Consider the following 72,089-nt stretch of genomic DNA (forward strand, 5'->3'; position numbering starts at 1 on the left):
AGAAAACAGGTGGGAGTGGTCCTTCCGTAGATCTTCCTCTCGCTCCCAGGTGGCTTCATCTTCCGTGTGGAGACTCCACTGGACTTTGCAAAACTTGATAACCTTACTGCGGGTGACTCGGCTGGCATACTCGAGAATCTTAACCGGTTTCTCCTCATAGGTCAAATCACTTTCCAGCTGAATCGCTTCCAGCGGCACGGTATCTCTCAGCGGTATCTCAGCCATCTCTGCGTGGCACTTCTTCAACTGGGAAACATGAAATACATCATGAACTCCTGACAATCCTTCGGGTAATTCCAGCTTGTAGGCAACTTCTCCAATACGTTCCAAAACTCTGTATGGTCCGATAAAACGGGGCGCTAACTTTCCCTTAACTCCAAAGCGCTTCACTCCTCGGAGTGGTGATACTCGAAGATACACTCTGTCTCCGACTTCGTGGACTGTCTCCTTTCGTTTAGAATCCGCATAACTCTTCTGCCTGGACTGGGCTACCTTGAGCCTATCGCGAATCAACCTCACTTTCTGTTCAGACTCCTTAATCAAATCGGGTCCAAACAACTGACGGTCTCCAACTTCGTCCCATAACAACGGTGTTCTACACCTCCTTCCGTAGAAAGCTTCGAAAGGGGCCATCTTCAAACTGGTTTGATAACTGTTGTTGTAAGAAAACTCTGCATATGGCAAATTGTCGTCCCAACTAGATCCATAATCTAGTGCACAAGCTCTCAACATGTCCTCCAAAATTTGATTGACTCTCTCGGTCTGTCCATCTGTCTGTGGGTGAAAGGCTGTACTAAATTCTAGCCTGGTTCCCAATGTTTCATGTAACTGCTTCCAAAACTTCGAGGTAAACTGGGTTCCTCTGTCTGATACAATGGTCCTCGGAACTCCATGCAAACATACGATCCTGGTCATGTATATCTTTGCCAACTTAGCACTGGTGTAAGTGGTCTTCACTGGAATGAAATGAGCTACTTTCGTCAAACGGTCGACTACAACCCATATTGAGTCATAGCCTGAACGAGTCCTGGGTAATCCCGTGATAAAATCCATGCCTATTTTATCCCACTTCCATTCGGGTATCGGCAATGGTTGTAGCAATCCTGCTGGCTTCTGATGCTCTGCCTTCACTCTCTGACATACATCACAAACTGCTACATACTCCGCAATATCCTTCTTCATTCCGGTCCACCAGAAAGTATTCTTCAGATCCAAATACATATTGGTACTCCCTGGGTGAATCGAGTACGGTGAATCATGGGCTTCTTGCAAAATCAACTTCCTGATCTCCGGATCATTTGGCACATAAACACGGTCCTCAAACCATAAGGTATCGTGTTCATCCTCACGAAATCCCTTGGCTTTTCCTTTGCTCATCTTCTCCTTTATCTCGTCAATCTCCTTGTCTGTCTTCTGAGCTTCTCTGATCCTTTCCATCAAGGTAGACTGAATCTCCAGTGTCACTAAATAGCCTCTTGGGACTATCTCCAAACATAGCTCGCGAAGGTCCTCGGCTAACTCCTGAGGTAACTCTCTTGTCATGAGGGTGTTGACATGACTCTTGCGGCTCAACGCGTCTGCTACTACGTTAGCCTTTCCTGGGTGATAATGCAATCTCATATCATAATCCTTAATAAGCTCCAACCATCTCCTCTGTCTGAGATTTAACTCCTTCTGCGTGAAAATATACTTCAAACTCTTGTGATCCGTGTACACCTCACAATGGTTTCCGATGAGAAAATGTCTCCATGTCTTCAACGCATGCACCACGGCTGCTAACTCCAAATCATGCGTAGCATAATTCTTCTCATGGGGTTTAAGTTGTCGTGAAGCATATGACACAACTCTTCCTTCCTGCATAAGCACTGCTCCAAGTCCTCGACGAGAAGCGTCGCAATAAACTTCATAATCCTTGCGTTGATCTGGCAGAATCAACACTGGTGATGTAACCAATCGTTTCTTCAACTTTTGGAAACTAGCTTCACAATCCTCAGTCCAATTGAATTTGGTGTCCTTCTTCAATAGCTCAGTCATGGGCTTAGCGATCTTCGAGAAATTCTCGATGAACCTCCGGTAGTATCCGGCAAGTCCAAGAAAACTCCGGATCTCTCCAACTGACGTGGGTGATTCCCAACTTGTCACTGTGTCAACTTTGGCAGGGTCTACTGCTATTCCTTCTCCAGAAATAACATGTCCGAGGAATCCAACTTCCTTCAGCCAAAATTCACATTTGCTGAACTTGGCATATAACTGATGTTCTCTGAGCTTCTCAAGTACCAATCGCAAATGCTCCTCATGCTCTTCCTCATTCTTGGAAAAGACTAAAATATCGTCAATGAACACCACGACGAACTTATCCAAAAACTCCATAAACACTTTGTTCATCAGGTTCATGAAATAGGCAGGTGCGTTAGTCAGACCAAATGACATAACGGTATACTCATACAGTCCATATCTGGTGGTAAAAGCCGTCTTAGGTATATCCTGCTCTCGAATCTTTAACTGATGGTATCCTGATCATAGATCAATCTTGGAAAATACTTTAGCTCCTTGTAGGCGGTCAAACAAATCATTGATCATCGGCAGTGGGTACTTGTTTTTGATGGTCACTTCATTCAATCCACGGTAATCAACAACCATCCTCAACGATCCATCTTTCTTCTCCACTAGAAGTACTGGTGATCCCCAAGGTGACGAACTTGGGCGAATGTAGCCTTTATCCAATAACTCCTTAATCTGCTTCTTAATTTCCTCCAAATCTTTTGCGGGCATCCTGTACGGTCTCTTAGATATTGGCCCTGTGCCTGGCAAAAGTTCAATCAAGAACTCAATGTCTCTATCTGGTGGCATGCCTGGCAACTCTTCTGGAAATACATCCGGGTAATCCTTCACCACTGGTACTTCCTCCTGTACAACTCCTGATAAGGAATTCACTTGAGTCCTCTTCGACATATGCCGAGATACATACTTGATCCTTTTTCCTTCTGGGGTGGTAAGCAAAATCGACTTACTGGCGCAATCGATGTTTTCCTCCATACATCGATAGCCAATCCATTCCCAAAATCACATCCAAACCTTGCGACTCCAAAATTATTAGGTCTGAGGGGAAAACATGCCTACCAATGGCCAATGGCATCTGAAAACATCCTTGGCTTGCCATATACTCTGCTCCTGGCGAGGTTACTAGCATAGGTGTTCTGAGAACTTTGGTGGGCAACTTAAACTTATCCACAAATCCCCTTGATATGTATGAATGCGATGCACCAGTATCGAAAAGAACGATTGCAGTAAATGACTTAACCAAAAACTTACCTATTACTGCATCAGGCTGTGCTTCAACCTCCTCCACGCACACGTGGTTCACATGTCCTTTATTGAAAGGGTTCGGCTTCTTCCCAGAGCTTCCATTGCCATTACCATTCTGGGCTTCAGGACAATCAGTTGCATAGTGTCCAGTCTTCTGGCACTTGAAACAGGTAACGTGACTCAGATCCCTCTTGGCTGGGGTAGATGGGTTATTACGGTTCTGTCCGTTGGTTCCTCCATTCCCATTACCATTCTTGGAGCCATTATGGTTGTGCGAACTACCTCCTCCATGGGTATGCTGAAACTGTCCTCCCGGTTTCGGGGCAAATCGTGGCTTCTGCTGGGCTCCAGAATTATACTTCCCTTGTCCATACTTCCTCTTATGGTTTTCAATCTGCTGCTGCTTTCCTTCAATCATAAGTGCTCTATCTACCAACTCCTGGTAGTTGTTGAAGGTTTCTACCATCAACTGCATACTCAGTTCATTGTTCAGTCCTTCCAAAAATTTCTCCTGCTTGGCTGCATCTGTAGCAACGTCATCTGGTGCATAACGTGCTAACTTACTGAAATCCTCCACATACTGGCATACGGTGCGTCCTCCTTGGTGTAGGTTGCGAAACTCACGCTTCTTCATAGCCATAGCTCCTGCTGAAACATGAGTTGTACGGAAAGCTTGCTGAAACTGGTCCCATGTGACAGTGTCAATAGGGTGTGTGGCGGTATAATTCTCCCACCATGATGCTGCAGGTCCATCAAGCTGATGTGCGGCAAAATGCACTCTTTCCGCATCTATGCATCCTGCAGTGGTCAACCCCCTTCCAACTTTGCGGAGCCAATCATCTGCAACAATCGGCTCGGTGCTACTGGAAAACACCAGCGGGTTTAGCCTCAAGAAACGGGCTAAGTGATCAACAGGTGGTGGTGGTGGGTTGTTGTTGTTGTTGTTGTTGTTGTTGTTGTTGTTGCCTTGGTTCTGCACTAACACTTGCATCAGGGCATTCTGTTGCTGAATCAACTGGGTGATCTCCGGTGCGAAAACAAATCCGGTGTCGCGTCTCGGAGGCATCTGATGGGTTAGAAAAGATGAGAATTAAGAATAGAATGAGGTCTAGAGGGAAAACACTACCCATATGCTCATGAGACAAATACAATCAATATCACTCAATCAATTCAAACAAGGCATAACATCGATCTAACTAGCGTTACAAAGTGCTCGAACTGTACTATTAAATGGGGGAAAACTACCACTAATATGGTGGTCTACTAGAAATTCTGATCAGTTGAAGACTCCATGATGTCTGCTCCAGCTTCATCAACAAAGTCATCTTCACTTGGTTCGGAGTCGGTGTCGTCGATGATGATGTAGTTATCTGGGCAAGTGCATTCGTCCTCTTATGCTTTTGGCACTGGATTCCCATGAATACTCCAATCTTGTTCTCCAGGTCGTCATTCTTCCCTACTAGTGCGACGATTTCCTCCAAATAATCCTCGCGTGTAGCTTTGAGTTCTTCCTCCAGCTCCTTGATCTTCGTCAATGCCTTCTTCAGTTCTTCCTTGTCTGAGCACATCTGGTTCTCCTGGCGACGAATGTGTTGGTTTTGCTCCTGGATGAAAGCTGCAATTGATCCATCCTTCTTGGTTCTGATCATCTCCCATTGCGCGTCTCGGCGTCCACAAATCTGATAAATAGTATCCTTAAGCTCCCTGTGGTAGACTTCTCCAATGCGCCCCCTAGCGATGTGGGCTGCCATGCTCTTCCCTAAACTCCAGGTTGGTGCTTCGAAAACCAATCTTATGGGTTCAATAACTGGCACAAACGTCCTTCCTGGAATGTGAACTTGAATCTTCCAGCTCTCCTCTTCGGGTAATGTGGCGTTGTAGGTTCCGGTGATGCTTGGTATTCCCATGTTCAAGTACTTAGTGACTTCCTTCAAGTGTCGTCCAAAAGGCGTGTCTTCATCTGGTTGCATGAACTTGCTCCTTGCATCCACCATTCCTAAAAGAGTAGAAGGTGGAGAGGGGTCAGAAATGAGAAGAGAGAAGTGTTCTAGGGCTTAAGCTTAGTGGTCGTGTCCTATAGTCAGCGTGTGCTCTGATACCACCTTTGTAGCGACCAGACCTCAAATAGTCTGTGCTGCTGTGCACCAGTGTCATCCCTGGATCAGTAATGCTGACACGCACAGTACAAACGGAGGATTTATAACAGAGTAGCAATCACACACTTATTACATCGAATATCTCCAAAGAGAAATAAGTATGAAAATATGGCTTAAGGCCATCTAAATACGATAACAGCGGAAGACTTGGAAGATAAGTGAGTCCATCAACTCCAACGGCATCACTGAGTATAAGACCACGACCTAAGGCACCTTACTCGTCGTCTGAAAAGTCTGCAACATGAAACGTTGCAGCCCGAAAACGGGTCAGCACATAGAATATGCTGGCAAAATAACACATAGAGAGTAATGAACATAATAATGCTATACTACATGCATATATGGCTGGTGGAAAGCTCTATGGTTAAAGTTTTGCGAAAAGCCAATTTTTGCCTACTGCAAAGGAATAAATTTTATTTAACTATCATGGTGGTTGTGAAACATTGAGATGGTTGACAGCATCTCAATCTCAATTAAATGTCATCATTAACCCAAAAAAATTAATTGAAAGTAACATGGTGATGAGATTCACACGATAATCCAGGTACTAGATACTGAAGTTGTCCATAACCGGGGACACGGCTAACCATGATTAGTTTGTGCACTCTGCAGAGGTTTGTGCACTTTTCCCCACAAGACTCGTTCGCCTCCGCTTGATTCTCGCACTACATGATGTTTGAGAAACGGATGACTGAGACACAGTCTTTCAGAAACAATCACTCTTTACTCCGGATGGACAGTTACACCTACTTTCCCCTACATCTGCTAGCCCACCTCTTCAAGAGATCAAGTAACCTACTCAACTATGCTAGAGCCCATAATAGCTTGTGGCTGCACACGGAAGTTTCTAGCATGAATAATCTTATGATCCCTTTGAGCCTGGGTGGCGGTCCTTATACAAACAGACAACACTGGGTTCTCCAGGTGCCTCAATCCACCCAGATGTGAGTTTTAGTTGCCACCTTAAGTAAACCATTATTAACAATCTCACATCCGTCATGAATTCCACTCAAACCCAATCCACGTCTACGAGCATAGCATGGCAATATAATAGCAACGTAGAAGTAACTCCCAGGGGTTTGATAAAATAAAAACAGGTAATAGGTACTACCTCAACTACTTCCCAATACCCACAATTTAATTAGATCCTAACCATGCAATGTTTGAGGATTGATCTAATGCAATAAAAACTGGGTATGGAAAGGTATGATCAAAGTGTTACTTGCCTTGCTGATGATCCGCGAAACCTAGCGATTCGAAGTAACAAGCGACACACTCCGGGTACTCTATCGCAAACAAACAAGCAAACAATAAGTACTCATCTAATGCACAGGTAAAACTCGAATGAAAGATCCAACCAAAAAGTTCAACTTAAGAACTCCGGTTTGCAAAAAGAATCAACTCGAACGAAGCAACGAAAGTCAAACGGCGAAAGAAACAAGCTTCGTTTACTAATCTGGATCTAGGTCAAATTTTATAGTAGCAAAAACTTGTTTGAGTAGGCTAAACGGAAAGAGAATTTTGAGACGAAACTCTAGGCGCTTGAATCGCCTGATTCCGATAAACGAGCGAAAAGTTAAACGAAAACGAAGATCCGATCAGAAATCGAGATCTGAAATAATCGGGAAAAATCCGACGAAAAAGAAAACTGACGAACGGTTAAAGAACGGACGTTCGTTAACAGAGAAAATCCGACGAACACGTTCGTTAAAACGAACGGGTCGGTGAACGTTCACTAAATAATAAAACCGAAGAAATAAACCGATCTAGAGTTAAAAAAAACGAACGTTTAAAAAAAAATAAACCGGCAAACGACGGCGAGGTGGTACCTCGTCGGGACGGGGCTCCGGCGGGGCTCAGCTGGGCTCCGACGAGGGGTGGCGAGGGGGCGGCGAGGGCGGCGGGGCTTGGGGCGGCGAGGGGCGGCGAACGGCGCCGGGGTTCGGCGAGCGGGGCGGCGGGGCTCGGGGTGGCGAGGGAGGGGGCGGCGGCGGGGTATATAAGGAGGGGGTCTGCTTGGAGGAGGGGGCAAGGCGGCGGTGGCTCCGGCGGAGTCTGAGCCGGACACGGGCGCGGCGGCGCTGGCGTGCTCGCAGAGGAGACGCGCGGCTGGGCCGGCTGCTCGGCTGGGCCTCGGACCGGTCGGGCGCGGCGCGGTTTTTTTTTTAACATTCCGCCGAAAAATTCATAGAGAAATAAAAAAAAATCCAAAAAAGATAAAACAAATTTTCCCCGTCTAGTTAAAATAATTAGAACACGGTGAACATTTTTTTGATACAAAATGCAGTTTTGAAAATGTGCAATATTTTTAATGCAATTAAAATTGCAAATAAAATCTGAATAAAATCCAATATATGATTTTAATATTTTTCCTCCGATATTTCCATTGTTTTGGAGAAGTCATATTTTCTCCTCTCATTTATTTTTAAATGAAATATTTTTCCGGGGAGAAAATAATTAAAACCAAAATCCTCGTTTTATTATTTGATGAAAATCAAATATGAAAAATCGAGAAAATCCCCAACTCTCTCCGAGGGTCCTTGAGTCGCTTAGGATTTATCGAGGATTTGTCAAATGCCAAAAAAATTTGATATGCAATGATGATCTATGTATAACATTCCAAATTGAAAATTTGGGATGTTACAAATTTGTAGCAAGTGTAACAGTGATGATAGCAATAGTAACGCATCAAGATCAATAAGGATAAATTCGTAGGTATTGGATCGGTGACTTGTTGGATGATATTCATCATGTGACAGTTATAACCTAGGGCGATACGGCACTAGGTCCAGTTCATCAATATAATGTAGGCATGTATTCCGTAAATAGTCATACGCGCTTTATTAAAAGAACTTGCATGGCATCTTTTGTCCTAGCCTCCCGTGGCAGCAGGGTCCATATTGGAAACTAAGGGATATTAAGGCCTCCTTTTAATAGAGAACCGGAACAAAGCATTAACACATAGTGAATACATGAACTCCTCAAACTACGGTCATCACCGGGAGTGGGCCCGATTGTTGTCACTCCGGGGTTGCCGGATCATAACACGTGGTAGGTGACTATAACTTGCAAGATCGGATCTAAAACATGGATATAATTATGAATTCATAAACAGTTCAGATCTGAGTTCATGGCACCCGGGCCCAAAGTGACAAGCATTAAGCATAGCAAAGTCATAGCAACATCAATCTAAGAACATAGTGGATACTCGGGATCAAGCCCTAACAAAACTAACTCGATTACATGATGAATCTCATCCAACTCCTCACCGACCAGCGAGCCTACGAAGGAATTACTCACTCCCGGTGGGGAGCATCATGGAATTGGCGATGGAGATGGGTTGGTGATGACGAAGAACGAAGACCCCCCTCTCCGGAGCCCCAAACGGACTCCAGATCTGCCCTCTCGAGGAAGAACATGGCTTGGCGGGGCTCCGTCTCGTGGATCGTGATAATTCTTTTTTTTTCTCTTTTTTTTTCTGGAATAATGTGAGTTTATAGTATCAGGGGGGTCGTCAGCGGGGCTACCAGGTGGGTACAACCCACATGGGCGCGCCAGGAGAGGGGGGCGCGCCTTGGTGGGTTATGCCCAACCAGGGGCCCCTCTCTGGTGGGTCTTGGCTCCAGAAATTCTTATTATTGATATAAAAATTCTTGCAAAGTTTCGTTCAATTCTGAGAACTTTTATTTCTGCACAAAAACAACACCATGGTAGTTCTGCTGAAAACAGCATCAGTGCGGGGTTAGTTTCATTCAAATTATGCAAATTAGAGTCCAAAACAAGAGAAAAAGTAGATACGTTGGAGACGTATCAACTCCCCCAAGCTTAAACCTTTGCTTGTCCTCAAGCAATTCAGTTGATAAACGGAAAGTGTGAAAGAAAAACTTTTACGAACTCTTTTTCTCTTGTTTGCATAAATAATCTTAAACAACACCCAGGTTTTCAGCCAACATTATAACTAACCATGTCAACAATAACATTTAAAGATTATAATGACTCATATCAATGACATAATCAGCTAGCGAGCAATAATAAGATATCTCAAATGGCAACACGTTGTCAAAACAGCCATGATATAATATGACAATAATGGTATCTCGCTAGCCCTTTCTGAGACCGCAAAACATAGATGCAGAGCACCTCCAAAGTTCAAGAAGCGACTAAACATTGTAATTCATGGTAGAAAAGATCCAGTCATGATGCACCCAACATTAGCTATACACAATGCATAAATCATGACATCTGTGCTCTACTCAGTTTATGGCGCTTGTTTTTAGAAGGTGATGACACAACATAAAAGTAAATAGAAAGTACCTTCGCAGAGGGAAGCAGGGATTTGCAGAGGTGCCAGAGCTCAATTTTTAAAACAGAGATAAATGATATTTTGAGACATGCCCCCTTCTCATTCACTTCACGACCATCAGTTATCAACATCTTCCATGCTAAGCACGCAAGTGGCGGTGCCCAAGCGGAAAGTAAAGGTTTTGACTCCATTGGGAGTTTTTGTTTGATTATTCAAGAGATGAATTCTTTTTCATGTTTGCAGTTTGGGACTGGGCATCCCTATTACCGCCCATTTCCTCGTGTGATGACGAGTGAATAAACACTCGACCTGAGGATAACCCGCTTAGCACGAAAGATATTGACCACCTCTTGCCGTTCCATGAACGATCCAGGCACACAAAACGGATAATTTTTTAGAAGTTTTTAGAGGTGGCACATGCAAATTTACTTAGGATGGCAGGGTAATACCGTATATAGGTAGGTATGGTGGACTCATCTGGAATAACTTTGGGTTCAAGGTTTTGATGTACAAGCAGAATTCCCACTTAGTACAGGCGAAGGCGAGCAATTAAGATTGGGAAGCGGCCTACTTGAGAGTAACAACGATCATGACCAGGCATTATACATAAGTAACATTGGCCACTAGCATGAGTAGGATATGAACACCATGAACATGAATATTATAGAGGCTATGTTGGTTTTGATTCAACTACATGCATGAACATGTACCAAGTCAAGCCACTCGAACATTCAGAGGAGGATACCATATCATCATACTACATCACAATCATTTTAATGCTATGTTGATATCCAAGATAAATCATTGTCAACTCCCAGCTATTTATGCATGGCATGAGAAACTATAATCTCTAATTGTCATTGCAAACATGTTTAATCATAATGGGCTGAAGCCTGGGTACTAGGTTAAACATATTTACACAAACATAACAAGTAGAGTTCATACCAGTTTCTCTTTGCCACGGCCAGTTCATCGAATATCGTCATTATTGCCTTTCACTTGCGCGACCGAACAATATGAAAATAATAATAGTGCAAGAGTGACATGGACTAAGATGGAATCTGCAAAACATTTTATTCAACAGGAGAAGACAAGGTAAAATGGGCTCTTATTAGTTCAACAGTTATTCATATGAGAGCCACTCAACATTTTCATCATGGTCTTCTCCTCGGTAAGACTCGAATAAAAAGAAAAGAAATTCAGAGAAACACACTGAAATATTTTTGGAGTTTTTGGTTTTGTTCAACAAGCAAATAAAAAGCAAAAACGAGAAAAACTATTTACACAGGAAAGCTCCCAACAAGCAAAAGAAGAACAAGGAAATCTTTTTGGATTTTCTTTTTAGTGCTACTACTAAGCATGCATAGAAAGTAAATTACTACAACTAATTTTTTTGGTTTTTCTAAAGTTTTTCAAACACACAAGAAGAAGGCAAGAAAAATAAATATAAGCATGGATGGTACAATGAAAAGGTGTGAGCACCGACAGATAGATGATATGTGAACATGAATATAATGTCGGTTAGAAACACGTGCTCCCCCAAGCTTAGGATTTTGGCCTAAGTTGGTAATCGATCAGTAGCCTGGAGGGTAGTAGGGATCCTGAGGAGCGGGCATCCACAGATCCCGATGCCGAGGTGCTTGAGCAGCCTCTGCAGCAAAGTGAGCGTTCCAGTAGGCGAGGATGTCTGCAGGCATAATCCAGAATCCACCCTGGCAACAGAATCAAACAAAGCAGGAGCAGGCAAGGGGATAACATCACGAGTTTCAACACTATAGACCAAGTTATAAGGAATGGCAATGTTAGGACGAAGAGATAAGTGAGGGGGCCCACGTGGGGACCACAACCCCCCACGGCGCGCCAGGGGGTGCTGGCGCGCCCTGGTGGGTTGTGCCCACCAGGTGCACCCCCCTGGTATTATTTGCACCAAAAATTCTTAAATATTCAGGAAAAAAACATATAAAATTTTCGGGGCATTATGGGAACTTTTATTTTTGGGTCATTTTTTTATTGCACAGGAAATTCAGAAAACAGACAAAACAAGGCATTTATTTTATTTAACTAATAAAAACAGAGAATAAAAAGTAGGGACAGAAAGTAGTGCTTACTAAATTCATCAACTTCATACCGCTCAAAAATGATTCATTAATAAGGTTGATCAAGTCTTATTAACAACCACTTTCGATTAGCATGAAACCGAAGAACTTTCGTAAATCACTAGGTTACCTCAATGGGGATATGCATTTCCCCGACATAAGCATTTCATATTTCTTTTTGACAGTAGGTAGAGGTATTTGAAAACTTCCAACAGTGATTGTCGGAGATTTTTCAATAACATTAATACCATTCACTTGGAATTGTTTCTTCAGAAAGTGCACCATATGCTCATTACCATTAATATGAAAAGTGATCTTGCTTTTATTGCAATCAATAACAGCCCCTGCAGTATTCAAGAAGGGTCTACCAAGGATAATCGACATGTTGTCGTCCTCGGGCATCCCAAGTATAACAAAGTCAGTCAAAATAGTAACATTAGCAACAACAACGGGCACATCCTCACAGATGCCGATAGGTATGGCAGTTGATTTGTCAGCCATTTGCAAAGATATTTCAGTAGGTGTGAGTTTATTCAAGTCACGTCTTTTATATAAAGAGAAAGGCATAACACTAACACCAACTCCTAAATCACACAAAGAAGTTTTCACATAATTCGTTTTGATGGAGCAAGGTATAGTTGGTATACCCGCATCTCCAAGTTTTTTAGGTACTCCATCTTTGAAAGTATAATTAGCAAGCATAGTGGAGATTTCAGCTTTCGGTATTTTTCTCTTATTTGTGATGATGTCTTTCATATACTTTGCATAAGGAGGCATTTTCAAGATATAAGTCAAGCGAGTACGCAAAAAGACTGGCCTCAGTATTTCAGCAAAGCGTTCAAATTCTTCATCATCATTCTTTTTAGTTGATTTGGGGGGAAAAGGCATAGGTTTTTGAACCCACGGTTCTATTTCTTTACCGTGTTTCCTAGCCACAAAGTATCTTTTATCATACTTTTTATTCTTAGGTTGTGGGTTATCAAGATCAACAGGTGGTTCCATCTCAACATCATTATCTGGTTCTTTTTCATTGTTTGGTTGAGCATCTTCATGAACATCAGCATTATCTTTTTCATTATCACTAGGTGGATGTTCATTACCAGATTGGGTTTCAGCATCAGAGATAGAAGTTTCATTTTCATTATCAGGAGGTTTTTCTATTTCAGGTTCACTAGAAGTGTGCAAAGTCCTATCATTTTTCTTTTTCTTTTCTTTTTAGAAGGACTAGGTGCACTAGTGTTATTTCTTTGTGAATCTTGTTCAATTCTTTTTGGGTGCCCTTCAGGATAAAGTGGTTCATGAGTCATTTTACCTCCTCTAGTTGCAACTCTAATAGCAAAGTCATGCATATTATGATTCATTTCATCAAGTAATTCTCTTTGTGATTTAGCAACTTGTTCTAACTGAGTTTGAATCATAGAAGCATGTTTTCGAACACCTCTAACATCATTTGAAATTCTAAATAACAAGTCACTCAAGCGAGCAATCATATCAGAATTATATTTCAACTATTTCATAACATTTGCATTGAAGTGATCTTGTTTTCTAATGTAGTTTTCAAACTCATAAAGGCATTGACTAGGATGCATATTGTGAGGATTATCATTTTCATTGAACTTCATTAGAGAATTTTCCTCTACCACCTTAGGCACTGGTGGTGTATTAAACCCATGTATTTCTTCAATAGGAGGTAAATTTCTAACATCCTCAGCTTTAATACCTTTTTTCTTCATAGATTTCTTTGCCTCTTGCATATCTTCAGGACTGAGATATAATATACCCCTCTTCTTTGGAGTGGGTTTAGCCGGTGGTTCAGGAAGAGTCCAATCATCATAATTTTTCAATATGTTATTCAATAATTCTTCAGCTTGAGCAATAGTTCGTTCCCTGAAAACACAACCAACACAACTATCTAGGAAATCCCTAGAAGCATCGGTTAGTCCATTATAGAAGATATCAAGTATTTCATTTTTCTTAAGAGGATGATCAGGCAAAGCATTAAGTAACTGGCAAAGCCTCCCCAAGCTTGTGGGAGACTCTCTTCTTTAGTTTGCACAAAGTTAAATATTTCCTGTAAGGCAGCTTGTTTCTTATGAGCAGGAAAATATTTTTCAGAGAAGTAATAAATCATATCCTGGGACTACGCACACAACCAGGAGCAAGAGTATTGTACCAAGCTTTAGCATCACCCTTTAATGAGAAAGGAAATAATTTGAGAATAAAGTAATAACGAGTTTTCTCATCATGAGTAAAAAGGGTTGCTATATCATTCAACTTAGTAAGATGTGCCACAACAGTTTCATTTTCATAACCATAGAAAGGATCAGATTCAACCAAAGTAATTACCTCTGGGTTGATAGAGAATTCATAATCCTTATCAGCAATACAAATAGGTGAATTAGCAAACTTGGGATCACATTTAATTCTAGCATTCATAGATTTTTCTTTATACTTGCATAGTAATTTCTCTAGATCATCTCTATCATTGCAAGCAAGAATATCTCTAGTTGCTTCTTCACTCATAACATAACCTTTCGGTACCTTAGGCATTTCATATCTAGGAAGGCTAGTTCTAGCATGTGTTTCAGGAGTTTTAGTTTCAAGCTCATCATCAGATTCAACAACATCATGTTGTATAACTCTAGCAATTTGTTCATCAAGAAAATCACCAAGTGGCACATCATCATTATCAAGCAAGGTACTAGCATCATCATAAGCATTATTCATAGTAGAAGTAGCATCATCAATAACTTACAACATATCAGGATTAATAGCATGTGGTGGTGTTGCAAGTTTACTCATAACAGAAGGTGAATCTAAAGCAGAACTGGATGTCAGTTCCTTACCTCCGCTCGTCCTTGAGGGAAATATCTTAGTCTAGGATCCTTCAGATTCTTCATGGTGATAATATGATAATAATCCCAAGTGACTCAATAAATATATCTATGCTCCCCGGCAACGGCGCCAGAAAAAGGTCTTGATAACCCACAAGTATAGGGGATCGCAACAATTTTCGAGGGTAAAGTATTTAACCCAAATTTATAGATTGAACACAAGGGGAGCCAAAGAATATTTGAAGGTATTAGCAGCTGAGTTGTCAATTCAACCACACATGGAGATTAATTATCTGCAGCAAGTAATCAGTAGCATAGTAATATGATAGTTTTGATAGTAGTAGCAGCAACAACGGTAACAGTAACAGTGATAGCAGTAATTTGTAGCAAGTGTAACAGTGATGATAGCAATAGTAACGCAGCAAGATCAATAAGGATAAATTCGTAGGCATTGGATCGGCGACTTGTTGGATGATATTCAGCATGTGACAGTTATAACCTAGGGCGATACGACACTAGCTCTAGTTCATCGATATAATGTAGGCATGTATTCCGTAAATAGTCATATGTGCTTTATTAAAAGAACTTGCATGACATCTTTTGTCCTACCCTCCCGTGGCAGCGGGGTCCATATTGGAAACTAAGGGATATTAAGGCCTCCTTTTAATAGAGAACCGGAACAAAGCATTAACACATAGTGAATACATGAACTCCTCAAACTACGGTCATCACCAGGAGTGGGCCCGGTTGTTGTCACTCCAGGGTTGCCGGATCATAACACGTAGTAGGTGACTATAACTTGCAAGATCGGATCTAAAACATGGATATAATGATGAATTCATAAACGGTTCAGATCTAAGTTCATGGCACCTGGGCCCAAAGTGACAAGCATTAAGCATAGCAAAGTCATAGCAACATCAATCTAAGAACATAGTGGATACTAGGGATCAAGCCCTAACAAAACTAACTCGATTACATGATGAATATCACCCAACTCCTCACCGACCAGCAAGCCTACGAAGGAATTACTCACTCCCGGCGGGGAGCATCATGGAATTGGCGATGGAGATAGGTTGGTGATGACGAAGAACGAAGACCCCCCTCTCCGGAGCCCCAAACGGACTCCAGATCTGCCCTCCAGAGGAAGAACAGGGCTTGGCGGTGGCTCCGTCTCATGGATCGCGATAATTCTTTTTTTCTCATTTTTTTCTGGAATAATGTGAGTTTATAATATCAGGGGGGTCGTCAGTGGGGCCACCAGGTGGGTACAACCCACCTGGGCGTGCCAGGAGAGGGGGGGCGCCCTGGTGGGTTGTGCCCAACCAGGGGCCCCTCCCTGGTGGGTCTTGGCTCCAGAAATTCTTATTATTGATATAAAAAATCCTCACAAAGTTTCGTTCCATTCCGAGAACTTTTATTTCCACACAAAAACAACACCATGGTAGTTTTGCTAAAAACAGCGTCAGTCCGGGGTTAGTTTCATTCAAATCATGCAAATTAGAGTCCAAAACAAGAGGAAAAGCGTGAGAAAAAGTAGATACGTTGGGGACGTATCAGATATGCACGAGTAAAACACAAAAGTGTTGTGGGCGGTGATGTTCATACTGCTTACCACCAACGTCTTATTTTGATTCGGCGGTATTGTGGGATGAAGCAACCCGGACCAACCTTGCATGTCCACGCATATGAGACCGGTTCCACCGAGTGACATGCAACTTGTTTTGCATAAAGGTGGCTGGCGGGTGTCTATTTATCCTACTTTAGTTGAATCAAATTTGACTACTGCCGGCCCTTGAAGAAGGATAAAACAACAAACTTGATAATCACTGTTGTGGTTTTTGCGTAGGTAAGAACGGTTCTTGCTAGTTGCCCGTAGCAGCCACGTAAAACTTGCAACAATAAAGTAGAGGACGTCTAACTCTTTTTTGCAGGGCATGTTGTGATGTGATATGGTCAAGATATGATATGATATGATATATGTTGATGTATGAGATGATCATGTTTTGTAATAAGTTCTCGACTTGCATGTCGATGAGTACAACAATCAGAAGGAGCCTTAGGGTTCTCTTTAATTACTATATGACCTGCGTGACAATCACTAAGCGCGGTGTAATTGCTTTACTTTATCGCTATGCATTAGCAACTGTTGTAGAAGCAATAGTTGGTGAGTCGACCCCAACGCTATGATGGAGATCAAGGTGTCAAGCCAGTGATGATGGAGATCATGCCAATGCTTTGGAGATGGAGGTCAAAAGCACAAGATGATGATGGCCATATCATGTCACATATTTTGATTGCATGTGATGTTTATCCTTTATGCATCTTATTTTGCTTAGAATGACGGTAGCATTATAAGATGACCCCTTCACTTAATTTCAAGATAAAGTGTTCTCCCTGAGTATGGACCGTTGCCAAAGTTCATCGTTTCGAAGCACCTCGTGATGATCGGGTGTGATAGACTCTACATTCACATACAACGGGTGTAAGATAGTTTTACACATGCAGAATACTTGGGTTAAACTTGACAAGCCTAGCATGTATAGACATGGTCTCAAAACACATACTGGAGACCAAAAGGTCGAACGTGAGTCATATAGTAGATATGATCAACATAGAGATGTTCACCATTGAAGACTACCCCATCTCATGTGATGATCGGACATGCACTACTAGGAAAACGCTTATACACAGGAGCTTAGTAGTAGCACTGGAAAAGAGTAAACGCTGCTGCTAATTAGTAGTAGCGCTGTTGCCCTACAGGCGCTGCTACTATGAGCATAGCAGTAGTGCTGGAGATGGAAAACGCGCTACTACTAAAACTGACAGACCGTTCGCAAGTATACTAGGAATACTAGTGGCGCACATAAGAAACAAGCGCTACTACTATTGATCTTAGCAACATCGCTATTTCTCTTACCAGCGCTTCTGATATATGCAGTCCCCTCCTAAGACCAAAGTTTAGTCCCACCTCGCTTCGCGAACAGAATTTTTACCACGTTAAATATGGTGCTTCTCAAACCATCACAACCACTTGGTCTTCATTGAACTCTATGTGTAGGATCTGTGGCCGCAATAGGAATCTTCACCGGTTCTTAAACCGGAGAAGATTCCTATTGACAATTAGATTCTACACAAAAAGATCATTGATGACCAATGTATTTTTGAAAAAAATTACATGCTTAGCTTTAGCAGTAGCGCGTTTATACAGAGAGCGCTACTGCTATAGATTTTAGCAGTAGCGCTGGGTAAGAAAAAACGCTACTGCTATTGATCGTAGCAGTAGCGCTTGTTAGAAACGAGCGCGACCACTAAAGCCCTTATCCAAAACCGCCCCGCGCGCGTGCGTCCCCTCACTTCCCGCCTCACACTCACATCGTACGTCGCTCCGTCGCCGTCGCCGCCGTCGCTCCTCCTCCGCCGTCGTCATCCTCCTCCACCCCCAAGGTGCCTCCCTCCTCCTCCCCCTCCTCCCCCTCTCTCTCCCGGCGGCCCCCTCCTCCTCCTCCCTCTTCCCCGGCGGCCCCCTCCTCCTCCTCCCTCTCCGGCGGCCCCCTCCTCCTCCCTCCTCTTCCCCGGCGGCCCCCTCCTCCTCCTCCCTCTCTGGCGGCCCCCTCCTCCTCCTCCCTCTCCGGCGCCCCCCTCCTCCTCCCCCTCCTGCTCTCTCCTCCTCCTCTCTCGTCCTCCACCTCCTCCTCCCTCCTCCTCCTTCCTCCTTCTCCTCCTCCCACCTCCACCTCCCCCTTTCTGTAAATAGAATAGGAAGTTTTTATAATTTTTAGATTTTTTTAAGTAAGTGTAGGTTTTTAGTATATTCTGTTTTTAGAAAATCTGAATAAGTAATTTGAATAGAATAAAATATGAAATTGAAATTTTTTACTAAATGTAGGTCTTTTGAATAGAATAGGAAATTTTTAGAAATTTTGAATAAGTAATTTTGAATAGAATAAAATATGAAATTGAAAAAATAGGTAAATGTAGGTCTTTTGAATAGACTAGGAAAATTTTAGAAAATTTGAATAAGTAAATTTGAAAAGAATAGGAAATTATAAGTAAAATTGAATAAGAAAATTAGAAAGGAATAGGAATTATAAGTAAATTTGAATAGAATAATTCAATGTAGCTTATGGAGTTTCACTAAGTCCTAAGATGACGATAATAATGTTTTTGTTTATATTTTGTTTTTTAAGAGATCAAGAAGCCCCTGCATCATCCCCGCCGCCGTCCCTGTCACCGACCCCCTCCGACCTCGATCGAGGTGAGACCAGCCACCCCATGTTGTTAATTTAATTTAGGTATTTTAGGTGTTTAATCTTAGAATAACATAGTATGAACCCTAGTTATGATCGAAGCATGTTTAAAATGTAGGTTTTTAATTAGGTGTAGTTAATAGAATTTAGGTGTTTTAGGTGTCACATTTGTTGTTATTTTCTAGTTAAAACAATTATTCCTGCATCGACGTCGACGATGCCTATCCTGCATCTTCGTCGTTGACTCGGCGGAGGAGGCCAGCTTGATCAGAGGGGCCATGTCCGGGACTGGGCTCCGCCGGGCTAGTACTGGGAGGTGCTACCTTCCGGGGGGCGCAGCTTAGTGAGGAGCCAGCCCGTCGTTGCCTGAACCTTCTTTGGTGGCGGTCGCGTGGGCCAGTGACGGTGCCAAGGATTTCGGACACCGCGGAGGTGGTACGTTACCATGTCAGCGAGGAGGACGAGCATGTCCATCGCTACATGGTTGCGTTGGAGGGCAGGTTCGACAATACCTGGCAGGTTCTTCAAGGATCTCATTGGAGCTATGATCCTGCGATGGTTCCTTCTCTTTGGGTGTCCACTGCCCGCGCCGATACCCGTCGGGCTCTACGGTTCTAGCTATATTAGCGATGCTATATATATGATACTATTTGAGGTGTATTAGTGATACTATTCGACAATGTACGGACGCAAGAGATGATGTAGTTTTGCTTATTGAATGCATGCTAATTTGAATAATAATTTATTTTACGATTTGGTTTTGCTTATTGAATGCTCATATGATCTAGATATAAACATGTATATCTTGTGTTGCTCAAATAGGATATGTGCTTGCCCAAGTGGCCGGCCATGTTTGCAGGTTACACCTCCTATAGTGGCCTATGTTTTGCCGGAGTGTTGATTAATTTCCGTTCCGGCAAATTTCAGGCGCTCGATATGTCCTAGAGAAAACTGAGTTGAAAGATGTTAGTAGCAATGATGCGGATTGGATCCGTGATCTGAGGATTATCCTCATTGCTGCACAGAAGAACTATGTCCTTGATGCACCGCTAGGTGATAGACCGATTGCAGGAGCAAATGCAGATGTTGTGAACATTTGGCAAGCTCGATATGATGACTACTTGATAGTTTAGTGCACCATGCTTTGCAGCTTAGAATCGGGGCTTCAAAGACGTTTTTTGAAACGCCACGGAGCATATGAGATGTTCCAAGAGTTGAAATTAGTATTTCAGACTCATGCCCATGTCGAAAGGTATGAGACCTTTGACAAGTACTTTGCCTACAGGATGGAGGAGAATAGCTCAGCTGGTGAGCATGTGCTCAGAATGTCTGAGTACTACAATCACTTGAATCAAGTGGGAGTTAATCTTCCAGATAAGATAGTGATTGACATAGTTCTCTAGTCACTATCACCAAGTTACTAGAACTTCGTGATGAACTATAATATGCAAGGGATAACAGAAATGATTCCCAAGCTCTTTGTGATGCTAAAATTGACGAACGTAGAAATCAAGAAAAGCATCAAGTGTTGATGGTTGACAAGACCACTAGTTTCAAGAAAAGGGCAAAGGGAAGAAGGGGAACTTCAAAAGAACGGCAAGCAAGTTGCCGCTCCCGTGAAGAAGCCCAAAGCTAGACCCAAGCCTGAAACTGAGTGCTTCTACTGCAAAGGAATGAAGGAAATATGCCCTAGAGGCAATAATAAAGTTATTATTTATTTCCTAATATCATGATAAATGTTTATTATTCATGCTAGAATTGTATTAACCGGAAACATGATACATGTGTGAATACATAGACAAACATAGTGTCACTAGTATGCCTCTACTTGACTAGCTCATTAATCGAAGATGGTTAAGTTTCCTAGCCATGGACATGAGTTTTCATTTGATTAACGGGATCACATCAATAGGAGAATGATGTGATTGACTTGACCCATTCCGTTAGCTTAGCACTTGATCGTTTAGTATGTTTCTATTGCTTTCTTCATGACTTATACATGTTCCTATGACTATGAGATTATGCAACTCCCGTTTACCGGAGGAACACTTTGTGTGCTAAAAAACGTCACAACGTAACTGGGTGATTATAAAGGTGCTCTACAGGTGTCTCCAAAGGTACTTGTTGGGTTGGCGTATTTCGAGATTAGGATTTGTCACTCCGATTGTCGGAGAGGTATCTCTGGCCCTCTCGGTAATGCACATCACTATAAGCCTTGCAATCATTGTGACTAATGAGTTAGCTGCGAGATGATGTATTATGGAACGACTAAAGAGACTTGCCGGTAACAAGATTGAACTAGGTATTGAGATACCGACGATCGAATCTCGGGCAAGTAACATACCGACGACAAAGGGAACAACGTATGTTGTTATGCGGTTTGACTGATAAAGATCTTCGTAGAATATGTAGGAGCCAATATGAGCATCCAGGTTCCGCTATTGGTTATTGACCGAAGACGTGTCTCGGTCATGTCTACATAGTTCTCGAACCCGTAGGGTCCGCACGCTTAAAGTTAGATGACGATCGGTATTATGAGTTTTGTGTTTTGATGTACCGAAGGTTGTTCGGAGTCCCGGATATGATCACGGACATGACGAGGAGTCTTGAAATGGTTGAGACATAAAGATCGATATATTGGATGACTGTTCGGACACCGGAAAGGTTCCGGGAGGTTTCGGACACATACCGGAGTACCGAGGGTTACCGGACCCCCCCCCGGGAAGCTATTGGGCCTTATGGGCCTTAGTGGAGAAGAGAGAGGGCAGCTAGGAGGTGGCGTGCGGCCCCCCTTGCCCCAATCCAAATTGGACAAGGGGAAGGGGCGGCGGCCCCCCTCTCCTTCCTTCTCTCCACCTCCTCCTTCCTCCTTCTCCTTCTTGGAATAGGAAAGGTGGGGGCTAAACCTACTGGGACTAGGATTGCCCCCCCTTGGGCGCGCCTCTCCCCTGGCCGGTCCTCTCCTCCCCTCCTTTATATACGGGGGCAGGGGGGCACCTCTAGACACAACAATTGATCTCTTGATCTCTTAGCCGTGTGCGGTGCCCCCCTCCACCATATTCCACCTCGATAATATCATAGCGGTGCTTAGGCGAAGCCCTACGTCGCTAGCATCATCATCACTGTCACCACGCCATCGTGCTGACGGAACTCTCCCTCAAAGCTCGACTGGATCGGAGTTCAAGGGACGTCATCGAGCTGAACATGTGCTGAACTCGGAGGTGCCGTACGTTTGGTACTCGGATCGGTCGGATCATGAAGACGTACGACTACATCAACCGCGTTGTGCTAACGCTTCCGCTTTCGGTCTACGAGGGTACATGGACAACACTCTCCCCTCTCGTTGCTATGCATCACCATGATCTTGCGTGTGCGTAGGATTTTTTTTGAAATTACTACGTTCCCCAACAGTGGTATCAAAGCCAGGTTTTATGCGGAGATGTTTATGCACGAGTAGAACACAAGTGAGTTGTGGGCGATACAAGTCATACTGCTTACCAGCATGTCATACTTTGGTTCGACGGTATTGTTGGATGAAGCGGGTCGGACCGACATTACGCGTACGCTTACACGAGACTGGTTCTACCGACGTGCTTTACACACAGGTGGCTGGCGGGTGTCAGTTTCTCCAACTTTAGTTGAACCGAGTGTGGCTACGCCCGGTCCTTGAGAAGGTTAAAACATCACTAACTTGACGAACTATCGTTGTGGTTTTGATGCGTAGGTAAGAACGGTTCTTGCTCAGCCCGTAGCAGCCATGTAAAACTTGCAACAACAAAGTAGAGAACGTCTAACTTGTTTTTGCCGGGCATGTTGTGATGTGATATGGTCAAGGCATGATGCTATATATATTGTATGAGATGATCATGTTTTGCAACCGAGTTATCGGCAACTGGCAGGAGCCATATGGTTGTCGCTTTATTGTATGCAATGCAATCGCCCTGTAATGCTTTACTTTATCACTAAGCGGTAGCGATAGTCGTAGAAACAATAGTTGGCGAGACGACAACGATGCTACGATGGAGATCAAGGTGTCGCGCCGGTGACGATGGTGATCATGACAGTGCTTCGGAGATGGAGATCACAAGCACAAGATGATGATGGCCATATCATATCACTTATATTGATTGCATGTGATGTTTATCCTTTATGCATCTTATTTTGCTTTTATTGACGGTAGCATTATAAGATGATCTCTCACTAAATTTCAAGATAAAAGTGTTCTCCCTGAGTATGCACCGTTGCCAAAGTTTGTCGTGCCGAGACACCACGTGATGATCGGGTGTGATAAGCTCTACGTTCATCTACAACGGGTGCAAGCCAGTTTTGCACACGCAGAATACTCGGGTTAAGCTTGACGAGCCTAGCATATGCATATATGGCCTCGAAACACTGAGACCGAAAGTTTGAGCGTGAATCATATAGTAGATATGATCAACATAGTGATGTTCACCATTGAAAACTACTCCATCTCACGTGATGATCGTACATGGTTTAGTTGATTTGGATCACATGATCACTTGCATGATTAGAGGGATGTCTATCTAAGTGGGAGTTCTTAAGTAATATGATTAATTGAACTTAAATTTATCATGAACTTAGTACTGATAGTATTTTTCTTGTCTATGTTGATTGTAGATAGATGGCCCGTGCTGTTGTTTCGTTGAATTTTAATGCGTTCCTTGAGAAAGAAAAATTGAAAGATGATGGTAGCAATTACACGGACTGGGTCCATAACTTGAGGATTATCCTCATTGCTGCACAGAAGAATTACGTCCTGGAAGCACCGCTGGGTGCCAGGCCTGCTGCAGATGCAACTAACGACGTTAAGAACGTCTGGCAGAGCAAAGCTGATGACTACTCAATAGTTCAGTGTGCCATGCTTTACGGCTTAGAGCCGGGACTTCAACGACGTTTTGAACGTCATGGAGCATATGAGATGTTCCAGGAGTTGAAGTTAATATTTCAAGCAAATGCCCGGACTGAGAGATATGAAGTCTCCAATAAGTTCTACAGCTGCAAGATGGAGGAGAATAGTTCTGTCAGTGAACATATACTCAAAATGTCTGGGTATAACAATCACTTGATTCAACTGGGAGTTAATCTTCCGGATGATAGTGTCATTGACAGAATTCTTCAATCACTGCCACCAAGCTACAAGAGCTTCATGATGAACTATAATATGCAAGGGATGAATAAGACGATTCCCGAGCTCTTCGCAATGCTAAAGGCTGCGGAGGTAGAAACCAAAAAGGAGCATCAAGTGTTGATGGTCAACAAGACCACCAGTTTCAAGAAAAAGGGTAAAGGGAAGAAGAAGGGGAACTTCAAGAAGAACAACAAACAAGTTGCTGCTCAAGAGAAGAAACCCAAGTCTGGACCTAAGCCTGAGACTGAGTGCTTCTACTGCAAGCAGACTAGACACTGGAAGCGGAACTGCCCCAAGTATTTGGCGGATAAGAAGGATGGCAAGGTGAACAAAGGTATATGTGATATACATGTTATTGATGTGTACCTTACTAGTGCTCCCAGTAGCACCTGGGTATTTGATACTGGTTATGTTGCTAATATTTGCAACTCGATACAGGGACTACGGATTAAGCAAAGACTGGCTAAGGACGAGGTGACGATGCGCGTGGGAAATGGTTCCAAAGTCGATGTGATCGCCGTCGGCACGCTACCTCTACATCTACCTTCAGGATTAGTTTTAGACCTGAATAATTGTTATTTGGTGCCAGCGTTGAGCATGAACATTATATATGGATCTTGTTTGATGCGAGACGGTTATTCATTTAAATCTGAGAATAATGGTTGATCTATTTATACGAGTAATATCTTTTATGGTCATGCACCCTTGAAGAGTGGTCTATTTTTTGTTGAATCTCGAAAGTAGTGATACACATATTCATAATGTTGAAGCCAAAAGATGCAGAGTTGATAATGATAGTGCAACTTATTTGTGGCACTGCCGTTTGGATTATATCGGTGTAAAGCGCATGAAGAAACTCCATACTGATGGACTTTTGGAATCACTTGATTATGAATCACTTGGTACTTGCGAACCATGCCTCATGGGCAAGATGACTAAAACGCCGTTCTCTGGAACTATGGAGCGAGCAACTGATTTGTTGGAGATCATACATACTGATGTATGTGGTCCAATGAATGTTGAGGCTCGCGGCGGATATCGTTATTTTCTCACCTTCACAGATGATTTGAGCAGATATGGGTATATCTACTTAATGAAACATAAGTCTGAAACATTTGAAAAGTTTAAAGAATTTCAGAGTGAAGTGGAAAATCAGCGTAACAAGAAAATAAAGTTTCTACGATCTGATCGTGGAGGAGAATATTTGAGTTACGAGTTTGGTCTACATTTGAAACAATGCGGAATAGTTTCGCAACTCACGCCACCTGGAACACCACAGCGTAATGGTGTGTCTGAACGTCGTAATCGTACTTTACTAGATATGGTGCGATCTATGATGTCTCTTGCTGATTTACCGCTATTGTTTTGGGGTTATGCTTTAGAGACGGCTGCATTCACGTTAAATAGGGCACCATCGAAATCCGTTGAGACGACGCCTTATGAACTATGGTTTGGCAAGAAACCAAAGTTGTCGTTTCTTAAAGTTTGGGGCTGCGATGCTTATGTGAAAAAGCTTCAACCTGATAAGCTCGAACCCAAATTGGAGAAATGTGTCTTCATAGGATACCTAAAGGAAACTGTTGGGTACACCTTCTATCACAGATCCGAAGGCAAGACATTCATTGCTAAGAATGGATCCTTTCTAGAGAAGGAGTTTCTCTCGAAAGAAGTGAGTGGGAGGAAAGTAGAACTTGATGAGGTAACTGTACCTGCTCCCTTATTGGAAAGTAGTTCATCACAGAAACCGGTTCCTGTGACACCTACACCAATTAGTGAGGAAGCTAATGATATCGATCATGAAACTTCAGATCAAGTTACTACCGAGCCTCGTAGGTCAACCAGAGTAAGATCCGCACCAGAGTGGTACAGTAATCCTATTCTGGAGGTCATGTTACTTGACCAAGGTGAACCTACGAACTATGAAGAAGCGAGGGTGAGCCCAGATTCCGCAAAATGGCTTGAGGCCATGAAATCTGAGATGGGATCCATGTATGAGAACAAAGTGTGGACTTTGGTTGACTTGCCCGATGATCGGCAAGCCATTGAGAATAAATGGATCTTCAAGAAGAAGACTGACATTGACGGTAATGTTAGTGTCTATAAAGCTCGACTTGTTGCAAAAGGTTTTCGCCAAGTTCAAGGGATTGACTACGATGAGACTTTCTCACCCGTAGCGATGCTTAAGTTTGTCTGAATCATGTTAGACTTCGGGGTTGCTGGATCATAACACATAGTAGGTGACTATAGACTTGCAAGATAGGATCAAGAACTCACATATATTCATGAAAACATAATAGGTTCAGATCTGAAATCATGGCAATCGGGCCCTAGTGACAAGCATTAAGCATAGCAAAGTCATAGCAACATCAATCTCAGAACATAGTGGATACTAGGGATCAAACCCTAACAAAACTAACTCGATTACATGATAAATCTCATCCAACCCATCACCGTCCAGCAAGCCTACGATGGAATTACTCACACACGGCGGTGAGCATCATGAAATTGGTGATGGAGGATGGTTGATGATGACGACGGCGATGGATTCCCCTCTCCAGAGCCCCGAACGGACTCCAGATCAGCCCTCCCGAGAGGTTTTAGGGCTTGGCGGCGGCTCCGTATCGTAAAACGCGATGAATCCTTCTCCCTGATTTTTTTTCTCCCCGAAAGTGAATATATGGAGTTGGTGTTGGAAATATGCCCTAGAGGCAATAATTAAATGGTTATTATTGTATTCCCTTGTTCATGATAATTGTCTGTTGTTCATGCTTTAATTGTATTAACTGGAAACCGTAATACATGTGTGAATACATAGACCACAACATGTCCCTAGTAAGCCTCTAGGTGACTAGCTCATTGATCAATAGATGGTTATGGTTTCCTGACCATGGACATTGGATGTCATTGATAACGGGATCACATCATTAGGAGAATGATGTGATGGACAAGACCCAATCCTAAGCATAGCACAAGATCGTGTAGTTCGTTTGCTAGAGCTTTTCTAATGTCAAGTATCATTTCCTTAGACCATGAGATTGTGCAACTCCCGGATACCGTAGGAATGCTTTGGGTGTACCAAACGTCACAACGTAACTGGGTGGCTATAAAGGTGCACTACAGGTATCTCCGAAAGTGTCTGTTGGGTTGGCACGAATCGAGACTGGGATTTGTCACTCCGTATGACGGAGAGGTATCTCTGGGCCCACTCGGTAATGCATCATCATAATGAGCTCAATGTGACTAAGGAGTTAGCCACGGGATCATGCGTTACGGTACGAGTAAAGTGATTGCCGGTAACGAGATTGAACAAGGTATTGGGATACCGACGATCGAATCTCGGGCAAGTAACGTACCGATTGACAAAAGGGAATTGTATACGGGATTGATTGAATCCTCGACATCGTGGTTCATCCTATGAGATCATCGTGGAACATGTGGGAGCCAACATGGGTATCCAGATCCCGCTGTTGGTTATTGACCGGAGAGTCGTCTCGGTCATGTCTGCATGTCTCCCGAACCCGTAGGGTCTACACACTTAAGGTTCGGTGACGCTAGAATTGTAGAGATATTAGTATGCGGTTAACCGAAAGTTGTTCGGAGTCCCGGATGAGATCCCGGACGTCACGAGGAGTTCCGGAATGGTCCGGAGGTAAAGATTTATATATGGGAAGTCCTATTTTGGCCACCGGAAAATGTTCGGGATTTTTCGGTATTGTACCGGGAAGGTTCTAGAAGGTTCCGAAGTGGGGCCCACCTGCATGGGGGGACCCACATGAACGTGGGTAGTGGGGGCAAGGCCCCACACTCCTGGTCAAGGCGCACCAAGATCCCACCTTAGAAGGAATAAGATCATATCCCGAAGGGATAAGATCAAGATCCCTAAAAAAGGGGGATAACAATCGGTGGGGAAGGGAAATGATGGGATTTCTTTCCCCCACCTTTGCCAACGCCCCAATGGACTTGGAGGGCAATAAACCAGCCCCCTCCACCCCTATATATAGTGGGGAGGTGCATGGGAGCAGCACCCCAAGCCCTGGCGCCTCCCTCCCTCCCGTGACACCTCTTCCTCCCCACTTGCGCTTGGCGAAGCCCTGCCGGGATCCCGCTACTTCCACCACCACGCCGTCGTGCTGCTAGATCTCCATCAACTTCTCCTCCCCCCTTGCTGGATCAAGAAGGAGGAGACGTCCCCGCTCCGTACGTGTGTTGAACGCGGAGGTGCCGTCCGTTCGGCGCTAGGATCATCGGTGATTTGGATCACGACGAGTACGACTCCACCAACCCCGTTCTCTTGAACGCTTTCGCGCGCGATCTACAAGGGTATGTAGATGCACTCCCCTCTCTCTCGTTTCTAGATGACTCCATAGATTGATCTTGGTGATACATAGAAAATTTTAAATTTCTGCTACGTTCCCCAAAGTGGCATCATGAGCCAGGTTTATGCGTAGATTCTATGCACGAGTAGAACACAAAGTAGTTGTGGGCGACAATTTGTTCAATTTGCTTACCGTTACTAGTGTTATCTTGATTTGGCGGCATTGTGGGATGAAGCGGCCCGCACCGACCTTACACGTACTCTTACGTGAGACAGGTTCCACCGACTGACATGCACTTGATGCATAAGGTGGCTAGCGGGTGTCTGTCTCTCCCACTTTAGTCGGATCGGATTCGATGAAAAGGGTCCTTATGAAGGGTAAATAGAAATTGGTATATCACCGTTGTGGCTTTTGCGTAGGTATGAAACGTTCTTGCTAGAAACCCATAGCAGCCACGTAAAACATGCAACAACAATTAGAGGACGTCTAACTTGTTTTTGCAGGGTATACTATGTGATGTGATATGGCCAAAAGGATGTGATGAATGATATATGTGATGTATGAGATTGATCATGTTCTTGTAATAGGAATCACGACTTGCATGTCGATGAGTATGACAACCGACAGGAGCCATAGGAGTTGTCTTAATTTATTGTATGACCTGCGTGTCAATGAAAAACGCCATGTAATTACTTTACTTTATTGCTAACCGTTAGCCATAGTAGTAGAAGTAATAGTTGGCGAGACAACTTCATGAAGACACGATGATGGAGATCATGGTGTCATGCCGGTGACGAAGGTGATCATGCCGCGCCTCGAAGATGGAGATCAAAAGGCGCAAGATGATATTGGCCATATCATGTCACTTTATGATTTGCATGTGATGTTTGTCATGTTTACATCTTATTTGCTTAGAACGACGGTAGCATAAATAAGATGATCCCTCACTAAAATTTCAAGAGATGTGTTCCCCCTAACTGTGCACCGTTGCGAAGGTTCGTTGTTTTGAAGCACCATGTGATGATCGGGTGTGATAGATTCTAACGTTCGCATACAACGGGTGTTGACGAGCCTAGCATGTACAGACATGGCCTCGGAACACAAGCAAAACACTTAGGTTGACTTGACGAGCCTAGCATGTACAGACATGGCCTCGGAACACAAGAGACCGAAAGGTCGAACATGAGTCGTATAGTAGATACGATCAACATGGAGATGTTCACCGATGATGACTAGTCCGTCTCACGTGATGATCGGACACGGCCTAGTCGATTCGGATCATGTATCACTTAGATGACTAGAGGGATGTCTATCTAAGTGGGAGTTCATTAAATAATCAGATGAACTTAATTATCATGAACATAGTCAAAAGGTCTTTGCAAATAATGTCGTAGCTTACGCTTTAGTTCTACTAAGATATGTTCCTAGAGAAAATTTAGTTGAAAGTTGATAGTAGCAATTATGCGGACTGGGTCCGTAAATTGAGGATTGTCCTCATTGCTGCATAGAAGGCTTATGTCCTTAATGCACCGCTCAGTGTGCTGAACCTCGAGCGTCGTCTGTAGATGTTACGAAACATCTGACATACACGTTTTGATGACTACGTGATAGTTCAGTGTGTGATGCTAACGGTTTAAAATTGTGGCACCAAAGACAGTTTTGAAACGTCGCAGAACATATGAGATGTTCCAAAGACTGAAATTGGGATTTCAGACTAATGCCCACGTCAAGAGGTATGAGACCTCTGACAAGTTTCTTAAGCCTGCAAACTAAGGGAGAAAAGCTCTATCGTTGAGCATGTGCTCAGATTGTCTGAGTACTACAATCACTTGAATCGAGTGGGAGTTAATCTTCCAGATGAGATAGTGATGGTTCTCCATAGTCACTGCCACCAAGCTATTAGAGCTTCGTGATGAACTATAACATATCAGGGATAGACATGATGATCCTAGAGCAACTCGCGATGTTTGACACCGCGAAAGTAGAAATCAAGAAGGAGCATCAATTGTTGATGGTTAGTAAAACCACTAGTTTCTAGAAGGGCAAGGGCAAGAAGGGATACTTCATGAAACGGCAAATCAGTTGCTGCTCTAGTGAAGAAACCCAAGGTTGAACCCAAACCCGAGACTAAGTGCTTCTGAAATGAGGGGAACGGTCATTGAAGCAGAACTACCCTAGATACTTCGTAGATGAGAAGGCTGGCAAGGTCGACAGAAGTATATTGGATATACATTATATTAATGTGTACTTTACTAGTACTCCTAGTAGCACCAGGGTATTAGATACCGGTTCGGTTGCTAAGTGTTAGTAACTCAAAATAAAAGCTGCGGAATAAACGGAGACTAGCTAAAGGTGAGATGACGATATGTGTTGGAAGTGTTTCCAAGGTTGATGTGATCAAGCATCGCATGCTCCCTCTACCATTGAGATTGGGGTTAAACCTGAATAATAATTATTTGGTGTTTGCGTTGAGCATAGACATGATTGGATTATGTTTATCGCAATACGGTTATTCATTAAAGGAGAATAATGGTTACTCTGTCTATTTGAATAATACCTTCAATGGTCTTGCACCTAAAATGAATGGTTTATTGAATTTCGATCGTAGTGATACACATGTTCATGCCAAAAGATATAAGATAGTAATGATAGTACCACATACTTGTGGCACTGCCACTTGAGTCATATTGGTATAAAACGCATGAATAAGCTCCATGTTGATGGATCTTTGGACTCACTTGTTTTTGAAAAGATTGAGACATGCGAACCATGTATATTAGTATATATGCATGAAGAAAGTCCATACAGATGGATCATTTGGACTCACTTGATTTTGAATCACTTGAGACATGCAAATCATACCACATGGGCAAGATGACTGAAAGGCCTCGTTTTCAGTAAGATGGAACAAGAGAGCAACTTGTTGGAAGTAATACACTTGATGTGTGCAGTCCAATGAATGCTGACGCACGCAGTGGATATCGTTATGTTCTTACTTCACAGATGATTTGAGTAGATGCTGAGAATATTTACTTGATGAAACACAAGTCTGAATTATTGAAAGGTTCAAGTAATTTCAGAGTGAAGTTGATGATCGTCGTGACAAGAGGATAAAATGTCTGTGATATGATCATAGAGACGAATATCTGAGTTACAAGTTTGGCACACAATTAAGAAATTGTGGAAATTGTTTCACGACTAATACCGCCTGGAACACCATATTGTGATGGTGTGTCCGAACATCATAACTGCACCCTATTGGATATGGTGCATACCATGATGTCTCTTATCGAATTACAACTATCGTTTATGGGTTAGGCATTAGAGACAACCGCATTCACTTTAAATAGGGCACCACGCAATTCCGTTGAGACGACACCATATGAACTATGGTTTAGAGAAACCTAAGCTGTCGTTTCTTAAAAGTTTGGGGCTGCGACGCTTATGTGAAAAAGTTTCAGGCTGATAAGCTCGAACCCAAAGCGGATAAATGCATCTTGATAGAATACCCAAAACAGTTGGGTATACCTCCTATTTCAGATCTGGAAGCAAAAGTGATTGTTTCTAGAAACGGGTCCTTTCTCGAGGAAAAGTTTCTCTCAAAAGAATTGAGTGGGAGGATGGTGGAGACTTGATGAGGTCATTGAACCGTCACTTCAACTAATGTGTAGCAGGGCATAGGAAGTTGTTCCTGTGGCACCTACACCAATTGAAGTGGAAGCTTATGATAGTGATCATGAAACTTCAGATCAAGTCACTACCAAACCTCATAGGACGACAAGGATGCGTACTACTTCAGAGTGGTACGTAATCCTGTCTTGGAAGTCATGTTGCTAGACAACAATGAACCTACGAGCTATGGAGAAGCGATGGTGGGCCCGGATTCCGACGAATGGCTCGAGGCCATAAAATCCGAGAGGATCCATGTATGAAAACAAAGTATAGACTTTGAAAGAACTACTTGATGGTCGTAAGGCTGTTGGGTACAGATGGATTTTAAAGGGAAGACAGACAATGATGGTAAGTGTCACCATTAAGAAAGCTCGACTTGTCGTTAAGATGTTTTCCGGCAAGTTCAAGGAGTTGACTGTGATGAGACTTTCTCACTCGTAGCGATGCTAAGAGTCTGTTAGAATTATATTAGCAGTTACTGCATTATTTATGAAATCTTGCAGATAGGATGTCAAAACATTGTTTCCTCGACGATTTTCTTGAGGAAAGGTTGTATGTGATACAACCAGAAGGTTTTGTCAATCCTGAAAGATGCTAACAAGTATGCAAAGCTCCAGCAATCCTTCTAAGGATTGGAGTAAGCATCTCGGAGTTGGAATGAACGCTTTGATGAGATGATCAAAGATTTTGGGTTTATACAAAGTTCATGAGAAACTTGTATTTCCAAAGAAGTGAGTGGGAGCACTATAGAATTTTTGATGAGTATATGTTGTTAACATATTGTTGATCAGAAATGATGTAGAATTTCTGGAAAGCATCCAGGGTTATTTGAAAAGTGTTTTTAATGGAAAACCTGGATTAAGCTACTTGAACATTGAGCATCAAGATCTATAAGGATAGATCAAAAACGCTTAATAGTACTTTCAAATGAATACATACCGTGACAAGATTTTGAAGGAGTTCAAAATAGATCAGCAAAGAAGGAGTTCTTGGCTGTGTTACAAGGTGTGAGTATTGAGTAAGACTCAAGACCTGACCACGGCAGAAGAAAGAGAAAGGACGAAGGTCGTCCCCTATGCTTTAGACGTAGGCTCTACAATATGCTATGCTGTGTACCGCACCTGAAGTGTGCCTTGCCATGAGTTAGTCGAGGGGTACAATAGTGATCCAGGAAGGGATCACATGACAGCGGTCGAACTTATCCTTAGTATCTAGTGGACTAAGGAATTTTCTCGATTATGGAGGTGGAAAGGGGGTTCGTCGTAAAGGGTTACGTCGATGCAAACTTTGACACTAATCCGGATGACTCTGATTAGTGAACCGGATTCGTATAGTAGAGCAGTTATTTGGAATAGCTCCAAGTAGCGCGTGGTAGCTGCATCTACAAGATGACATAGAGATTTGTAAAGCACACACGGATCTGAATGTTGCAGACCCGTTGACTAAAACCTCTCTCGTAAGCATAACATGATCAAACCCTAGAACTCATTGAGTGTTAATCACATGGTGATGTGAACTAGATTATTGACTCTAGTAAACTCTTGGGTATTAGTCACATGGCGATGTGAACTTTGAGTGTTAATCACATGGGGATGTGAACTAGATTATTGACTCTAGTGCAAGTGGGAGACTGTTGGAAATATGCCCTAGAGGCAATAATAAAATGGTTATTATTGTATTTCCTTGTTCATGATAATTGTCTGTTGTTCATGCTATAATTGTATTAACTGGAAACCGTAATACATGTGTGAATACATAGACCACAACATGTCCCTAGTAAGCCTCTAGTTGACTAGCTCGTTGATCAATAGATGGTTATGGTTTCCTGACCATGGACATTGGATGTCATTGATAACGGGATCACATCATTAGGAGAATGATGTGATGGACAAGACCCAATCCTAAGCATAGCACAAGATCGTGTAGTTCATTTGCTAGAGCTTTTCTAATGTCAAGTATCATTTCCTTAGACCATGAGATTATGCAACTCCCGGATACCGTAGGAATGCTTTGGGTGTACCAAACGTCACAACGTAACTGGGTGGCTATAAAGGTGCACTACAGGTATCTCCGAAAGTGTCTGTTGGGTTGGCACGAATCGAGACTGGGATTTGTCACTCCGTATGACGGAGAGGTATCTCTGGGCCCACTCGGTAATGCATCATCATAATGAGCTCAATGTGACTAAGGAGTTAGCCACGGGATCATGCGTTACGGTACGAGTAAAGTGACTTGCCGGTAACGAGATTGAACAAGGTATTGGGATACCGACGATCGAATCTCGGGCAAGTAACGTACCGATTGACAAAAGGGAATTGTATACGGGATTGATTGAATCCTCGACATCGTGGTTCATCCGATGAGATCATCGTGGAACATGTGGGAGCCAACATGGGTATCCAGATCCCGCTGTTGGTTATTGACCGGAGAGTCGTCTCGGTCATGTCTGCATGTCTCCCGAACCCGTAGGGTCTACACACTTAAGGTTCGGTGACGCTAGAGTTGTAGAGATATTAGTATGCGGTTAACCGAAAGTTGTTCGGAGTCCCGGATGAGATCCCGGACGTCACGAGGAGTTCCGGAATGGTTCGGAGGTAAAGATTTATATATGGGAAGTCCTATTTTGGCCACCGAAAAATGTTCGGGATTTTTCGGTATTGTACCGGGAAGGTTCTAGAAGGTTCTGAAGTGGGGCCCACCTGCATGGGGGGACCCACATGAACGTGGGTAGTGGGGGCAAGGCCCCACACCCCTGGTCAAGGCGCACCAAGATCCCACCTTAGAAGGAATAAGATCATATCCCGAAGGGATAAGATCAAGATCCCTAAAAAAGGGGGATAACAATCGGTGGGGAAGGGAAATGATGGGATTTCTTTCCCCCACCTTTGCCAACGCCCCAAAGGACTTGGAGGGCAAGAAACCAGCCCCCTCGACCCCTATATATAGTGGGGAGGCGCATGGGAGCAGCACCCCAAGCCCTGGCGCCTCCCTCCCTCCCGTGACACCTCTTCCTCCCCGCTTGCGCTTGGCGAAGCCCTGCCGGGATCCCGCTACTTCCACCCCCACGCCGTCGTGCTGCTGGATCTCCATCAACTTCTCCTGCCCCCTTGCTGGATCAAGAAGGAGGGGACGTCCCCGCTCCGTACGTGTGTTGAACGCGGAGGTGCCGTCCGTTCGGCGCTAGGATCATCGGTGATTTGGATCACGACGAGTACGACTCCATCAACCCCGTTCTCTTGAACGCTTCCGCGCGCGATCTACAAGGGTATGTAGATGCACTCCCCTCTCTCTTGTTGCTAGATGACTCCATAGATTGATCTTCGTGATACGTAGAAATTTTAAAATTTCTGCTACGTTCCCCAACAGTTGGAGTTGAGGTCGGTGGAGCGTCAGGGGGCCCACGAGGCAGGGGGCGCGCCCAGGGGGGCAGGCGCGCCCGCCACCCTTGTGGACAAGGTGTGGGCCCCTCGACGTGGATTCTTCTTCCAGTATTTTTAATATTTTCCAAAAATATGTTCCGTGGAGTTTCAGGTCATTCCGAGAACTTTTTTTTCTGCACATAAATAACACCATGGAAACTCTGCTGAAAACAGCGTCAGTCCGGGTTAGTTCCATTCAAATCATGCAAGTTAGAGTCCAAAACAAGGGCAAAAGTGTTTGGAAAAGTAGATACGACAGAGACGTATCAACTCCCCCAAGCTTAAACCTTTGCTTGTCCTCAAGCAATTCAGTTGATAAACTGAAAGTGATAAAGAAAAACTTTTACAAACTCTGTTTGCTCTTGTTGTTATAAATATGTAAAGCCAGCATTCAAGTTTTCAGCAAAGATTATGACTAACCACATTCACAATAACTCTTAGGTCTCATGTTTACTCATATCAATGGCATAATCAACTAGCGAGCAATAATAATAAATCTCGGATGACAACACTTTCTCAAAACAATCACAATATGATATAATAAGATGGTATCTCGCTAGCCCTTTCTGAGACCACAAAACATAAATGCAGAGCACCTTTAAAGATCAAGGACTGAATAGACATTGTAATTCATGGTAAAAGAGATCCAGTCATAGTCATACCCAACATAGATTAATAGTAATGGATGCAAATGACAGCAGCGCTCTCCAGCTAGTGCTTTTAATAAGAGGGTGATGACTCATGTCGGAGTAAATGGCCACGGGTAGCCTAACCGACTACCCCTGGTTCTTCTGAAAAATTATCAGGCCTTTGGGCCTCCAAGCACTCCAAGCATTGGACCACCTCCCCTGGCCGGCAAGCCCCGAAGCCGACACACGGGAGGCGGCCCAGCCTCAGCAATCTCCCCCCCCCCCCTCCCAGGACATCCGCGGGGAGGCCGACTCCAGGAAGCCGGCCTCGAAGAGCGCCGACTCCAAGAAGTCGGCCGAGACCGCAACCACCAAAGCTACACCCACATAACGGTGACAATACGGGGTGTGGCCATAGTGCAGCCCACTACCCCCGAAGCCCGAGGCGGGCATGGCTACAGGAGGCCGTACGGGACGGCCGTCTCCCGTTCGGCTCGGCACTGTAGCCATGTTGGCCTCAACGTCATCCACGACAGACTCCCGTACGGCCCACGGGCGGCGGGCCCCTTCAGCCAGAGAGAGGCGCGGAGGCGGCTTGGCCTCCCCCAGTCGGCCAAGGGCGTAGCCGGCCCCCAGAAGTCGGCTACCCCCTCCCTCGAAGCACGCGCCCCATTAAGGAGACAAGACTAGGTAAGGCTATAGTGAGAGCCCCCGAGGCGGCCCACTGTAGCCACGCTTACCTCGACAAAGCCCTCGTCATCAGAGGCGAGACTACAGTAAGCAGCCGCCGACAAGACCCTAGGCGGTGGGGCCGGCCTGTCGGCCAAGAAGCCGGCAGCCGGCGGGACCCACCAGTCGGCGGGCCCCAACAGCCGGCGGAGAAGCCGGCGAGTGTAGACACTGACGGCTGGGACCAGAGCCCAGCCGGATTACAATTGTACCCCCGGGGGGTAGGCCTATATAAACCCCCCGGAGCACCCATGCAAAGGGTTGGCTTCTAAGCATAGCACACACACCATAGATAGAGAGAAGTGAGAGCTAGCCTTGTTCTTCTTCTCCCTTGAACCCAACAGCTCTAGGAGCGATTGTAGCTACTTTTACCGATCTAGTGATCATGCGGAGACCCCGCAGAGCAGGACTAGGGGTGTTATCTCCTCGGAGAGCCCCGAACCTGGGTAAGATCCGCCGGCGTGCATGTCTACGCCTTATCCCGTTTCCAGGCACCGGCGACGTCTTATTGGCACCCACAATGATAAGCCACCCGTTGGCATATGTCGCACCAACCACCCGACATTTGGCGCCCACCGTGGGGCCAGGTGCACCGTCGTCCGGAGACCTATTCTGGACGGGAACCCTCTTCCTCCCCCGCGAGCGCAGCCAGCCTGCTGCGCCCAATGGCGTTTGCCTCGACGCGCTGCAAGGCATCGACGACGCCTGCGCAGCGAGCTGCCTCGCCGATCTGCTCGGCGAGATTCGCATCTCCGACGAGCTTGCGTCCGACGCAGGCACAGACTACCCCGAGAGCCGCCTCGTCAGCCTCCTCGACCAGCTTCACGTCTCCAGCGATCCTGCTGCAGATATGGAGTCGGTCGGCTCCACCGACCCGATGCTTGTCGACTCTGACACAGCATCGCTTGACGCCTACCCCTCCGACGTGGTGGTCTTCGACGATCCCCTCCCTCGAGCTGACAGCGGCAGCAGCGCTGTCACCGAAGTGCTGGTCATCAGTCACGTCGCCAACTCGGGCGAGAACGCCCACGATGCCCTGCAAGCGGCGATGCACGACCTCTCCGTCCCCATCCCGGCCGATGCTGATGCCGAGACCCTGGAGGCACGCCACCTCGCCCTCATCACGGAGGGCCAGAAGATAGCGTCCATGAGACGCCTCACCGAGGCCCACCAGCGCGAAGTCGACCGCGCCGCCTTCGGTACGCCGCCGCCTAGCGGCCCGAGCCGAGCTGGCTTCGTCCAGAAGCGCGGCGTGGCCGTCGCCAGCATGCTGGGGGCAGATCGCCCCGTCTACGCCACCCCGCTCGAGAATCTGCGAGCCGCTCAGGCGGCTGCAGAAGAGCTCAATGGGCTGGGAGCCGATGAGCTCCCCTACATGACAAGACGGATCCAGCAGCTGATCGACGCGGCCGCAGAACGGCACGAAGCCGGCGCCCGTGCTGATAGTCATCCCCCGCGCCGGGAGCACGCCGCAACGTCCCGCTCGCCGACTGCGAGCGGCGCACGCCAGAAGAAAGACAAGGAGCCGGCTGCCAGCCGCAGCCGGACTCACATCACCATCGAGCGCGACGCGGAGGGCCGCCCCCGAGCAGTAGAGCACCAAGGAAATCTGCCTCCTCCCCCGCCTCGAAGAGAAAGACGCCTCACTCCGCCGCCTATCACGCACCCGACTCTTGGCGACCGACTCGGCCGCCGAGAAGGAGTCGGCGAGAACGACGCCCGCCACAGGATCGACCGCCTTGCTCGATCCTTGGCGTTAGAAGAAGAAGACGATGTCGTCCCGCCATGCTTTGGCCCCCGCATCCGCGACGAGCTCTTCCCCAAAGGGTTCTCGCTCCCCAGAGACACGCCCAAGTACAACGGCTCAGTGAAGCCGGAAGATTGGCTCATCGACTACTCCACGGCCGTCAGCATAGCCAACGGCAATCGGCGCGTCGCCGTGAAGTACGTCCCCCTCATGCTGCAAGGCACGGCGCGCACATGGCTCAATAGCCTCAAGCCCTACAGCATCAATAGTTGGCTGGACTTCACAGAAGTCTTCGTCCGCAACTTCACCAGCACCTACAAGCGGCCTCCCAAGCCTCGCCAACTCTCCCTCTGCGTCCAAGGGCCCAACGAGTCGACCCGCGACTACCTCACGCGGTGGGCTGAGCTCCGCAACTCCTGCGAGGGGGTGCACGAGGTCCAGGCCATCGAGTACTTCACTGCCGGGTGCCGAGAGGGCACCCTCCTCAAGCACCGATTCCTCTGCGATGAGCCGGCTACCCTCGACGAGCTGCTGGTCATCGCGGACAAGTACGCCACGGCCGACTCCTCAATGAAGACCGAGCTCCGAGTAGACGCCTCGGGGAAGGTGATTGCTCCGGCTCCCAAGACGGCGGCTGGCGATCCCAATCGGCGCCCCTACCAGAACGATCACAAGCGCAAGGCCCCCATGCCGACTTCCACCAGTCGGCAGGTGGCCACAGTTGAAGACGAGCAGCCCGAAGAACGGCCCGCTCCCAAGAAGAAGGGTGGCAGGCCGGCTTGCCAGCCGTCTTTCTCCTACGAGCAAGCTCTCGACGCCCCCTGCAAGTTCCACAGCGGCGCGAAGCCGTCCAACCACACAACCCGGAAATGCCATTGGCTCACCCGCATCATCAAGGGCGAGGGGATGTTGCCGCCTCCGCCTCCCGGTCCGCCGCCTCCAGCCCCCCAGCAGCCGGCGGCCCGGCCGGCAGTCGGCGCCATCCAAGACGAATTCCCCGAAGAGCACGCCGCCTACGTCGTCTTCACCAATCAAGCCGACGATAAGCGCAGTCGACGCCGACAGCATCAAGAAGTTAATGCAGTCCCCTCCAGCACCCCCGAGTTCATGCACTGGTCAGAAAAGCCAATCAGCTGGAGCCAGGCCGACCACCCAGAGGTGATGCCCTCTCCTGGCTCCTATGCGATGGTCTTGGACGTCACCCTCGCGACGGAGAGGCGAGCTGCCAGATTTTCCCGCGTCCTGATAGACGGCGGAAGCAGTATCAACATACTGTACCGCGATACCATGGAGAAGCTGAACATCAAAGCGAAGCAGCTCATGCCGAGCCGCACTGTCTTCCATGGCATCGTCCCTAGCTTGTCTTGCTCCCCAATCGGCAAGATTAAAATGGATGTTCTCTTCGGAGACAAAGATCATTTTCGCCGAGAGGCAATCTGGTTCGAGGTAGTGGATTTGGAGAGCCCCTATCATGCTCTGCTTGGCCGACCTGCTCTGGCCAAGTTCATGGCTGTGCCCCACTACGCCTACCTGAAGATGAAGATGCCGAGCTCGAAGGGAATCATCACGGTAGCCGGCGACTACAAGAAGTCCATCGAGTGCGCCATGGCCAGTAGCCGGCTGGCCGAGTCCCTCGTGGTGGCAGAAGAGAAGAAGATGTTGGAACGGGTTGTGGCCATGGCCGGCAAGCAGCCGGCCCTGTCCCCCAACCCCAAAGATTGTGATGCGCAGGGCTCCTTCTAGCCTGCCAAACAGACGAAGAAGATACCTCTGGACCCGGAGAACCCGGAGAGGTTCGCTGTCATTGGGGCGAACTTGGACAGTAAATAGGAAGGCGAGCTCGTCGACTTCCTCCGTGAGAATCGAGACATTTTTTGCATGGTCCCCAAAGGACATGCCGGGTGTCCCGAAGGATTTCGCCGAGCACAAATTACATGTCCAAGCTGATGCGAAGCCGGTCAAGCAACCACTCCGCCGACTGTCAGAAGAGAAGCGAAGAATTGTGGGAGAAGAGATAGCCCGGCTCCTTGCCGCTGGCTTTATCATGGAAGTGTTCTTTCCAGAATGGCTTGCCAACCCAGTTCTGGTTCTGAAGAAGAATAACAAGTGGCGTATGTGCATAGACTACACCAGCCTGAACAAGGCCTGCCCAAAGGATCCGTTTGCTCTGCCACGGATTGACCAAGTGATAGACTCCACAGCCGGATGCGAGCTGTTAAGTTTTTTGGATGCGTACTCAGGGTACCATCAGATCAAGTTGGACCCAGCTGACCGCCTGAAGACTGCCTTCATCACACCCTTTGGAGCTTTCTGCTACCTGACTATGACATTCGGCTTGAGAAATGCCGGTGCCACTTTTTAGCGTTGCATGCAGAAATGCCTCTTGAAACAACTCGGCAGAAATGCCCACGTCTATGTAGACGACATTGTGGTGAAGACAGAAAAGCGCGGCACCCTGCTGGAAGACCTGAAAGAAACATTTGCCAACTTGCGCCGATTCCAAATCAAGCTCAACCCCGAGAAGTGCGTGTTCGGAGTGCCAGCCGGCCAGCTGCTAGGCTTCCTGGTCTCCGAACGCGGCATCGAATGCAACCCCGTCAAGATCAAGGCCATCGAGAGGATGGAGATTCCCACCAAGCTGCAAGATGTGCAGAAGTTCACCGGCTGCTTAGCCTCCCTGAACCGTTTTATCAGCCGACTAGGAGAGAAGGCTCTCCCCCTGTACCAACTCATGAAGAAGTCCACTCACTTCGAGTGGAACGACCAAGCCGACCAAGCCTTCCATGAGTTGAAGAAAATGCTGACCACTCCGCCTGTCCTGGCGGCGCCGACTGAGAAGGAGCCCATGCTCCTCTACATCGCCGCGACTAGCCGAGTCGTCAGCACTGTTGTGGTCCAGCGCCCGGAGGAAGGCCGAGCACAGCTAGTCCAGAGGCCGGTGTACTATCTCAGCGAAGTGCTATCCATCTCAAAGCAAAACTACCCGCATTACCAGAAGATGTGCTATGGGGTGTACTTCGCTGCCAAGAAACTGAAGCCCTACTTCCAAGAGCACCCCATCACGGTCGTGTGCACTGCCCCGCTCGCCGAGATCATAGGCAGCCGGGATGCATCCGGCCGGGTGGCCAAATGGGCCATTGCATTGACGCCCTACACAATCTTCTACCAACCCCGCACCGCCATCAAGTCCCAAGCACTGGCCGACTTCCTCGTCGACTGGGCCGAGACCCAGTACCTACCGCCGGCTCCCGACTCTACCCATTGGCAGATGCACTTTGACGGGTCCAAGATGCGCACCGGCTTGGGAGCCGACATCGTCCTCACCTCTCCCAAAGGCGACAAGCTCAAGTACACGCTGCAGATCCACTTCGCCGCCTCCAACAACGTGGCCGAGTACGAGGCGCTCGTACACGGGCTCCGGCTAGCCAAAGAGCTTGGCATACGCCGGATCCTGTGCTACGGCGACTCAGACTTGGTGGTCCAGCAATCATCTGGCGACTGGGACGCCAAGGACGCGAACATGGCGAGCTATCGATTCCTCGTCCAGCAGATCAGCGGATACTTCGAAGGGTGCGAGTTCCTTCACGTGCCAAGGGCCGACAACGACCAAGCAGATGCCCTCGCACGGATCGGCTCCACCCGACAAGCCATACCGACTGGCGTCTCCCTCCATCGCCTCCTCAAGCCGTCCATCAAGCCGTCTCCAGAGTCGGATTCCATCTTCGTACCGCATGCGCCAGATACAGCCGGATCCGACTGGAGAAACCCCGCAGGCGGCACGGGGACTTCGACAACTGGCCCGGGGACTGCTGTAGTCGCACCCGGCCCGGGGACTTCAGAACCCGGCCCGGGGACTGCAGCAGTCGGCCCGGGGACTGCAACGACACAAGAAGCGATGGCCGACTCCAATTCCGCGCCACCCAACCCACCCACCCGAGTCATGGTGGCTACACTAACAGAAGAAGAAGTCACAGCTCCGTCATGGGCCCTGCCCATCCTCAAGTTCCTAGTCAGCAGAGAGCTGCCGGCTGATGAGATCTCAGCGAGACTAGTGCAACGACGAGCCGCAGCATATGCAATAATCAACAGAGAGCTTGTGAAGCGCAGCGTCACTGGAGTCTTCCAGCGTTGCGTTGAGCCAGAAAAAGGAGTGGCAATCCTCTAGGATATCCACCAAGGCGAGTGCGGCCACCATGCTGCCTCAAGATCACTTGTGGCCAAGGCTTTCCGCCATGGTTTCTTTTGGCCGACGGCCTTGGAGGATGCTAAAGAAATAGTCAAGAGCTGCAGAGGATGCCAAGTTTTTAGTTCCAAGCAACACCTGCCGGCTTCTGCACTCAAGACCATTCCCCTCACCTGGCCTTTTGCCGTCTGGGGGCTGGACATGGTGGGCCCTTTCAAGACAGCCCGCGGCGGCTTGACGCACCTACTTGTCGCTGTGGACAAGTTCACAAAGTGGATCGAAGCAAAGCCGATCAGGAAGCTGAACGGGCCGACTGCCGTGACATTCATCACCGACATCACTACTCGGTACGGCGTGCCGCACAGCATCATCACCGACAACGGCACGAACTTTGCCAAAGGAGCACTGGCACGTTTCTGCGCGACGCAGGGCATCCGACTGGACTTAGCGTCCGTTGCCCACCCGCAGTCAAACGGCCAGGTCGAGCGAGCAAATGGACTCATCCTCTCCGGCATCAAGCCCCGACTGGTTGTACCACTGGAGCGATCGGCCGGCTGCTGGCTCGATGAGCTGCCGGCTGTCCTCTGGAGTCTGCGCACTACACCCAACAAGTCAACTGGCTTCACTCCATTTTCCTCGTGTACGGTGCCGAGGCTGTCATCCCAACAGACATCGAGTTCGACTCGCCTCGGATCACCATGTACACGGAGGAGGAGGCCAAGGAAGCAAGAGAAGACGACGTCGACCTACTGGAAGAAGGCCGGCTGTTAGCACTCAACCGATCCGCCATCTACCAGCAAGGGCTGCGCCGCTACTACAACCGCAAGGTCAAGCCAAGATCCTTCCAAGAGGGCGACCTTGTGCTCCGACTGATCCAGCGAACAGCCGGCCAGCACATGCTCTCGGCCCCTTGGGAAGGCCCCTTCGTCGTCAGCATGGCACTCGGCAACGACTCCTACTACTTGATCGACGCACAAAAACCAAGAGCACGCAAGAGAGATGACTCCGGCAAGGAGTCGGAGCGACCATGGAACGCGAACCTCCTGAGAAGATTTTACAGTTGAAAGCAGTATGTATCATGCTACCCTTTTGTATTAAGCATGAACCAACAGGCCCCCCGAACAGTACTCGGGGACTGCCTTTTATTTATCTATGAATGACGAATGTCATATCCATGAATGTATTATTACATTTGATTTCTTGTCCGGCACCGGGTTCGACTAGTCGGCCCGGGGACTGGCCGCCTTGAGCTATATTAAAAGTTCTTCCTGAAGTCAGAAAAGTAGTGCGCCGGCTCCCGAGTCCTCTCTTGTTGAAAGTCGCAGCTCGAAGAACTGACTGTCCGACTAGCAAGAGGCAAGACAGAAAGGATGCCCACACGAAAAATGGCTAAGGAACAACGAACCTATATAGCAAAAAGACGGCCTCCAAACATGCCTGCCGGCTGTCAGAACAGCCGGCTGGCCGGCTTCCTAAACACTTAGCTTTAGTCCAGCAAAGCTAGAGTACTTCCCCCCCCCCCCAATTGGCCAAGCACTCCTCCAGCTACAGATTGCAGAGCAACTGTTGGACTGGGGAGGCGGCAACCAAGGGAGGGCGGCAAAGGAAACAGCGGAAGGATAAAAAGCAAAGTACAAGGAAAGGCCAAATGCATGCATAAGTTATATATACATAAAGCCCGCAACAGGCCGGCAACAGACATAAGTTCGAATACACCCAGTGGGTGGAATTGTGCAAGACTTAACCAAACATTGTTCCAAAAGTAACAAGACAGGAAAAACAAAAGATGGCAGACTAGGGCGCGGCACGGAGGCCGAGCTGGTCGGTGGAGACGGCCCCGCCGGCTGAAGGAGTGGCCGCCTAGCGGGTCTCGGCTTGGCCACCACCAGCGGCAGGCGATGCACTCGCACGCGACGTAGTGCTGGAGGTGCGGTCAGGCTGAGGCTGGTCGGCCGCTCCACCAGCCGGCTCGACGTCTTCACCCTCCTCCTCCTCCTCCTCACCCTCGTCGCTGGAGTCGATCTCCTCCGCCGAGTCTTCACCGTCTGCTGGGTTCAGCCCGAACCACTCCTCCGGCTGGGCGACACCATTGTCGTCTACCTCGGGGGCGAAGACGCTGGTGTCGGTGTAGTCGGCGATCGCCGAAGCCCGCCGGATGATAGCCGGCCGCGCCGGCTCCAGCTCCGTGTCGGCTTGCTGCCGCCAGGTAGCCAGCTGATCCAGGCTCAGGCCGGGATACCAGGCCTTGACGAACTCCAGCGCCCGCCTGGCGCCGGAGCGAGCCGCCGAGGCCTTCCAAGCCTCGAAGCGGCCGACTGCCACCTCCAGCCAGTCGGTAGTCCGATTGGGGGTGCGAGGAACCACTTGGCCGGGCCAGAGAGCGGCCAAGACTTGCACCCCTGCACGCTGAAGCCGGCGGAGCAGTCGATGCGCTGGCTGGATGCGGGCCTGGATCGCCAAGTGTTGCTCCTCCAGCGAACGGCCGGCAGTTGGCGAAATCTCGAAGCCAGCTTGCCTCCGCGCCTCGCGGCGGGCCTCGATGGTCTGGTTGGCGGTGGTAGAATAGCCAGGGAAATACTCTGTGCAAGAGAGACGAAGAAATGAGCACCAAGTCAGAAAATGAGCTAAAAATGGCAAATGGCAAGAAAGGACGAAGAGGTAGGCGGCCTACCGTCAACCAGATCTTCGATCTGACCATAGCCAGAAATCAGAGTCTGCCTGGCCTCAGCCCAGCCAGCCGCCTCCGTCTCGTACTCGGCCTGGAGGGCGGCTTCGCGGTCCTGCACCGCCTTCAGAGCCGCCTTCTGGCCTTCCTCCTGGTCGGCCAACTTCTTGGCCAGGCGGTCGCGCTCCTGCACCAAGGCGGCGAGCTCGGCATCCTTGGCACGAAGGGCGGTCTGCGACTCTCCTAGCTGTGCCCTCAGACCGGCGTTGGCCGCTGCAGAGACGGCAGAAAAAGAAAGAACAGTAAGAGGGAGTCGTCAAGGAAGATCCGACCCGACTGCTCAGCAGTCGGCCCGAATCTCGGGGACTACACCCAGTGGGTGCGCTGACGCGCCCCCACATGAGATAAGGAACAAAGCACGTACCTCGGCTCTCAGTAAGGTCGGCGGTCTTCTGAGTCAGCTCCCGAGCCTGGGAGTTGAAGGCGGCCGCACGAAGATTGTGGTAGTCCTGCAAGATAGACAGAAGATCGAAGTAAGAACAAGAATAGCAAAGACAAATCCACTAAGAAGTTCCAAGCCGCCTGCTCAGCAGCCGACTCGGAACTCGGGGGCTACACCCAGTGGGTGCGCTGATGCGCCCCCACGAAAGAAATCAAGATCAAGAAGAAATCAAGATCAAAAAGAAGCAAGATGGGAAGACTAACCTGGATGGCCGCCCGCGTCGCAAGGAACTCGTCGGTGAACTGCCTCAGCGCCGCAGCTTGGCCCTGAAGCCGGGTCCGGACGTCCTGCGCAGCCACGTTCATCACGGCCGTCCCCCCGCCTGGCGTCCACCCCGAGGTAGCGTTGGCCGCCTCCGCATCCTGGGCCGACGAGCTGGAGCCCACGGCCGGCTGCGGCTCCGACGCGGCCTTCTGTGGCTCCGATGCAGTCTTCCCCGCGCGCCGGCTCGACGGCATCCGGACCGCCATCTCAGTCCTCGCGGCCGGCTCGCCCCCCGCCGACTGTGCAGGCGGCGGATCAGGCTGGCCGCCTTGAGCCGCCCCAGTTGGCAGGGTCGGCACCGGCGCCCTCTCCAGGATAATGACGTCGTCGTCTCTCCCCAGCCCTGGCTGGTTGCCGCTGGCTCCCTCTGGCGAGGGCTCAATGTCCCCAGGCGCCATGACGCGCAGCGGGGTGACCATCAGGACCTCCCCCGCCGCCGCTGCAGCTGCAGCCTCTGCTTGGGCCCTGGCTGCAGCATCCGCGAGCACCTTCGCCGCCTCCTCCTCCCGTGCCGCCTGGGCGGCGGCCGCCTTCCGTGCCTCCGCCTCCCGCGCCTCCTGCTCCTCCCGCGCCTCCCGCGCGTTCCGTTCCGTCGCCGCTTGAAGCTCGGCGCGGGGGTCCACACGGCGAGTGGTGCTCCCAGACCCCCTCGGCGACTCGACGACGGAGGCGGCAGCCGCCCGCTCAAGCGACAACGGAGCTCTGATCGTTGGAGAAAAAGACAAGGGTTCAGGAACCACCAGAGAAAAGAAAGAAAAAAGAGTATACGAAAGAATGTGAACTTACGCCGACACGGTCTGCGGCTGCTTCACCGTCTTGCGGAAGCGAGCCGCCTTCGCAGCCACCTCCTCCCGCCTGGTGGCTGCCGCCCCGCCCCTGGGTTTCTTCGTCCGACTGCCGAACAAACCCTGGGCGGCGCGACGCTTCTGCCCTCCGCCCCGAGCAGGCGGTGCAGCGGAGGAACCCGCGCTGCGTCCAGATGCCGGCAGGCGGCGCGGGGCGACTTCGGCCTCATCATCGTCCGGCCAGTCGTCGAAGGTGACTCCGAGCCCGGAGCCGCCTGCTTCGCCGCTGGCTTGGCCACCACCCGGCTCGATGTTGTCGTCCATACCGGCCGCCCCCAAGTTGGGGTCCTCCAGATCGTGTTCCGTCCGGTCGGGGACGAATCGACGCTCCGCGTCTGACCCGCCGGCCGGCCGAAGAAGAGGGCTCTGTCGAAAAACAAGCCGACTAAGTTAGAGTCGGCCAAGAGGAACTCGGCAACGAAGTTAAGAGAAAAAGAAGAAACAAGGAGAGCATACCGTGGGCGGTGGATTGGCTCGGCTGTATGGCTCCTTGCCGAACTGCCACTCTTCGGAGAGTTTGCAGTTCGCGAGGTAGTTCACCATATAGGCGACCTCCTCACGCGGCATGTCCTTGGTGCACATCCGGCTCGGATCGGGCTGGCCGCTCATTTGACAGATCATATGAGGACGGCTCTGGAGCGGAAGTACCCGGCGCGTGACGAAGGTGGCCAGCAGGTCGGGCCCCGTCAAGCCCTCCGACTGGGTCAGCTCTCGCACTCGGGCGACGGCGGCGGACCCGGCCGGCGTCAGAGTCACGGCCCGGAAGGACCACTGGGGCCGCCTGCCCGCCGGTGGGCCGGCTACGTAAGCCGGCAGGTTGATGTAGTCGCCCCGTGGGGCGATGTTCCGCACGTAGAAGTACAACTTTTGCCACTTCTTCATCGATTGGATTAGCGTGATGACGGGGAAGGGGTTGTCGGCGACCGACCTCCTCGACGCGATGAAGGCGCCAGTCTGAGCCGGCACGCCCTGCATGCGCGTGCCCAGCTTGGACTGGAAGAACTCCCCCCAGAGCTCGAGGGTGGGGAGGACGCCGAGGTAGCCCTCGCACAGGGTGACGAAGGCAGACAGCAGCACCACCGCGTTTGGGGTGAGGTGGTGCGGCTGGAGCTGGTAGAAATCGAGCCAGGAGCGGAAGAAGGCGCTCACTGGCAGGCCGATGCCGCGCAAGAAATGCGAGCGGAAGACCACCCGCTCGCCCTCCCGCGGCTCCGGCGTAATTTCCCTCGCCGGCGCAAGACGGACCTCCACCTTGTCCGCGCCGGGCAGCCGCCGTGTATTGCGGAGGAACTCAACGTGATCTTCGTGGACGTTGGAGCCGTCCCAATCTCCGCCATACTGCTCCGTGGTGGGAGGCATGGCGAAAATGAGCGCGGCGGCGAAGGAGCGTGCGGTGGAAGAGCGCGGCGGCGAGGCGCTGTTGCAAGAAACGGCGAGCGAAGAAGATGGTGGAAGTAGGAGGAGCGTGCGAGGGCCTGCCGCCCTCCACCTCCCCCTACTTATAGCTTCGAGAGGCAAGGCCGGGGAGGCCGGACGTGGGGGAGACGTGGGATTAACTGCACTCATTCCCCCCACGCCCCGCGATTATTGCGCCCTAAAGGCGAGCCGAAACTGCCGCAAGGAGATGTGCGGGCGGTTTCGGGATGCAAAGAATCCGCGCCTGGGCCCGGGCGTGGACGTGGCGGGCCCCCACCCTGTGGCGACGTTCCGTCGCGCGCGTGGGCTGGCAGGCTTTCTGGCCGAGGGAGGCCACGTGGTTCGCAGACGGCAAGTGGCCGGCTCGCGGCCCGGTGCACGCACTGGCGAGCTCCTGCCCTCCGACTCCGGAGTTTTCGACCAAGGCGGCACGCCTAACCAAAGCCGGCTCCCAGCTGCCGACTTGTCCAGATGGGAAGCTGATCGAACTTCTCGACTTCTACTCCACCTCGAAGCCCAATCAGCTTTGGGGACTACTGTCGGAGTAAATGGCCACGGGTAGCCTAACCGACTACCCCTGGTTCTTCTGAAAAATTATCAGGCCTTTGGGCCTCCAAGCACTCCAAGCATTGGACCACCTCCCCTGGCCGGCAAGCCCCGAAGCCGACACACGGGAGGCGGCCCAGCCTCAGCAATCTCCCCCCCCCCCCCAGGACATCCGCGGGGAGGCCGACTCCAGGAAGCCGGCCTCGAAGAGCGCCGACTCCAAGAAGTCGGCCGAGACGCAACCACCAAAGCTACACCCACATAACGGTGACAAGACGGGGTGTGGCCACAGTGCGGCCCACTACCCCCGAAGCCCGAGGCGGGCATGGCTACAGGAGGCCGTACGGGACGGCCGTCTCCCGTTCGGCTCGGCACTGTAGCCATGCTGGCCTCAACGTCATCCACGACAGACTCCCGTACAGCCCACGGGCGGCGGGCCCCTTTAGCCAGAGAGAGGCGCGGAGGCGGCCTGGCCTCCCCCAGTCGGCCAAGGGCGTAGCCGGCCCCCAGAAGTCGGCTACCCCCTCCCTCGAAGCACGCGCCCCATTAAGGAGACAAGACGAGGTAAGGCTACAGTGAGAGCCCCCGAGGCGGCCCACTGTAGCCACGCTTACCTCGACAAAGCCCTCGTCAGAGGCGAGGCTACAGTAAGCAGCCGCCGACAAGACCCTAGGCGGTGGGGCCGGCCTGTCGGCCAAGAAGCCGAAAGCCGGCGGGACCCACCAGTCGGCGGGCCCCAACAGCCGGCGGAGAAGCCGGCGAGTGTAGACACTGAGGGCTGGGACCAGAGCCCAGCCGGATTACAATTATACCCCCGGGGGGTAGGCCTATATAAACCCCCCGGAGCACCCATGCAAAGGGTTGGCTTCTAAGCATAGCACACACACCATAGATAGAGAGAAGTGAGAGCTAGCCTTGTTCTTCTTCTCCCTTGAACCCAACAGCTCTAGGAGCGATTGTAGCTACTTTTACCGATCTAGTGATCATGCGGAGACCCCGCAGAGCAGGACTAGGGGTGTTATCTCCTCGGAGAGCCCCGAACCTGGGTAAGATCCGTCGGCGTGCATGTCTACGCCTTATCCCGTTTCCAGGCACCGGCGACGTCTTATTGGCACCCACAATGATAAGCCACCCGTTGGCATATGTCGCACCAACCACCCGACAACTCAACATAAAAGTAAATAGATAGGCCCTTCGCAGAGGGAAGCAGGGATTTGTAGAGGTGCCAGAGCTCGGTTTTGAAATAGAGATAAATAATATTTTGAGCGGCATACTTTCATTATCAACATAACAACCAAGAGATGGCGATATCTTCCATGCTACACACATTATAGGCGGTTCCCAAACAGAATGGTAAAGTTTATACTCCCCCTCCACCAACAAGCATCAATCCATGGCTTGCTCGAAACAACGAGTGCCTCCAACTAGCAACAGCCCCGGGGGAGTTTTGTTTGCAATTATTTTGATTTGATTTGCATAAAGCATGGGTCTGGGCATCCCGGTGACCAGCCATTTTCTCGTGAGTGAGGAGCGGAGTCCACTCCTCTTGAGAATAACCCGCCTAACATGGAAGATACGGACAACCCTAGTTGATACATGAGCTATTCGAGCATACAAAACAGAATTTCATTTGAAGGTTTAGAGTTTGGCACATACAAATTTACTTGGAACGGCAGGTAGATACCGCATATAGGAAGATATAGTGGACTCATATGGAATAACTTTGGGGTTTAAGGGTTGGATGCACAAGCAGTATTCCCGCTTAGTACAAGTGAAGGCTAGCAAAAGACTGGGAAGCGACCAACTAGAGAGCGACAACAGTCATGAACATGCATTAAAATTAATGAACATTGAGTGCAAGCATGAGTAGGATATAATCCACCATGAACATAAATATCGTGAAGGCTATGTTGATTTGTTTCAACTACATGTGTGAACATGTGCCAAGTCGAGTCACTTAAATCATTCAAAGGAGGATACCACCCCACTATACCACATCACAACCATTTTAATAGCATGTTGGCACGCAAGGTAAACCATTATAACTCATAGCTAATCAAGCATGGCATAAGCAACTATGATCTCTAATTGTCATTGCAAACATGTTTATTCATAATAGGCTGAATCAGGAACGATGAACTAATCATATTTACAAAAACAATAGAGGCCGAGTTCATACCAGCTTCCCTCATCTCGATCAGTCCATCATATATCGTCATAATTGCCTTTCACTTGCACGACCGAACGATGTGAAAATAATAAGAGTGCGTGTGCATTGGACTAAGCTGGAATCTGCGAGCATTCAATAAACCGGAAAAGACAAGGCAATATGGGCTCTTGGTTAAATCAACAACAATGCATATAAGAGCCACTTCAACAATTTAATCATGGTCTTCTCCAATCGACCCCCAAAGAAAAGAAAAGAAATAAAACTATTTACACGGGAAAGCTCCCAACAAGCAAAAGAAGAACGGGAAATCTTTTTGGGTTTTCTTTTTAATTATTACTACTACTGCAAGAAAGTAAACTAGCGCTACTACTAATTTTTTTGGTTTTTTCTTAAGGTTTTTCATACACACAAGAAGAAAGCAGGAAAAATAAAATAAACTAGCATGGATATTACAATGAAGAAGTATGAGCACCAACATCTAGCAATGAGTGTGTGAACATGAATGTATTGTCGGTGGGAAATACGTACTCCCCCAAGCTTAGGCTTTTGGCCTAAGTTGGTTTATTGCCACGGATGGCCTGGCGGATATCCATAGTTGTAGTTGGGGTCGTACTGCGATGCGGCGGTTAATGCCTCCTGGGCTGCAGCGTGACGGCGGGCTGCCTCCGCCCTCCTCTCGTACTCATCTGCCTCCTCTCTGGTAATAAAATGTCTTCCTTTTGCCTGATAATCAAAGAAGGCAGGAGCAGGGAGAGTAATACGGACAGCATGATGTCTGTCAAAGATTAAGCGATACCGGAGAGGTGATTCATTCCTCTCGACAAACTGGTGGTGAACCATAGCATTAAAGTCTAGGTAAGCAGGAGGCAATTCAATATCATCATTACATATGGTTACACCAAGAAAATCAGCTAAGCGGGTTGCATAAATTCCTCCAAAGAAATCTCCATTAAATCTATTATGATGCAACCTACATGCAACAATGGCTCCCAAGTTATAATATTTGTCTCCTAACACAGCACTCCTAAGAATGCTGAGGTAAGGGACACACATATGACATGCTTCATATTTACCATTTATGCACCTACCTATGAAGAGAGCAAAATAATGTATAGCAGGAAAATGAATGCTCCCTATGGTAGCTTGTGCTATATCTCTAGATTCCCCCACAGTTATACTAGCAAGAAAATTTCTAAATTCAGATTTGCGAGGTTCACTAGCACTACCCCATTGTGGAAGTTTGCAAGCAGTGGTAAAATCCTCTAAGTCCATAGTGTAAGATTTTTCATAGAGATCAAACAGGACAGTTGGAGAATTGTGTGAAGATGAAAATTCAAACCTCCTCACAAATGAACTAGTGAGATAGTGGTACTGGCGGCACTTTTCCTCCTCGAAGCTCACAAGATCAGCATTATGCAAATATGCGTTAAATTCTTCCTTGATTCCCGCTCGATCCATAAAGTTTTCTGAAGGCCATTCACATGGCCGCACTGGAGCGTCCCTTGGTGGCTCATCGTCAGCATCACGCATTGCAAGCCTAGGTCCTTGCTTCCTTGAAGAACCACCTTGGTACATTTTCCTAAGCATATTTCTTCCTCTGAAAAATTTCTGAAATTTTTAGTAACTTCAAATAAAAGTGAACCAGGCTCAACAAAATTGATAGCAACTACTCCTACAAGTGCCTAGAGCCTATATCAAGCATTAGAACTACTTGGAACCATATAAATTTGACATGCAAGCTCAAGAACATGGTCACCTAGGCAGCACAAATTTGCAATGAATAGAGCACTAGAACAAAAACTAATTGGACCAATGGAGGAGTCACATACCAAGGAACAATCACCCAAAGCAGTTTTGTGAGAGGTGCTTTGAGCAAGGAGATCGAAAATCACAGCAAAATGAGCTAGAACTCGTGCTTGAGCTGGATGGTGATTTTTTTGGGAGGAAGAAGAAGTGTATGGGTGCAGGAATAAGTGGAGGGGAGCCACCATGGGCCCAAGAGGCAGGGGGCACGCCCTGTAGGGGTGGGCGCACCCTGGACCCTCGTGGCCAGGTGTTTTCTCCCCCTGATGTGTTCTCAGTGCCCGATATTCTCAAATATTCCAGAAAAAATCATATTCCATTTTCAGGGCATTTGGATAACTTTTATTTTCGGGGTATTTTTATATTGCACGGATAATTCAGAAAACAGGCAGAAAAATACTATTTTTACTTTATTTCAACTAAATAACAGAAAGTAAAAGGAGGGTACAGAAGGTTGTGCTTTCTAATTTCATCCATCTCATGCTCATGAGAAGGAATCCACTAACAAGGTTGATCAAGTCTTGTTAACAAACTCATTCCGAATAACATGGAACCGGAGAAATTTCGAATGACACTATGTTACCTCAACGGGGATATGCACATCCCCAATAATAAGAATATCATATTTCTTCTTGACAGTAGGAAGAGGAAATTCAAACCTCCAAAAACAATCGATGGAATTTTTCCAATAGAATTGATACTGTGGACTTGAGGTTGTTTCCTCGGAAAGTGTACCGTATGCTCATTACCATTAACATGAAAAGTGACATTGCCTTTGTTGCAATCAATAATAACCCCTGCAGTATTCAAAAAGGGTCTTCCAAGAATAATAGACATACTATCGTCCTCGGGAATATCAAGAATAACATAGTCCGTTAAAATAGTAACATTTGCAACCACAACAGGCACATCCTCACAAATACCGACAGGTATAGCAGTTGATTTATCAGCCATTTGCAAAGATATTTTAGTAGGTGTCAACTTATTCAAGTCAAGTCTACGATATAAAGAGAGAGGCATAACACTAACACCGGCTCCAAGATCACACAAAGCAGTTTTAACATAGTTTCTTTTAATGGAGCATGGTATAGTTGGTACTCCTGGATCTCCAAGTTTCTTTGGTATTCCACCTTTAAAAGTATAATTAGCAAGCATGGTGGAAATTTTAGCTTCCGGTATCTTTCTTTTATTAGTGACAATTTCTTTCATATACTTAGCATAAGGATTCATTTTGAGCATATCAGTTAATCACATACGCAAAAAGATAGGTCTAATCATTTCAGCAAAGCGCTCAAAATCCTCATCATCCTTTTTCTTGGATTGTTTGGGAGGAAAAGGCATGGGTTTCTGAACCCATGGTTCTCTTTCTTTACCGTGTTTCCTAGCGACAAAGTCTCTCTTATCATAACGTTGATTCTTTGATTGTGGGTTATCAAGATCAACAGCAGGTTCAATTTCTACATCATTGTCATTGCTAGGTTGAGCATCATCATTAACATTTTCACTAGGTTCATGTTCATTACCAGATTGTGTTTCAGCATCAGAAATAGAAATATCATTGGGATTCTCAGGTGGTTCAGCAATAGGTTCACTAGAAGCATGCAAAGTCCTATCATTTTTCTTTTTCTTCTTTTTAGAAGGACTAGGTGCATTAATATTATTTCTCTGAGAATCTTGTTCAATTCTCCTAGGGTGGCCTTTAGGATACAAAGGTTCCTGAGTCATCTTACTAGTTCTAGTATCCACTCTAACAGCATAGTCATTGTTCTTACTATTTAATTCATTGAGCAAATCATTTTGAGCTTTAAGTACTTGTTCTACTTGAGTGGTAACCATAGAAGCATGTTTAGTAATGAGTTTAAGTTCACCTTTAACTCTAGACATATAATCACCCAAGTGTTCTAGCGTATCGAAATTGTATTTCAATTGTCTACCAAAATAAGGATTGAAGTTTTCTTGTTTGACAATAAAATTATCAAACTCTTCTAAGCATTGTCTAGCAGACTTATAGTGAGGAATATCACCTTCATCAAATCTATAGAGAGAATTTACCTTTACTACCTGTGTCGGGTTATCAAGACAATGAGTTTCTTCAATAGGTGATGGATTAAGATCATATGTTTCTTCAACAGGCGGTAAATTAAGACCATGTATTTCTTCAATAGGAGGTAAATTCTTAACATCTTTGGCTTTAATACCTTCTTCTTTCATAGATTTCTTTGCCTCTTGCATATCTTCAGAACTGAGAAATAGAACACCCCTCTTCTTCGGAGTTGGTTTAGGAATAGGCTCAGGAGTTGGCTTAGGAAGTGTCCAATTATTTTCATTTGTCAACATATTATTCAATAGAATCTCAGCTTCATCCAGTGTTCTTTCCCTGAAAACAGAACCATCACAACTATCCAGGTAATCTCTGGAAGCATCGGTTAGTCCATTATAAAAGATATCAAGTATTTCATTTTTCTTAAGAGGATGATTAGGCAAAGCATTAAGTAATTGGAGAAGCCTCCCCCAAGCTTGTGGGAGACTCTCTTCTTCAAGTTGCACAAAATTATATATTTCCCTTAAAGCAGCTTGTTTCTTATGAGCAGGGAAATATTTAGCAGAGAAGTAATAAATCATATCCTGGGGAATACGCACACAACCAGGATCAAGAGAATTAAACCATATCTTAGCATCACCCTTTAATGAGAACGGAAATTTTTTAAGGATATAGAAGTAGCGAGTTCTCTCATCATTAGTGAACAAGGTGGCTATATCATTTAATTTAGTAAGATGTGCCACAACAGTTTCAGATTCATAGCCATAAAAAGGATCAGATTCAACCAAAGTAATTATATCAGGATCAATAGAGAATTCATAATCCTTATCAGTAACACAGATAGGTGAAGTAGCAAAAGTAGGGTCAGGTTTCATTCTAGCATTAAGAGATCGCTGCTTCCATTTAGCTAATAACTTCTTAAGATCACTTCTATCATTGCAAGCAAGAATGGCTCTAGCAGATTCTTCATCCAAAACATAACCCTCAGGCACAACAGGCAATTCATATTTATTAGGGGGAGAGTCTTCATCATCACTATCTTCAATATTATCAGTTTCAATAATTTCATTTTCTCTAGCCCTAGCAAGTTGTTCATAAAGAAATTCACCAAGTGGCACAGTAGTATCAAGCATAGAAGTAGTTTCATCATAAGTATCATGCATAGCAGAAGTGGCATCATCAATAACATGCGACATATCAGAATGAATAGCAGAAGCAGGTTTAGGTGTCGCAAGCTTACTCAAAACAGAAGGTGAATCAAGTGCAGAGCTAGATGGCAGTTCCTTACCTCCCCTCGTAGTTGAGGGATAAATTTTTGTTTTCTCGTCTTTCAAGTTCTTCATAATGACCAGCAGATATAAATCCCAAGTGACTCAAAGAATAGAGCTATGCTCCCCAGCAACGGCGCGAGAAAATAGTCTTGATAACCCACAAGTATAGGGGATCGCAACAGTTTTCGAGGGTAGAGTATTCAACCCAAATTTATTGATTCGACACAAGGGGAGCGAAAGAATATTCTCAAGTATTAGCAGTTGAGTTGTCAATTCAACCACACCTGGATAACTTAATATCTGCAGCAAAGTATTTAGTAGCAAAGTAGTATGGAAGTAATGGTAACGATAGCAAAAGTAATATTTTTGGGTTTTGTAGTGATTGTAACAGTAGCAACGGAAAAGTAAATAAGCGGAGAACAATATGTGAAAAGCTCGTAGGCATTGGATCGGTGATGGAGAATTATGCCGGATGTGGTTCATCATGTAACAGTCATAACATAGGGTGACACAGAACTAGCTCCAATTCATCAATGTAATGTAGGCATGTATTCCGAATATAGTCATACATGCTTATGGAAAAGAACTTGCATGACATCTTTTGTCGTACCCTCTCGTGGCAGTGGGGTCCTAGCGGAAACTAAGGGATATTAAGGCCTCCTTTTAATAGAGTGCCGGACCAAAGCATTAACACATAGTGAATACATGAACTCCTCAAACTACTGTCATCACCGGGAGTGGTCCCGATTATTGTCACTTCGGGGTTGCCGGATCATAACACATAGTAGGTGACTATAGACTTGCAAGATAGGATCAAGAACTCACATATATTCATGAAAACATAATAGGTTCAGATCTGAAATCATGGCACTCGGGCCCTAGTGACAAGCATTAAGCATAGCAAAGTCATAGCAACATCAATCTCAGATCATAGTGGATACTAGGGATCAAACCCTAAAAAAACTAACTCGATTACATGATAAATCTCATCCAACCGATCACCGTCCAGCAAGCCTATGATGGAATTACTCACGCACGGCGGTGAGCATCATGAAATTGGTGATGGAGGATGGTTGATGATGACGACGGCGACGGATTCCCCTCTCCGGAGCCCCGAACGGACTCCAGATCAGCCCTCCTGAGAGGTTTTAGGGCTTGGCGGCGGCTCCGTATCGTAAAACGCGATGAATCCTTCTCCCTGATTTTTTTCTCCCCGAAAGTGAATATATGGAGTTGGAGTTGAGGTCGGTGGAGAGTCAGGGGGCCCACGAGGCAGGGGGCGCCCCCCCCCCCACCCTTGTGGACAGGTGTGGGCCCCCTGACATGGATTCTTCTTCCAGTATTTTTAATGTTTTCCAAAAATATGTTCCGTGGAGTTTCAGGTCATTCCGAGAACTTTTGTTTCTGCACATAAATAACACCATGGAAAGTCTGCTGAAAACAGCGTCAGTCCGGGTTAGTTCCATTCAAATCATGCAAGTTAGAGTCCAAAACAAGGGCAAAAGTGTTTGGAAAAGTAGATACGACGGAGACGTATCAGTTAGCAATTGCTTCATTTTATGATTATGAAATTTGGCAAATGGATGTCAAAACTGCATTCCTGAATGGATTTCTGGAAGAAGAGTTGTATATGATGCAAGCAGAAGGTTTTGTCGATCCAAAGGGAGCTAACAAAGTGTGCAAGCTCCAGTGTTCCATTATGGACTGGTGCAAGCCTCTCGGAGTTGGAATAAATGTTTTGATAGTGTGATCAAAGCATATGGTTTTATACAGACTTTTGGAGAAGCCTGTATTTACAAGAAAGTGAGTGGGAGCTCTGTAGCATTTCTGATATTATATGTGGATGACATATTGCTGATTGGAAATGATATAGAATTTCTGGATAGCATAAAAGGATACTTGAATAAAAGTTTTTCAATGAAAGACCTCGGTGAAGCTGCTTACATATTAGGCATCAAGATCTATAGAGATAGATCAAGACGCTTGATAGGACTTTCACAAAGCACATACCTTGACAAAGTTTTGAAGAAGTTCAAAATGGATTGAGCAAAGAAAGGGTTCTTGCCTGTGTTACAAGGTGTGAAGTTGAGTCGGGCTCAATGCCCGACCACTGCAGAAGATAGAGAGAAAATGAAAGATGTTCCCTATGCTTCAGCCATAGGCTCTATCATGTATGCAATGCTGTGTACCAGACCTGATGTGTGTCTTGCTATTAGCCTAGCAGGGAGGTACCAAAGTAATCCAGGAGTGGATCACTGGACAGCGGTCAAGAACATCCTGAAATACCTGAAAAGGACTAAGGATATGTTTCTCGTTTATGGAGGTGACAAAGGTCTAGTCGTAAATGGTTACGTCGATGCAAGCTTTGACACTGATCCGGACGATTCTAAATCGCAAACCGGATACGTGTTTACATTGAACAGTGGAGCTGTCAGTTGGTGCAGTTCTAAACAAAGCGTCGTGGCGGGGTCTACGTGTGAAGCAAAGTACATAGCTGCTTCGGAAGCAGCAAATGAAGGAGTCTGGATGAAGGAGTTCATATCCGATCTAGGTGTCATACCTAGTGCATCGGGTCCAATGAAAATCTTTTGTGATGATACTGGTGCAATTGCCTTGGCAAAGGAATCCAGATTTCACAAGAGAACCAAGCACATCAAGAGACGCTTCAATTCCATCCGGGACCAAGTCCAGGATGGAGACATAGAGATTTGCAAGATACATATGGATCTGAATGTTGCAGACCCATTGACTAAGCCTCTTCCACGAGCAAAACATGATCAGCACCAAAACTCCATGGGTGTTAGAATCATTACTGTGTAATCTAGATTATTGACTCTAGTGCAAGTGGGAGACTGAAGGAAATATGCCCTAGAGGCAATAATAAAGTTATTATTTATTTCCTCATATCATGATAAATTTTTATTATTCATGCTAGAATTGTATTAACCGGAAACATAATACATGTGTGAATACATAGACAAACATAGTGTCACTAGCATGCCTCTACTTGACTAGCTCGTTAATCGAAGATGGTTAAGTTTCCTAGCCATGGACATGAGTTGTCATTTGATTAACGGGATCACATCATTAGGTGAATGATGTGATTGACTTGACCCATTCCGTTAGCTTAGCACTTGATCGTTTAGTATGTTGCTATTGCTTTCTTCATGACTTATACATGTTCCTATGACTATGAGATTATGCAACTCCGTTTACCGGAGGAACAATTTGTGTGCTACCAAATGTCACAACGTAACTGGGTGATTATAAAGGTGCTCTACAGGTGTCTCCAAAGGTACTTGTTGGGTTGGCGTATTTCGAGATTAGGATCTGTCACTCCGATTGTCGGAGAGGTATCTCTGGGCCCTCTCGGTAATGCACATCACTATAAGCCTTGCAATCATTGTGACTAATGAGTTAGTTGCGAGTACGGAACGAGTAAAGAGACTTGCCGGTAACGAGATTGAACTAGGTATTGAGATATCGATGATCGAATCTCGGGCAAGTAACATACCGATGACAAAGGGAACAACGTATGTTGTTATGCGGTTTGACCGATAAAGATCTTCGTAGAATATGTAGGAGCCAATATGAGCATCCAGGTTCCGCTATTGGTTATTGACCGGAGACGTGTCTCGGTCATGTCTACATAGTTCTCGAACCTGTAGGGTCCGCACGCTTAAAGTTAGATGACGATCGGTATTATGAGTTTTGTGTTTCGATGTACCGAAGGTTGTTCGGAGTCCCGGATATGATCACGGACATGACAAGGAGTCTCGAAATGGTCGAGACATAAAGATCGATATATTGGATGACTATGTTTGGACACCAGAAAGGTTCCGGGAGGTTTCGGACACATACCGGAGTACCGAGGGTTACCGGAACCCCCCCCCCCCGGGAAGCTGTTGTGCCTTATGGGCCTTAGTGGAGAAGAGAGAGGGCAGCGAGGAGGTGGCGCGCGGCCCCCCTTGCCCCAATCCGAATTTGACAAGGGGAAGGGGCGGCAGCCCCCCTCTCCTTCCTTCTCTCCACCTCCTCCTTCCTCCTTCTCCTTCTTGGAATAGGAAAGGTGGGGGCCAAACCTACTTGGAGTAGGATTGCCCCCCCTAGGGCGCGCCTCTCCCCTGGCCGGCCCTCTCCTCCTCCCCTCCTTTATATACGGGGGCAGGGGGCACCTCTAGACACAACAATTGATCTCTTGATCTCTTAGCCGTGTGCGGTGCCCCCCTCCACCATATTCCACCTCGATAATATCGTAGCGGTGCTTAGGCGAAGCCCTGCGTCGGTAGCATCATCATCACCGTCACCATGCTGTCGTGCTAACGGAACTCTCCCTCAAAGCTCGGCTGGATCAGAGTTCGAGGGACGTCATCGAGCTGAACGTGTGCTGAACTCGGAGGTGCCGTACGTTCGGTACTCGGATCGGTCGGATCGTGAAGACGTATGAGTACATCAACCGCATTGTGCTAACGCTTCCGCTTTCGGTCTACGAGGGTACGTGGATAACACTCTCCCCTCTCGTTGCTATGCATCACCATGATCTTGAGTGTGCGTAGGAATTTTTTTGAAATTACTACGTTCCCCAACAAGGAAATGGTCACTGGAAGTGGAACTGCCCTAGATACTTGACGGATAAGAAGGATGGCAAAGTGAACAAAGGTATATTGGATATACGTGTTATTGGTGTGTACTTTACTAGTATTTATAGCAACCCCTCGACATTTGATACTGGTTCAGTTGCTAAGAGTAGTAACTCGAAACGGGAGTTGCAAAATGAACATAAGCTAGTTAAGGGCGAGGTGACGATGTGTGTTGGAAGTAGTTCCAAGATTGATATGATCATCATCGCACACTCCCTATACTTTCGGGATTAGTGTTGAACCTAAATAAGTGTTATTTGGTGTTTGCGTTGAGCATGAATATGATTTGATCATGTTTATTGCCATACGGTTATTCATTCAAGTTAGAGAATAATTGTTGTTCTGTTTACATGAATAATACCTTCTATGGTCATACACCCAATGAAAGTGGTTTGTTGGATCTCGATCGTAGTGATACACATATTCATAAGATTGAAGCCAAAAGATGCAAAGTTAATAATGATAGTGCAACTTATTTGTGGCACTGTCGTTTAGGTCATATTGGTGTAAAGCGCATGAAGAAACTCCATGCTGATGGGATTTTGGAATCACTTGATTATGAATCACTTGATGCTTGCGAACCATGCCTTATGGGCAAGATGACTAAGACTCCGTTCTCCGAAACAATGGAGCGAGCAACTGACTTATTGGAAATAATACATACTGATGTATACGATCCGATGAGTGTTGAGGCTCGCGGCGGGTATCGTTATTTTCTAACCTTCACAGATGATTTGAGCAGATATGGGTATATCTACTTGATGAAACATAAGTCTGAAACATTTGAAAAGTTCATATAATTTCAGAGTGAAGTGGAAAATCATCGTAACAAGAAAATAAAGTTTCTACGATCTGATCGTGGAGGAGAATATTTGAGTTACGAGTTTGGTCTTCATTTGAAACAATGCGGAATAGTTTCGCAACTCACACCACCTGGAACACCACAGCGTAATGGTGTGTCCGAACATCATAATCGTACTTTATTAGATATGGTGCAATCTATGATGTCTCTTAGCGATTTACCACTATTGTTTTGGGGTTATGCATTAGAGACAGCTGCATTCACGTTAAATAGGGCACCATCTAAATCCGTTGAGGCGACACCTTATGTCGGTGTACAAAAGAGGCGCACCTTTGTACCCCTTTACCTGTGCACGGACAGACAGAGCCGCGCCCACGGCCGCACCAAACAGAACAGGGGAGGTGAACCGAGGTAAAACCAAATCCCAAGACGATCAAGACAACGCCAAGGCCAAGAACACAAAGAAGTAGAGGGGCGGAGCAGTTTCACCCGGCAAGACCCTTGTCGGGGACGGCCTCACAGCCCCAGCAAGACCCTTGCCGATGCAGCACACCCAAACACCAACAGAGTGAGCCGCCCTTGAGCCTGCGGTCTCCAACAACCATCAACCACGTTGGGCCAGGGCTCGGGAGGCACCTCTGTGGTGGCATGCAGATCTTTGTGAAGACAAGGAATACTCAAGATCAGATGAGGATTAGACGGCAGCGATCCTCGACAAGATCCTTGCCGAGGGGAACCACAAGACCCCCGGCAAGATCCTTGCCGGGGACAACAGCGCGCCACGGCAAGATCCTTGCCGGGCCACCCGGCAAGGCCCCCGCCAAGGGCGCCAGCAAGGCCACCTCCGGGTCCGCACCAGCCAAGTCTCCACCGCCGTTCGCATGCAGCTGCCAGCCCAACCAGCTAGGCAGACACCTGCGTGGAAACATGCAACTCCCAAGCCAACTCAGTAGGCACCTGCGTGGCGGCATGCAGATCTTCATGAAGACCCCACCACCGCACCACCTCAGCTGCCTGCCTGCCTACATGGCACCGCATGCACCGCTGGCCTGGGCGCGTGTCGAAGCGAGGAGGAGCGGCGACGGACGGGACGGGCCTCGTTCCCGTCCCCAATAAAGCAAGGGGACACCTCAGCGGCGCATTAAATGCGCATTGTCCTATAATACGAGCGATAAGCTCGTAGCACTGTACACCTTTCCACCTCCTGTATGCCACTATGGCAGCCCCTTTCGACTATAAAAGGAGGCCCATGGCGTACTGGAGAAGGATTCGGCTCTTTCGAACCATTCAGCTACCGTAGCTAGTTTAAGAGCTCAAGAACACTCAATACATCCACCAAAGCAGGACTAGGGTTTTACGCATCCTCGCGACCCAAACCTGGGTAAATGATCCTTGTGCTGACTACTGATCCTGCTCTTCTTCCAACCCTGCGCCCCGGCAACCGTAGTAGGGATTCTTGTGATCCCATAGGTGTCGTTCCACACCGACATCTTTGGCGCGCCAGGTAGGGGGCGCAATTGTGAGAATCTGGTCTAGTAGTTAGCCTAGCGCTTCTTCATTGCCATGGCGCCCAAGAAGAAGACGGCCATGGTGATCGGCTCGTCGGGGGCCGAACGGCCCGTGCCAGCGCGGGCGAGCAGCGGCCCGGTCGCGGACAGAACCCGAGCCGCGGTTCACGAGCACCAACATCGCCCTGGCAGTTAGAGCCTGGCGAGCGGCGCCGTTCGCGCGCCAGGCGATGGGCCGCACACCACCAAGTCTAAAGATGGGGACAGACCCCCCGCAGGCGGCGTGGGGCCCTCCAGGAGTGTCGTTGTGCCACCCACGGGCGTCGCAGCAACCTCCAAGACGCCCACGCAGGCGACCACTGAGCGCTCTTCCCATGGTGTGCGCGACGAGCAGCGTCACCATGCCGGTGACCCTGGACACCGCCGTGGGAAGAGCCCTGTGCGTCGTTCGCAGAATGAAGGAGTCCGGCATGCCCGCCGAAGTGCTGGCGAAAATGGCGCGCAGCCGCTGGGTCGTGACGGAGCTCCTTCTAACGTGGTTAGAATTCGAAGCGCGCCACGGTCCACGCAGCTGTCGCCGCCACCCACGCCAGCAGAAGCCTTGGCGCGCGTGCAGCTGCTCCTCGACTTCCCTCCTGCTGCGGAGAAGATCGATGAATGGAGGGCCACCATCCGAAGCCTCGTCGCCGGTGCCAACAAAGACGAGTGCTCCACCGAGCCACCACGTGCTGACGCTGGGAGGACCGGGGGAGCTGCGGCCACGGTGCACTCTCCTCCTCCTCGCCAGCCGCCGCGGGCGTCTGCCCGTCGTGACGACGCTTGTGATAACATCTCTATAGCGTCGTCCGACCCGCGGACCCATCGCGACCAGCGCCAAGTTCTTCGAGAACGAGCTCACGAAGATGCTCGAACCACTATTGAGCGTCTGCGTGATACACGCCATCAGTCGGACAAGCGGGCGGGACCCACTATGGACCACCAGCACCGTGGGGCCCCGGCGGCCTACCTTACGAGGTGGGCTGCCCGGCTTTTACTCGTGAGCTGCGGCAGTTCCAGTGGCCGTCCCATCGCTCGTTCAAGCCTGACGTCGGCGAGAAGTACACTGGCAAGACCCATCCGTCCGAGTTCCTCAGCATCTACACCATCGTGATGCAGGCTGCCGGAGCTCGCGACGACAAGGTGGTTGCCAATTATTTCCCGCTGGCACTAAAGCCCAACGTTATGTCTTGGTTGATGCACTTGCCGGCGGATTCCATTTCTTCTTGGTCGGATCTGTGCCATGAGTTCGTTGGCGCCTTCACAGGAGGCCACCAAGCTCATGGCCAGGCCAGTGATCTGCATATCATTCCCCAGAAGGAAGGGGAAACCCTGCGCAAGTACATCCAGAGATTCAGCCAGGTGCAATACAACATCCCCGACATCCATCCCGCCGTTGTGATCAGCGCGTTCCATCAGAACGTGCACAACCGCAAGATGAGCGAAGAGCTGGCGATGACCAAGGCTAAGGATGTGGTCAAACTCTACGTCCTGGCCGATAGATGCGCCCGGGTTGAAGAGTGAAGGAAGTACCCCGGCGAAGACGCCGGCGCGGAAACCGACTCTACCGACGAAGACGCCGCCACCCCGATGAAGAAGGGACGGTGTCGCAATAGGAAATCTAGGAGACCGCTCTCCCAGGCAAGGAAGCAGACCGCGACTGGATCATGTACTTTGACGGGGCTTTTTCGCTGCAAGGTGCCGGTGTGCTGCTTGTCGCACCCACCGGAGAGCACCTCAAGTATGTGGTCCAGATGCACTTCCCCAGGGAGATGTCCACAAATAACATTGTTGAGTACGAGGGGTTGCTTGCCGGTCTCAGGATCGCGGCAGACCTCGGGGTGAAGAAGCTCATCGTCAGAGGTGACTCGCAGCTTGTTGTCAGGCAAGTCAACAAGGATTACCAGAGCCCATTGATGGAGGCCTACGTAGATGAGGTGAGGAAGCTGGAGGAGCGCTTTGACGGTATCCAAGCAGAGAACGACATCGCCGATTACCTGTCGAAGCGTGCCGCATTCAAGCTACCTGTGGAACCAGGTACCTTTTTGCTCCGGTTAACTCAGCCATCCGTCGAACTATCAATGGGGCAGAACAAGCGGAGGAAATCAGGTCCCGGCAAGTACTTTCCCGCTGAGCCCCCTGGGACGGCCGGCAAGGATGTTGCTATGCACACTGAGCCTGCCCAAGAGCAACTGGCTCCGGCAGGGCGTCAAGCCCTGGCCGTAGAGACAGCCGCTCCCATGGCGGAAGAGATGCCTTTGGTCCTCACTGTCGAGCCCGGGCTCCGGCATGGGCACAGCATACCATCCGATTCCTCCAAATAGGGGAGCTTCCTGAGGAGCAGGAGGAAGCGGAAAAAGTAGCCCGTCGGTCCGCCCTGTACCAGTTCGTCGATGACGTCCTGTACAGGAGGAGGCCGAACGGTGTGAAATTGAAGTGCATCCCCCGGGAGGAAGGACTGGAGCTGTTGGCAGAGATACATGGAGGCATATGTGGCTCCCACATAGGGTCGAGGGCCCTCACCGGCAAGGCGTTCCGGCAAGGTTTCTTCTGGCCCACTGCCCTCCAGGATGTGACGACACTAGTAACCAAATGTGAAGCATGTCAGTTCCATTGAAAGAAGCTTCATCAACCAGCTCAAGCCCTTCAAACAATCCCTCTCTCCTGGCCATTCTCTGTCTGGGGGCTCGATATACTGGGCCCCTTCCCCCGTGTTGTCGGGGGCTTTGAGTACTTGTACGTTGCAATCGACAAGTTCACAAAGTGGCCGGAAGTGGAAGCAGTGAGAAAGGTGACAGCACAGCCAGCCGTCAAATTCTTCAAGGGACTGGTCTGCCGCTTTGGTGTGCCAAGCAGAATTATCACCGACAACGGCACGCAGTTCACAAGCCACACCTTCATGCAGTACATTCAAGACCTCGGCAGCAAGGTCTGTTTTGCTTCCGTGGCACACCCCCGGAGCAACGGCCAAGCGGAGAGGGTGAATGCTGAAGTGTTGTGAGGCCTGAGAATGAAGACCTTTGACAGGCTGCACAAGAGCGGAAGGCGCTGGATTGATGAATTGCCGGCGGTTCTTTGGTCAATCAGAACGACGCCAAATCGAGCCACCGGTCAGACACCCTTTGCCCTAGTATATGGGGCAGAGGCAATTCTCCCCACGGAACTCATATACGGGTCACCTTGAGTGCTCGCTTATGATGAGCTTGAGCAAGAGCAGTTGCGGCAAGATGACGCAATGCACCTTGAGGAAGATCATCTTCGGGCGGCTGTGAGAGCAGCACGCTGCCAGCAAGCCTTGCGCCACTACCATAGCCGCAAGGTTCATGCCCGAAGCTTTGAGGAAGGCGACCTTGTTCTTCGGCGCGCTCAATCGGCCAAGAATACCAACAAGTTGACGCCGAAGTGGGAAGGCCCTTATCGGGTAATACGAGTCACCAGGCCCGGCGCAGTCCGCCTGGAGACCGAAGATGTCGTCCCAGTGAGTAATTCCTGGAACATTGAGCATCTTCGCAAGTTTTACCCATAAGGCGCGGCTTGCCGGGCCCCCTAGCAAGCCACCTTTTGTACAAGCTTTGACGGCAAGGCATGTAACCCTTTGTACAAAGCTAGGCGCAGACCCTGAGCATAAATAAACGAAGCGCTGGCGCCCTAAGTTATAGCAGGCATGGTAGGTTGAGTCCCTTCCTTGGTTAGGGTTGATAGTGCTTAGCGGCGACTAACCCCTAGCCTAGAGGTCGGGTGTGCGTCTTTTCTGTTTTCTTTGGTCCGCAAGTCACTTCTGCTGAGCCACTTGGGAATAGGAGAACGAACTGACGGCCCGACCCCGGCAAGGCAAGCCTGCCGGGGGCTAAAGATGTGAGGATCCAACCACGATGAGCCAAGGTTGCCGGGGGCTGCGGATTCAGATAAGTTTTTATCCCCCTGTTGTACATTTCCGTATGGAACTGGGACATGTGGAGCCTCGTTTATGTCTTAAAACCACCGTACTCCCTTTTTCCTTGTGCCCGAGAGTTACTTCCTGGGTCAGAATTTGGTAGTAGTTGCGGTGTCGAAGAAATGAACGAGGAGCCTAACTCTACTTTGCCCCTGCCTCCGCCAAAAGCGCGAGAACGGTCGGCTGAAGGAGAGAAACGGCAAGGCCTGTTGCCGGGCGATAATGTTTATTTTGAAAATAACAAGGATTCATCCTTGGCATGGGCCTCGCTCACGCACGAAGAACCCGACAAACACCCCTTTTCATTAAAAACGTCCCATACAGGTACAGTTCGTACGCAAAGAAAAACATGAGCAAGGGGGATTACAAGCTTTAAATTTGACAAGGCCCGAAGGCTTAGAGACTAAAAAAAGAGGTAAGATGCCTGTGATCCCTTTCTTGTCCCTCTCCTCAGGAGGCAGATCAAGGAGGCGAAAAGAGCAAAAGGGGTGCATAGGCGAACTACGAGCAGCAAAAAGCACCAAGAGAACACCTCGGTGGCCGCCCATGAATGGGCCGGTGATGACGGTGCCGGGAAAGGAGCTGGAAGACGAGGCGGCAGGTCGCCAAACACGCGACGAAGGCGTTGGTGTCCGCGTACTCCGAGTTGATAGCCTTGTCGCTCGCCCTCTTCCTCTTCCGCAGCCCCCTGACGCCAGCCGCCCAAGGAGACGGCCCCGAGAAGTTCAAGGAGCAGGCCCCTCCCCCGGCAAGGCTCCGTCGGAAGGAGCGGCCAGGTGCAGATGCTGTTGTTGCCGCACCCGCCCAGTCGCAGGGCGCCCGACGCCTAGTCGGACTCGTCCCTGTCATCTGCCCCGCTGTCCTCCTCGTCACTTTCGCTCGAGGAAGCGCTTCCATCGTCAGAATCTCCATCGGAGGAGCTCTCCACACAACACTTCAGGCGAGTTCCATGGTCTCCGAAGACCTTGACGAAGAGTAGGCCGTCCTCCATTAATTTTAAGTAGAGGACGAGCCCCGCCGTCAGGCTATGGATGCGGGCGAACGTCTTCCATCCACGGCAGAGGTACATGACCCGAGGAGCCGGGAAGTCGACGTCGACCTGCGTTCCCCCATTCCCACAGCCCCTCATGTGCAATCTGAGGGTCTGGGGCGGGTCACGCTCCATCTCCTGAGCAAACGCAGCGGGAAGGCGAAGACGGCGACGCGGAGGCCGGCGTAGCCTGATGAAGAACTCGCATGGCTGGTCTCCAACGTGGCCCTCCATCGGGAAAGGTTGGGCGGGGGCGAGGCCGGCCCGCTGCCCCGTCCTCCTCCTCCCCGGGCACCACGACCTCTGCCATGGCCTCGCCCCCTCCCCCTTCCTCTCGCGGCCGGCTCCGCCACCACGGGCTCAGGAGCAGGAGGGACGTGCTGAAGAGCAACGACCCTCGCAGCCACCGTCGAAGGCCCAGAACCTCCTCTCACCATGGCAGATGGAAGAAAGAAGCAAAGGTGAAGAAGGATGGATACTGAAGAATGTGGGGTGGCGCTCCTCCTCTCCCCCTCTTTATGAAGGGGCGGGGTCGAGACCCAGCCGCCCCGCTCAGCCAATCCAGCCATCAGGGGCGCAGGGAATCAGGACCGACCCGCCGCTCCAACCAGCGACGGCCCGGTTTCCCGCCCCCACAGCTCGCCACCTGCATGAAGGACGCGTGGCGAGCGTGAATGGTCAAAAGGACGGGTGAGGCGACCGTCCCCTGCCCCGTGATCAGGGGGCGTGGGCACCTTGAAGACCGCGACCCGAGTCCATCCAGTAAATGAGCCGCGCCTCCAGGCCTCCCTCTTTTACGGGGAAGGCGCAAGCCGCCTCTTTACTGCGATAAAGCATGCATGCGGGAACCGCCCCACGCATGCCGCCCACGTCACGCGCACCCCACCACGTCGCGCGCGGGTCGTGGGAAGCACAACGCGTGAAATTTTTTACCGCGGTAAAAACCGCCCCGCCTGCCCGCGCACCGTTTTGGGCCTGGCCCAACAACGTGTCGCGCTTATGTGTGGCCCAGGCCCGGGGGCTCCTGTCGGTGTACAAAAGAAGGGGCGCACCTTTGTACCCCTTTACCTGTGCACGGACAGTCGGAGCCGCGCCCACGGCCGCACCAAGCAGAACAGGGGTGATGAACCGAGGTAAAACCGAAGCCCAAGACGATCAAGACAACGCCAAGGCCAAGAACACAAAGAAGCAGAGGGGCGGAGCAGTTTCCCCCAGCAAGACCCTTACCGGAGACGGCCGGTCTTGCCGGGGCAGCACGCCCAAACACCAACAGAGCGAGCCGCCCTTGAGCCTGCGGTCTCCAACACCAGCAACCACGTTGGGCCAGGGCTCGGGAGGCACCTCTGTGGTGGCATGCAGATCTTTGTGAAGGCAAGGAATACACGAGATCAGATGAGGATTAGACGGCAGCGATCCTCGACAAGATCCTTGCCGAGGGGAACCACAAGACCCCCGGCAAGATCCTTGCCGGGGACAACAGCGTGCCACGGCAAGATCCTTGACGGGCCACCCGGCAAGGCCCCCGCCAAGGGCGCCAGCAGGGCCACCTCCGGGTCCGCACCAGCCAAGTCTCCACCGCCGTTCGCATGCAGCTGCCAGCCCAACCAGCTGGGCAGACACCTGTGTGGCAACATGCAGCTCCCAGGCCAACTCAGCAGGCTCCTGCGTGGCGGCATGCAGATCTTCATGAAGACCCCACCACCGCGCCACCTCAGCTGCCTGCCTGCCTACATGGCACCGCATGCACCGTTGGCCTGGGCGCGTGTCGAAGCGAGGAGGAGCGGCGACGGACGGGACGGGCCTCGTTCCCGTCCCCAATAAAGCAAGGGGACACCTCAGCGGCGCATTAAATGCGCCTTGTCCTGTAATACGAGCGATAAGCTCATAGCACTGTACGCCTTTCCACCTCCTGTATGCCACTGTGGCAGCCCCTTTCGACTATAAAAGGAGGCCCATGGCGTACTGGAGAAGGATTCGGCTCTTTCGAACCATTCAGCTACCGCAGCTAGTTCAAGAGCTCAAGAACACTCAATACATCCACCAAAGCAGGACTAGGGTTTTACGCATCCTAGCGGCCCGAACCTGGGTAAACGATCCTTGTGCTGACTACTGATCCTGCTCTTCTTGCAACCCTGCGCCCCGGCAACCGTAGTAGGGATTCTTGTGATCCCATGTGTGTTGTTCCACACCGACACCTTATGAACTATGGTTTGGCAAGAAACCAAAGTTGTCGTTTCTTAAAGTTTGGGGTTGCGATGCTTATGTGAAAAAGCTTCAACCTGATAAGCTCGAACCCAAATCGGAGAAATGTGTCTTCATAGGATACCCAAAGGAGACTATTGGGTACACCTTCTACCACAGATCCGAAGGCAGGACATTCGTTGCTAAGAATGGATCCTTTCTAGAGAAGGAGTTTCTCTCGAAAGAAGTGAGTGGGAGGATAGTAGAACTTGATGAGGTAACTGTACCTACCCCCTTATTGGAAAGTAGTTCATCACAGAAAACTGTTCCCGTGACTCCTACACCAATTAGTGAGGAAGCTAATGATGATGATCATATAACTTCAGATCAAGTTACTACCGAACCTCGTAGGTCAACCAGAGTGAGATCCGCACTAGAGTGGTACGGTAATCCTGTTCTGGAGTTCATGTTACTTGACCATGACGAACCTACGAACTATGAGGAAGCGATGATGAGCCCAGATTCCGCGAAATGGCTTGAGGCCATGAAATCTGAGATGGGATCCATGTATGAGAACAAAGTGTGGACTTTGGTTGACTTGCCCGTTGATCGGCAAGCCATAGAAAATAAATGGTTCTTCAAGAGGAAGACAGACGCTGATAGTAGTATTACTATCTACAAAGCTAGACTTGTCGAAAAAGGTTTTTGACAAAGTTCAAGGTGTTGACTACGATGAGATTTTCTCACTCGTAGCGATGCTTAAGGCTGTCCAAATCATGTTAGTAAATAGCCACATTTTATGAAATCTGGCAAATGGATGTCAAAACTACATTCCTTAATGGATTTCTTAAAGAAAAGTTGTATATGATGCAACCAGAAGGTTTTGTCGATCCTAACGTGCTAACAAAATGTGCAAGCTCCAGCGATCCATCTATGGACTGGTGCAAGCATCTCAGAGTTGGAATATATGCTTTGATGAGTTGATCAAAGCATATAGTTTTATACAGACTTGCGGTGAAGCCTGTATTTACAAGAAAGTGAGTGGGAGCACTACAGCATTTCTGATAAATATATGTGAATGACATATTGTTGATCAGAATTAATATAGAATTTTTTTGGAAAGCATAAAGGAGTATTTGAAAGGAATTTTTCAAAGAAAGACCTCGGTGAAGCTGCTTACATATTGAGCATCAAGATCTATAGAGATAGATCAAGACACTTGATAAGTTTTTTTAATGAGTACATACCTTGACAAGATTTTGAAGTACTTCAAAATGGAGCAGTCAAAGAAAGAGTTCTTGCCTGTGTTACAAGGTGTGAAATTGAGTAAGACTCAAAGCCCGACCACGGTAGAAGATAGAAAGAGAATGAAAGTCATTCCATATGCCTCAGCCATAGGTTCTATAAAGTATGCCATGTTGTGTACCAGATCTATTGTATACCCTACACTGAGTTTGGCAAGGGAGTACAATAGTGATCTAGGAGTAGATCACTGAACAACGGTCAAAATTATCCTTCGTGGAATAAGGATATGTTTCTCGATTATGGAGGTGACAAAAGGTTCATCGTAAAGGGTTACGTCGATGCAAGTTTTGACAATGATCCAGATGACTCTAAGTCTCAATCTGGATACATATTGAAAGTGGGAG

This window comes from Aegilops tauschii, chromosome 2 (genome assembly GCF_002575655.3).
Source record: "Aegilops tauschii subsp. strangulata cultivar AL8/78 chromosome 2, Aet v6.0, whole genome shotgun sequence".
In the NCBI taxonomy this organism is placed as follows: Eukaryota; Viridiplantae; Streptophyta; class Magnoliopsida; order Poales; family Poaceae; genus Aegilops; species Aegilops tauschii.